This window comes from Carassius gibelio, chromosome A1, assembly GCF_023724105.1.
Source record: "Carassius gibelio isolate Cgi1373 ecotype wild population from Czech Republic chromosome A1, carGib1.2-hapl.c, whole genome shotgun sequence".
Lineage (NCBI taxonomy): Eukaryota > Metazoa > Chordata > Actinopteri > Cypriniformes > Cyprinidae > Carassius > Carassius gibelio.
The window spans coordinates 36,722,243-36,793,017 of NC_068371.1; the positions used below are offsets into that span (position 1 = coordinate 36,722,243).

At 40.0% G+C, this 70,775-nt stretch overlaps 6 protein-coding genes across 9 annotated transcripts in view; 2 read left to right on the top strand and 4 right to left on the bottom strand.

Annotated features, from left to right (window-relative positions):
• Positions 1 to 7,270, bottom strand: part of LOC128019837 (G-protein coupled receptor family C group 5 member B-like) — a 7,731-nt gene extending 461 nt beyond the window's left edge. Inside the window, exons 1-4 of the mRNA XM_052606118.1 lie at positions 6,573 to 7,270; positions 1,089 to 2,159; positions 766 to 872; positions 1 to 682 (exon numbers count right to left, since the gene is read on the bottom strand). The exon at positions 1 to 682 is cut by the window's left edge and continues 461 nt beyond it. Of these exons, the coding sequence (XP_052462078.1) occupies positions 638 to 682; positions 766 to 872; positions 1,089 to 2,157 (1,221 nt within the window). The 5' untranslated portion in view covers positions 2,158 to 2,159; positions 6,573 to 7,270 and the 3' untranslated portion in view covers positions 1 to 637. The remainder of the gene's footprint in view (positions 683 to 765; positions 873 to 1,088; positions 2,160 to 6,572) is intronic.
• Positions 7,271 to 8,476: 1,206 nt separating this feature from the next.
• Positions 8,477 to 14,698, bottom strand: si:ch211-202h22.7 (lipopolysaccharide-induced tumor necrosis factor-alpha factor homolog). 4 transcript variants are annotated; one of them, XM_052606145.1, is made up of 8 exons: positions 14,554 to 14,605; positions 13,101 to 13,345; positions 12,908 to 13,017; positions 12,752 to 12,829; positions 9,994 to 10,080; positions 9,752 to 9,835; positions 9,468 to 9,612; positions 8,477 to 9,238 (listed from the first exon to the last, which is right to left on the bottom strand). In XM_052606145.1, exons 3-8 carry the CDS (start codon positions 13,005 to 13,007, stop codon positions 9,133 to 9,135), a joined length of 600 nt encoding a protein of 199 aa, XP_052462105.1. In that variant the 5' UTR covers positions 13,008 to 13,017; positions 13,101 to 13,345; positions 14,554 to 14,605; the 3' UTR covers positions 8,477 to 9,132. The 4 variants fall into 4 exon arrangements, with proteins under 4 accessions (XP_052462105.1, XP_052462096.1, XP_052462090.1 ...); XM_052606136.1 differs by lacking the exon at positions 13,101 to 13,345 and having other exon boundaries at positions 14,554 to 14,698; XM_052606130.1 differs by lacking the exons at positions 13,101 to 13,345; positions 14,554 to 14,605 and adding an exon at positions 13,815 to 13,973.
• Positions 14,699 to 15,751: 1,053 nt separating this feature from the next.
• On the bottom strand, positions 15,752 to 18,077 carry si:ch211-202h22.8 (Lipopolysaccharide-induced tumor necrosis factor-alpha factor homolog-like). The gene is made up of 5 exons (XM_052606167.1): positions 17,949 to 18,077; positions 17,441 to 17,538; positions 17,261 to 17,362; positions 16,746 to 16,899; positions 15,752 to 15,876 (listed from the first exon to the last, which is right to left on the bottom strand). Exons 2-5 carry the CDS (start codon positions 17,526 to 17,528, stop codon positions 15,771 to 15,773), a joined length of 450 nt encoding a protein of 149 aa, XP_052462127.1. The 5' UTR covers positions 17,529 to 17,538; positions 17,949 to 18,077; the 3' UTR covers positions 15,752 to 15,770.
• A 5,007-nt stretch (positions 18,078 to 23,084) lies between these two features.
• LOC128019868 (lipopolysaccharide-induced tumor necrosis factor-alpha factor homolog) lies at positions 23,085 to 26,220 on the bottom strand. The gene is made up of 5 exons (XM_052606179.1): positions 26,073 to 26,220; positions 25,699 to 25,808; positions 24,973 to 25,056; positions 23,664 to 23,805; positions 23,085 to 23,588 (listed from the first exon to the last, which is right to left on the bottom strand). Exons 2-5 carry the CDS (start codon positions 25,796 to 25,798, stop codon positions 23,483 to 23,485), a joined length of 432 nt encoding a protein of 143 aa, XP_052462139.1. The 5' UTR covers positions 25,799 to 25,808; positions 26,073 to 26,220; the 3' UTR covers positions 23,085 to 23,482.
• Positions 26,221 to 44,026: 17,806 nt separating this feature from the next.
• Positions 44,027 to 45,887, top strand: LOC128019904 (C-type lectin domain family 4 member A-like). The gene is made up of 4 exons (XM_052606249.1): positions 44,027 to 44,175; positions 44,544 to 44,887; positions 44,956 to 45,059; positions 45,324 to 45,887. The coding sequence occupies exons 1-4, from the start codon at positions 44,067 to 44,069 to the stop codon at positions 45,472 to 45,474; spliced, it is 708 nt and encodes a 235-aa protein (XP_052462209.1). The 5' UTR covers positions 44,027 to 44,066; the 3' UTR covers positions 45,475 to 45,887.
• Positions 45,888 to 47,088: 1,201 nt separating this feature from the next.
• On the top strand, positions 47,089 to 48,925 carry LOC128019900 (CD209 antigen-like protein C). The gene is made up of 4 exons (XM_052606235.1): positions 47,089 to 47,237; positions 47,600 to 47,985; positions 48,054 to 48,157; positions 48,422 to 48,925. The coding sequence occupies exons 1-4, from the start codon at positions 47,129 to 47,131 to the stop codon at positions 48,567 to 48,569; spliced, it is 747 nt and encodes a 248-aa protein (XP_052462195.1). The 5' UTR covers positions 47,089 to 47,128; the 3' UTR covers positions 48,570 to 48,925.
• Positions 48,926 to 70,775: the final 21,850 nt, after the last annotated feature.

The following is a 70,775-nucleotide window of genomic DNA, read 5'->3' on the forward strand; positions in this document are numbered from 1 at the left end:
ATTATTGAAATAATCTCTGTCACACAATCTCTTTATTAAAGTCAACATGTCAGCTGACCCCTTAATACAGATTTCTGGATTTTTGGAATAATTAATCTGTGTGTGTTTCTTTGAAATAAGATGCTTTTTTTATTAGCTGACATTTCGGATCCCTCTTAATTTCCCCCTGCTGTCCACAGAAACTGTCAATCAATTCACATTGAATAAATGAGTGAATGACATTTATTCTCTCACACTCAGAAATGTGTCAGATTATGTAAGTACTTGGGTCTGTCACCAGCTTTTCATGTTGACTTTAACACTCCCTCTCCTTTCTATTTCACACGTCTCTATTTATGTAAATTCTTACAGGTCCTTGATTTGTCTGATTCATGTAATCTAAACAGACATCACCAGAGTGATATCAAATATATAGCAAGTCCTTTATTTTGAATTAAGCACTTAATAGAGAAAATGTGCAAAAATTAGCCTGCTCCCATGTGGAAAATGTCCATTAATTAAATCATCTTTTCTATTAGAGGAGCATTTCCAAATGATTAACATGAAACCTTAATAAAGTGCTTTTTGACTTTGTGAATCACCCGAAGTCAATCCTTTCTGGGGGCAGAAGAGGATATTATTGCCTTGGTAATCGCTCTCACCACAGATGCCTCCCTGTGAAGTTTGGAGGGGCCGTTGGGATCTGGAACATAAAGCAGGAGGTTAACTAGGAGTGAAACGTAGTCATTAACTCTTTAAAGGTTTTTATAAAGGATTGTTACTGACCGGTCCTGAGTTCATGAGCAGGGCCATCTCTGTGGGCTGGTAAACGTGACTCCTGAACGGCACAGCGGGACGTATCAGTCCGTTATGATAACCTCCTGTCTGCAGAACTGCACAAAACAGAACAATATATATACGTCATTATGTAAAACATATGTATATTATAACACTAATCTGACTAAACAGAATGAAGATCAAATAAAATAAAAAGACTTCACCACTGCAAACACAGAACATTTTCCTAACGTTCCCAAAGCACTGACATTTTTATAACCATAAACTACCCTTTCCCAAATGTTGCTCATGTTTTTTGTGTGTCAGTCTACCTGCACTGTGCTCCTCTACGGTGTACGCCTGACTCTCTGCGAACGGAGCTCTGGGATTGGTCGGCCGATCGTCCTCATGGTAACTCTGTGCCGTCGGCAGCTGAGGGGTGTCGTAGTAGTTCTGCCCGGTGTCTGCATTCCTCTGACTGGACGGACGCAAGCACAGGTGCGTTTCTGGGATAGCGTGAAATAACAGCAGCACCCAACCCTCGCTCACCAAGGCAACTGCTAAAGCTGGCTCATCCCAATCCTTCGCTACGGTCGTGATGGTGGCGTCTCCGTAGAGATAGAGACCGAGCCAGGCGACCCAGAGGAGAAGCGAAGACAGACATGAGAGGAAAAGCCAGACAGCGTTGCACCTCCACTTCATCGTCTTCCTGCTCGAGTCCTCTCTGTTTCTCCCTCCGCACAGCACCACAGCCAACGACAACATGCTAGCAGCTAACAACAACGCTAGAGCATAGCTACACACCAACACAAAGTCTAGAGGCAGGTAATCACAGGCTGCATGTCCCTCGCGGACCACCGTAAGCAGCAGCCACTCTCCAGCAATGATGCCTTGAACCATAGTGAGTGTAAACGCCAATCCGGCGAGAGAGCTGCCCGCTGGGCTCCGCCTCCCTCCGGCCAGCTTCTTCAGCCGCACTCCCTGCACCAGCAGACAGGAGAAACACATCGCAAACAACGCCCCCCACAGCCCACGGCGCACCATGCAGAGCACCTCGCCACGCCCCACCAAGAACACCAGCGATAGGCTGAAGAGGCCCATCGTTGCAGCCAATAGGAGGAGGAGGGGACCGACGCCACATCGCTTCTCCGGTTCCGTTACCGTTTTCAGCTTGGCTAACAGAATCACAGCTATGATCAAAGCAGATATGGTACCGCCGCACGCTACGGCCTCCAGCACCACGCCCCACACGGACTCCAGATCACACAAAACTCTGTAGGGTGGGTCCACTGTAGCGCCACATCCATGAGGAGGGTGTGGGGCTTTAACCTTGGGCGGGTCCTCAAGAGCACAGCAGCCAATCAGAAAGAGAATGAAGATGAAGGTGGGCCTTAGAGCCATGGCTGTAAGAGAAAGAATACAACTAAATGTATTTTTGTGTAAAACACAAAGTATACTTCATTTTTTACATGTATCTGAGAATATGCCTGCGTATGTGTGAAACAAAAAATGTTTGTCTCCAGAAAAGTGTGTGTGTACAACACATGCGCCACTAGAATAGTATGTGCATACTTTGGCTCTGTCCCAAATTGCACCCTAAACACTTGTGGTCTACTTGTGGAGTCTTTGACTTTTGTGTAGAAGTTGTGCTGCAGAACTCATCCCATTACGCATTGAGAGTGCAAAGCGGATGAAAAGGGGGTGCTCACGAGTTTTTAAAGGCCTTAATGGATGCACGCGACAGCCATTGTAAGACCGCAAGACCGCAAGTGCACATGAAGTGTGCCATTTGGGACAGGGCCTTTGTATGTGCAGTTCACACATGTGCTTTAAATTTGTATTGCACTAATCAGTTGCTCCAGAAGGTGGCAACACTGGCCTGGGCTGTTGTTTCACAGCAGAATGAAAAATGAAAGAGACAGAACAACAACAAAAAGAATACAAAGATTTTTATCAGTGATACCTTCTGGAGAAAAATATCACAGACATTGGACAAAGATAAAACTTTATAGAACACGTGTCGATTTCTTTGTTCCCACATGCTATGAAAAAGCATATACTTATGCTTTCAACTGTACATATACTGTATGCTAGCGTTTGCATACACAAAATAAGTATACTTTGGGCAAATAAAAAACATTTTCGGTAAAAACCAAACCAACCAGCTCTGAGATTAACCACAAGAAATCACTTTAGACAGTGTTCTTATGGAAAATTACAGTGTTTATTGTAATAGATTTAATAGTTTATTATACATTTATTTCAGAAATCTCTGTATAGAATGTTTAATCAGGTCCTGAATCTCGGTGGAGGACTGTGTAGGCTATATATCGCATAGTTTCACTCATTCCCACAGCTTTCACGTTTATAATGATGGAAACTTCTGCAAATATTTCATCAATATAAGATGAATTGCAAACAAACTATCAGATAAAATATTCTCGAGTCTCGACCTTAATCAGGTTAAATACTCCATTTTGTAATTTAAAGCAGTTGGAAATTAGGTTGTGAGGGATAGACTAAAGCCTAAAGTCTTTACAATGTTGCGCACTAATTTTCAAAATTCACAACTTTGAGTTTTTAAAAGACATTTCGTCTTTATTTTTTGGTATGTTGTTAAACAATAGTAACACACTGTATATTCCTCACAGCCTCTTTGTCGTTTCTGTCAATCACACCACGAGATCGCTGCATTTCGCAAACTAGACCCAGTCGGCGTTGAACGTTGAAACCACAACTGACCTTATTTCAACCATATTTCAACGTCGAAGGTCGGTCATGTGCCGACTGGGTAGACTACAACAAACAGGGATTTAGACAAAATATATTTTTTGCTTCATTTTTTTTCTCGTGCGAAAATCCTTTTTTTTCACTAACTATAAAATGACATGTAAAGTCCAATACAGTTTTCCCCCGTATATAGTAGGGGAAATTACTGTAAACCATTTAACAGGTTTTTACTGTAGCATTTTTACAGTGTTTTACAGTTAAATTCACAGTAATGTTTTACAGGATAAACTTCACAATTGCTAAGAATATTATTCACAATTAGCCAGAGTTTCAACTTTATTTACAATAAAGCCTTAACAATTATCCATGAAATCAAATGAGAAACGACAGGCTATAGCCTACAACACAGAACTGAGTCACTGATTATAAATAAGTGCAAATTATTACAGTAGCCTACAGACTTGATGCTGTAATTTCCATTTCCATAGTAACAGCCACGTCTCTAGATGGGAATTTGTCTATTAAATACATTTTTTTTAAAGAAACGAGTGGAATTTTTACACATTTCACCTTTTTCAGTTTGGTTGTTATCCGTAGTTATCTGTTCGTGTGATAATAATAGTCGGTCTATAATTTTTCAGACGCATTTGCTCATCCTCTGCTGCTGAGAGTAAAGAGGAGTCTGTCTCGCATCCTCTGCCCTTTATAAACTCCCGACAGTTGCTATGGCAACCGGAGGCGCGCGTGTATGGAGTGAGTTTTGGTTCTTTATTACATGCGAGAAAATAAAAGATCTGAGAGAAAAAAAAAAGTTTGAGAGAAAAAGTTATCACACTGATAGCAAAAAAACATTTCATGAGAGAAAAAAGAATATTTGAGAGAAAAAGTTTTCATGCCAATAGCAAAAAATAATAATATTTGAGACTAAAAAAAGTTTTGAGATAAAGTATTTTGTCATAGAACATAAAAAAATATACATTTGAAATTTTTAAAATTACTTCTGAGAAAAAAAATCTCTCTCAAAATACTTTGAAAAAAAACTCTCAAATATATATGTTTTGCTATCAGTGTGAAAATATTTTCTCTAAAAAAAAAAAAGTCTTTCTCTCGAAACGCTTTTCTTTACTCTTGATGCAATTTCTTGCTCTCGTGTCAGGATTTTGCTTTTACTGTGAGAATTGTGTCATGGGCGGGGCCACGTTCCTATTGGCCAGTCGGGTGAGCATCGTCTTGTCTTGGGAGTCGAACTGAATCATTACACCATTGTTCGGTTCACCTGCATAGATGCCGCCTCTGCCTTATGGATAGTTAAGTTGAGCAGTGAGCACGGACACTCCAATGTTTGGGTAAGATGATGACACACAGCTGGCTGAGCAAGTTCAGTATCACTGAAGATTAAACATTAAAAAATAGCACTCATATTCATGAATGAACGTGTATTATATTATTTGCTTGCTAATCGCTAGTAAAGCTAACCAGCCATCATGCTAGGTAAACTTGCAAACTCACCTGGTTTATACTATGTTTAAATCAAATGCCAAATTAATGTTTTGATTTAGATAGTTTCACGCCTTATTTAGTGAGTAGTGAGCTAGTTTCTACCTTTGCACTTGCTAGCCTCAAAGCACCTGAAGAGTAACGTTAACTGCTTGTTCTTACAACCTCCCGCACAACTTTCAACTAACGCTAGTATGCATGGAAAGTGGCAACCCTACAACTAGCTAACGTTAGACAGTGATTGACATACCGTTTGAAAGATTTAAAAGAAAAAATAATTACCATGACAGTACAGGCACAAACATATTTGTGGGTTGCTAATGTAAGAGTTAATCCTAGACCTGCAATTTACCTTGTCAGCTCTAGACCTCAGCTAGATGGTAAAAAATATTTAGAATAAGCCCCGTGTAGCTGAGTTTGCGAGCTATACATGCAGTGTAGCTAAACATGTGCAACAACCATACAAAGACTATTTTAAACAAAACTAGGTGGGACACTTTCAAACGGTATATCAATCACTGCTCACTACTCACTAAATAAGGCGTGAAACTATCTAAATCAAAACATTAATTTGGCATTTGATTTAAACATAGTATAAACCAGGTGAGTTTGCAAGTTTACCTAGCATGATGGCTGGTTAGCTTTACTAGCGATTAGCAAGCAAATAATATAATACACATTCATTCATGAATATGAGTGCTATTTTTTAATGTTTAATCTTCAGTGATACTGAACTTGCTCAGCCAGCTGTGTGTCATCATCTTACCCAAACATTGGAGTGTCCGTGCTCACTGCTCAACTTAACTAGCCATAAGGCAGAGGCGGCATCTATGCAGGTGAACCGAACAATGGTGTAATGATTCAGTTCGACTCCCAAGACAAGACGATGCTCACCCGACTGGCCAATAGGAACGTGGCCCCGCCCATGACACAATTCTCACAGTGAAAGCAAAATCCTGACACGAGAGCAAGAAATTGCATCAAGAGCAAAGAAAAGCGTTTCGAGAGAAACACTTTTTTTTTTTTTTGAGAAAATATTTTCACACTGATAGCAAAACATATATATTTGAGAGTTTTTTTTCAAAGTATTTTGAGAGAGATTTTTTTCTCAGAAGTAATTTTTAAAATTTCAAATGTATATTTTTTTATGTTCTATGAGAAAATACTTTCTCTCAAAACTTTTTTTAGTCTCAAATATTATTATTTTTTGCTATTGGCATGAAAACTTTTTCTCTCAAATATTCTTTTTTCTCTCATGAAATGTTTTTTTGCTATCAGTGTAATAACTTTTTCTCTCAAACTTTTTTTTTTCTCTCAGATCTTTTATTTTCTCGCATGTAATAAAGACACATTTCTAACTCCATACGCGTGGGCTGGCCTAGATGGAGCTGCACGCGATTTATATAAAAAAGCAAGAAACACGCGCGCGCGCACACACGGTGTGTTTAAACACACAACTTTAGCATCAAATTTACATGAGTTTTTTAAAGACAACAATATCACAATTAACTAAAAATGATTCAAGAATAGATATGAAGTCAAAACAGTAATATAAACCCCGTCAGACCGCTGCCAGCAGTGTTACTCACCTGATGACTTCAGACTGTATTTGAGATAAAGCCTTGGACGCACGTCGATACGTATTTCTTAGTGCAGGAGACTTTCAGCACACATTCCCACAGTCCAAATCTCTTCTTATGGCGTGGGAATTATCCTGAAAAACACAAACTCCTGCACTGACATCGCGTGTCCTCGGTGCTCAGTGACAGAAACCAGCTGATGTGCGACAGACAGCTTCACACCCACACACTACATCTGGAAGAGAGCATCCTCACTTCTCCATTTCGCTTCTTGCTTCTGGCTTTCTTTCAGGCTCCTTTTGACCGTGTTAAATCTCCTCTCTCAGAAATCTCCTCCGCGTTCAGTAGAGGGTAAAATTCACGTCTGATTCAACACAGACCTCAGTGGAGCGCTGTTGTCACATGCATCTCTCTCTCTCTCTCTCTCTCTCTCTCTCTCTCTCTCTCTCTGTCTGTCTCTCTCTCTCTTCAGGGCTTCATTTGCAGCATTGTGACTGCTGCTGATGCAGAGCGCCTATAAATAAACCACAGCAAACTCTTCAGCAATCACGCTTCTCACACTCTCGTGATGATCCAAACTAAATATCTCCAGTTAGACGTCAGAGACAACTGACAGGCCACACACACACTCACAGCCAGGTGTGTGTCCACGTGCAATTACTTGAGGGAGTCTTATGTAATAAAGATCCACGCGCTTCAGGTCATACTGTCCATTAGCGCGCGCGCGCGCGCGTGTGTGTGTGTGTGTATGTGTCTCTTTAAGTAGCCTTCAGATAATCCTGTCCAGTGTAGATAGCATCCGAGTATTAGAAGTAGTTTCCTTACCTCTCCTTTCATTATTTGTACGTGATAGTTTAGTTAGAGTATTAAACCAGTGACAAGTACAGTGAATAATTAGGATCTGAAAGGTGAAATTTGATCACAGATGCACATTCCTAGAGGCAGGTAATCACAGTCTACAAAACAGTGGCTTGAGGCCTTACACACAAACACACACACACGCGCGCGTCAGCACAAAGACTCCAGATTAGTGCTTGTTGATGATTAGGTTAAGCTGCATTCAGATGACTTGCTAAACCGTCTCATTCAGCAGAACTCTGAGAGCTGAATGTATTTTATATAATGTATAACATGGACCGTTCTCAGGACTTTGGCTAACATTCCGATAAGGTTCTCTCAAACTTATGAACAAACATTCTTAAGTAGGCTAACGTTAAGAAAAATGTTCATTCCATGCAATCTGGTCTTCTCTTGTAAAAAAAAAAAAAAAACATTTTAGTTGGATGCTCATATAAGGTTTTTTTAAATGTTGCTTATTGTTTCAGAGAACATTCAAATCGAACGATCCCATAACGTTTGTAAAATAATAAAAATGGAACGTTGCCTTAACTTTTACATGACCAAGAAAAATAATTGAATGTACACAAGATATAAGAACATTTTCGACATCTATCTGAGCAAGTAAAGACTGATTTATCTAATAGTCTAACACTGCCAACATGTTCACCGATGTCTAGAGACAGTTTATTAGGACACAGAGCCTCAAATCAGATGGGAAAATAAAAATATATATCTATTAATTTTGTTAATTAAATGAAATGACTAAATAAAATAGAATAATGCTGGACTTCCTTTGAGGTTTTAAATGGCTTCATTTGTTGTTGTTTCATTCGTTAGACACTAGAGAGCGACTAGCACCTGATTTTAGTTTTGGTGTTAGAAGATCTTCATCTAGTGTTGTATTCATCTCTTCAGATTGTTTTTTACCTTAGCAATGGCGCATTTGCGTTATCTTTTTGAGGCCAGGATGTGATTATCTGTAAGCACAATGCGTTCCCACCAAATGGTAACATTTTTTGTTCACAGTATTTTTTCTATTATTACATGTTGGAAATATATTTCAGTGTTCCGTCTGAAGATTGACTGAATATTATTTTATTGAATTCAATGCATTGTTCCAGCTCTAAACTCTTACCAGATACCAGATACCAGCATGAGACCTAAGCTACGTCAGTGATGGTGAATTCCTTGTGTCAAAGTGGTTTGGCTAGTTTTTTCACAAAGTATTTTATTTTTCCTTGATGTCACAACTGAGTTATTAACAGAATGTTGCGTACAGCAGGGATCTCCAACCCTGCTCCCGAAGAGCGACTGTCCTGCAGATCTCAGTTCCAACCCTGCTCCAGCACACCTGTCTGCGATCATCAAACCACCCTGGACACCTCATTAGCTGCTTCAGGTGTGTTTGATTGGGGCTGGAGCTGAAATCTGCAGGACCATAGCTCTCAGGGAACACACAAAGCCATGAAAGTCTTTAGCATGAATAGCTGTAGTCAAAAGAAAAGGATGCAAAAAATATTTGTCTCTGGTATTATATAAATATCATAGTATATATTATAAGATAAACAATGTAATATGACAAATCTATCTATTTATCTATCTGGAAAGAGAAACCCATACAAGTCTTTTTATATCATGATGTTATTTTTTCTGTGAATTAGGAAGCCCAGTAATGTCCAGAAGATGTTGGCGGTAGTTTTCATTAGGTCCTTCATCTTTGTTTCGGGAGCTACATGCGTTTGTGCACGTACAAAACGGTTTTGCAGACAGGGCAGCGATGTTGTACGTCCTTGCAGGAATCCACACAGAACGGAATCAGACAACACGGCCAGATCCTGGACAGAAAACGGGATCAGTTTCATGGTTCATTCATTCAATTCACGCAGCAACTACATATTCACAAAAATAACCCTTCACTTTGAGGTGTGCATGTAAAATAACCCACACATCTGTACAGGTTAGTTTGACTCTACTGTAAGTGGCACATTAAAATAAAACTAAGTGCCAAAGTGGACCAGATAGTCAAAAGTCTGTATTTGAGGATCTGGTGAATACCGTTCTTACCCGAAAATGCCGAGACCTCCACAGATGGCCCACACCAACAGGCCATTGACATACTCGGTCTGTGTGATGACCTGATGCTGGCAGTGAGGACATTTTGTCTGCCCCGGGACGTCAGTCAGTTGTCGTTGCACAACTACCACTGTGGCTAAATGGAAAGACACATATAATATGACCATAAACCTCAAATGTGTTATTCTGTACAGATGCATCATGTGTATGCTGAAAGCTTCTAGTGTTTGAACACAGACTGAGATGGAGTCATTAAACGAGTGTTTTCTGCTCACTCATGGCAGGTGCAGTAGACTGGACCGTCTGAGTGACAGTGGACGACATGACCGTGGGCTGTGGGTTATAAACTGCCATCGGAACTTAAAGAGAAATCAAAGCTCATGATCAAAACCAACAGAACCAATCTGGCTTCTCATGTGCCCTTTATGTGTGCTGGTTCTTCAGAAATTTTATTATGCTGTAGTGTTATACTGAAGTGTTCTGGTTGTCATTTAAACAGAGAGCCATAAACACTCACCGATGCCAGGCATTGATGAAGACTGGACTGTCTGAGTTACGGTGGATGAAGACATGACTGGCCCTTGTGGAACTGGAGCTGGGTAAACTGTTTATTGTCACCAGAAAACAGAAAAGCATCATCTCAAAACATTGACACTTAATGTCCCCATGAAATCTAAATTAAAGTGTTTTGAGTGTTAGTATCAATATGTTAATCTTAAGGTTATCTAAAAGACAGTGTGCTCCAAATCAGTGACAAAATTCACATTTAGAAGATATAAGCATTCAAAGCTTGCAGTTCGTCACTTCGTCCAAAACAGCTCAACGATTTTTTTGACGTCACATTGTACTTCATCTTCTCATCAAATCTTCTGAAATGCTCTCTAGAATCTAGTGCCCGCCCCCTGCACTATAAATACAGACATTGAAGCGCCGACTGAGATCGGCTACTTCTTCACAGTGTAGTATTTCCTGTACAGTGAAGTGCACACTGTAGGTAATAAGGAACAATTCAGACAGTGTAAATATGTTTTCAATTGGTGCAAATGAGGTCAGGTTTCACGTTGTTTCATGCAAACCACGGCAGAGCACACAGTTTGATCCGGACTTTGGCTCCGGTCCAGAGCAGATCATATGCGCGAGACAGCATATATTAAACATTTTTACAACTACACAAGCCTCAGCATTATTATGAAGACTATTTTGTTTTACTAAGAGTTGCATATTGAATTTAGGGGGTAATCTATTAAACTGGGGCTATCAAATGCGGCTTTACCGAGCTCAACAGCTCTGGCCCGAGCAGATATAAGCAAAGTGCTATTGGATAATTTATAAAGGGGGCGGGGCTGCTCTATACAGTATTGTTCAAAATAATAGCAGTACAATGTGACTAACCAGAATAATCAAGGTTTTTCGTATATTTTTTTATTGCTACGTGGCAAACAAGTTACCAGTAGGTTCAGTAGATTCTCAGAAAACAAATGAGACCCAGCATTCATGATATGCACGCTCTTAAGGCTGTGCAATTGGGCAATTAGTTGAATTAGTTGAAAGGGGTGTGTTCAAAAAAATAGCAGTGTGGCATTCAATCACTGAGGTCATCAATTTTGTGAAGAAACAGGTGTGAATCAAGTGGCCCCTATTTAAGGATGAAGCCAACACTTGTTGAACATGCATTTGAAAGCTGAGGAAAATGGGTCGTTCAAGACATTGTTCAGAAGAACAGCGTACTTTGATTAAAAAGTTGATTAGAGAGGGGAAAACCTATAAAGAGGTGCAAAAAATGATAGGCTGTTCAGCTAAAATGATCTCCAATGCCTTAAAATGGAGAGCAAAACCAGAGAGACGTGGAAGAAAACGGAAGACAACCATCAAAATGGATAGAAGAATAACCAGAATGGCAAAGGCTCAGCCAATGATCACCTCCAGGATGATCAAAGACAGTCTGGAGTTACCTGTAAGTACTGTGACATTTAGAAGACGTCTGTGTGAAGCTAATCTATTTTCAAGAATCCCCCGCAAAGTCCCTCTGTTAAAAAAAAGGCATGTGCAGAAGAGGTTACAATTTGCCAAAGAACACATCAACTGGCCTAAAGAGAAATGGAGGAACATTTTGTGGACTGATGAGAGTAAAATTGTTCTTTATGGGTCCAAGGGCCACAGGCAGTTTGTGAGACGACCCCCAAACTCTGAATTCAAGCCACAGTACACAGTGAAGACAGTGAAGCATGGAGGTGCAAGCATCATGATATGTGCATGTTTCTCCTACTATGGTGTTGGGCCTATTTATCGCATACCAGGGATCATGGATCAGTTTGCATATGTTAAAATACTTGAAGAGGTCATGTTGCCCTATGCTGAAGAGGACATGCCCTTGAAATGGTTGTTTCAACAGGACAATGACCCAAAACACACTAGTAAACGGGCAAAGTCTTGGTTCCAAACCAACAAAATTAATGTTATGGAGTGGCCAGCCCAATCTCCAGACCTTAATCCAATTGAGAACTTGTGGGGTGATATCAAAAATGCTGTTTCTGAAGCAAAACCAAGAAATGTGAATGAATTGTGGAATGTTGTTAAAGAATCATGGAGTGGAATAACAGTTGAGAGGTGCCACAAGTTGGTTGACTCCATGCCACACAGATGTCAAGCAGTTTTAAAAAACTGTGGTCATACAACTAAATATTAGTTTAGTGATTCACAGGATTGCTAAATCCCAGAAAAAAAAAATGTTTGTACAAAATAGTTTTGAGTTTGTACAGTCAAAGGTAGACACTGCTATTTTTTTTAACACACTCCTTTCAACTAATTGCCCAATTGCACAGCCTTAAGAGCGTGCATATCATGAATGCTGGGTCTTGTTTGTTTTCTGACAATCTACTGAACCTACTGGTAACTTGTTTGCCACGTAGCAATAAAAAATATACTAAAAACCTTGATTATTCTGGTTAGTCACATTGTACTGCTATTATTTTGAACAATACTGTATGTCTGAAATTATGTGGAAATTACGACACCACATAGAACAATGCTGGGTGTTTCAAGGCACTTCAGGGGACCTATAAGACTGTTTTTGTGATCCAGGGTCATATATATATATGTCACAAGCACCATGACTGTGCAGAATTGTTTTCCTTTTCTATGTTTAGACGGTGCCAGGCAGCATTTTGGAATGCTGTAGGACTTCTTTTGAGTCATCACCATTGTGCAACATTGAACCAGTTCCAGCTTCCTTTTAAACTACAATCTCATGCCACACAGTAAATATCAGTTCTCACCAAAGCCAGGTGACTGGACTGTTTGGGTTACGTTGGATCCCATGACTGTCTGTGGATTGTATACAGTGGCCACTGGACCTGTAAAAAAGATCATTATTGAATCACTCTAGTTAAAGGATTGATAATCTCTGATTTGAGAATCAGGGGTCTGCTGACCGGGTTGGGTCTGGTAGGCAATCTGCGGTGTCTGGTAGGAAATGTTGTTTTGGACCATTGGTGGTCCAGGATATGGAGGGGGTAATGGTTCTTTTTCCATTATGGATAATCTGTGAATGAGGAAAACAAATAAGAGTGACCGTTCTACGTACTGCAAAGCAACAATAGAATTGAGGAACAGAATGACTTCTACCTTCGTCTCAAATCAGGGAAGTCAATATAATGAAGGGCCTGGGCTGTGCATATTTTTTAATGGCATCAATCTGATCTGGTGACTGACTCAAAAATATGTTTGCATCAAGCAGGTTGTGTAATCCTAGAGGTTTGTGTAAGGTGTGCTAGGTACACATGAATGACATTCAGCCAGGTAATGTGGCAATCAAAGCAGTGGTTGGTTGGGCATTCAGGTATGTCCTTGCTCCAAAAGCAGCACTTGTTCTTACATGTAATTTGGAGAAATGTGGCTTTTAGTGGACATAAGAATCAAGTTGATCACATAACACTTCACAAACAATGGTCACAATAGTTCTTTGTCCTTATTATGAACGTCATAATTTTATTTGATCTTTTAAAAGTCATTTAATTAAATGTTTTGCTGCAAAGTGTGCTTGTGAGTCTCTTTCAAACTTGCTTTGATATTTAGTAGGGTGAATTGCCTTAAAGTGGGACACTGCCTAATGTGGGACAATTAAGGTTTCGTGTTTGTAGCTCCCCCATAAATACACGAATGCCAGTGAAACTCTGGGTTACCACTTAAGGCTGGGGACACATCCTGGTTATTTTTTTAACGGTATTAGTTGTGCATTTAATGTTTTGGTTACACATCGCAATATGTCTGAATCTGAAATGCAAAAAATATCCCACATTAGGGGAATTCACCCAATCTAATGCAATGACTGCTCTTCACCTTAAAAGTGCGACGTGAGTGTCCAGTCTTCATCTGTTATTAACATGTGATCTGATCGCCTCACAACCGAACCCAGATCAGCCAGTTTGACCACATTTTATCCGTGAACAGGTTAGTATTAACAATGTGTTCCCGGGAAAAGTAAAATTTGTTAATTTGAACATGGCGTTGCTGTTAGCTGACATCTAAACACTGCGACAAACTGAACAGACGCCAATGAACGGAAAGTAAGGTGACTCGAGTAAACACTTCTGGGACTGAGATTTACCTGATTTCACCCATCTTGTCTGTCAAAAATTTAATCTTTAGTAACCGAGGCTCAAGATAAATATTTCTAGCAAAAAAGCTATTACGTTGATTATTGCGGTTTCAAAGTGAAATGTCCCATGAATTGCGCTAAAGAAGTATCGCTTTATCTCAAACAGATACACGTGACTTTATTGTCAACATTTTATTATCATAGTTCATATCGCGGCAGTTTGGAATTCAGATGCCGGATGAATGGCGCCAAAAGGTTAATGCCATATACATTTTTTTTTGTGTTAAGATTCGCAAAATTGTAGTCTTCCAATAAGCCTTTAAAAATGCTTTGATCATTATCTAAATTTTCACAAAACAATTATCTGTATCCAGACATCAAAAAGTGACTGTGGAAGCACATAATCCAAAATCAAAAATAGCTACTATCCCCATGTTTTTTCAAACTAAAACACCAAACCTTTCATAATGTGACACCTACCTGTGTGTTTCTGCAGTTGGTGGAAAGCTTTGGCAGTTTTGATGTCCTTCACCACTGATAATGGATTCAAATAGGGGTGGAGCAAGAGTATTGGTGAGAAGGCTTATGCCAAAATTCTCATGAGATCATGCAAAAGAGACTGAAGTGGTCAGAGGGAACCTGTTCACCAAACACCTGAATTTCCAGTTCTGTAATCTCCTAGTGTTTTATCTTCACCCCAGTCAAATGATCCAGTCTGCTGACCTTCGTGTTCTCTCAAATGCTTGACTTAAAAACATTAACAAGAGGACTGTAGGCGTACATTTGTGTTAAAGTAAGAATTAAAAGAGATTTGGTTTCAGTCTGTAATGTACATGATGTTTGTTTAGGGGATTGCATGTATCCTGGTAACAAATAAACACTCATGTAACTGGGCAGCAATGAAATCAGATACATCACTAATAGATGTGGAGACAACAACTTATTTATCTGTATGGTTCTACTGTTTTATTCTGCTGTTCTACAGAACCATTTCATGACATGATCTGAACATTTCAGTATAATGATGTTAAAATAGAGTATAATACTTCTTTGTAAGTGAAGTACAATGATAACAAAGGCTGAGCAACCATTGAGATGTTCCTCCAAGCAATGAGGATAGGTAATGTTGCTGGTTAGAAGCTAGTATGCCATCTAATGTTTAGGCAAGGAAAAACATGAATGAAAATAGGTCTTTGCTGCTAAGTACTTGTTCAGGATCTGAGTGTGCTGAACTGTGCTGGATTGAGACCCATATGGAGGAGATCTGAAGTAATGTGAAGCTGATGAATGTATCAAAGCACAAGATTTAACCCACTGAAACCCTCGTGGATAGGCTGGTCCGTTTTTCCCTCACCTTTGATCAGTGGCACTGCGCTTAAGTTCATTTAATTAATAAGACGTATTAGCAAAAAAAAAAAAAAGCACATATGCACTGATCTATATCCTCAATTGTTTTGTTTTTAAAAATAAAAAAGTAGGAAGACTTTTAGAGTAAAACAATTATTTATTGAAAGAAACAAGGAATATGAAAGAAAGTAAAGATCTTTAAATTTAAAACATAAATTTGTCTAAAAGCTACGTATATATCAACAACAAACAGATCTTATATGTCCACGTTAGGTTTGTATATATGTGTAAGAAAGGCTAAAACTAAACTCTGTCCAAATCTCCTAATGTTAAAGATTAGTCGGAGCGAACTACATGCGTTTGTACAGGTGGAGGACATTCTTGCAGTTTGGGCAGCGGTGTTCTACATCCTTGCAGGCATCCACAAAGAATGGAATCACACAACATGGCCAGATCCTGTACAGAAAAACACTCTGTCAGCTTGTGTGCATACAGGGGAATAAGAAATGAGCACAAAATAATCAGTTTATAATTGTATTGATAGCTCAATCAGACTGAAAAGCCTTTATGTAGACACCTCAGTCTGATCCCAGCTAACAGGGAATGTTCTCAGACCTTGAAACCTAGGAACAAACATTCTTCCAGTAATGTTAATATAATGTATGTTCAAAATGTTCGGTTCTTTACTAATGCGCGAAAAAATGATAAATTATAAAATGATCAAATGGAATGTTCCCTAAATATTAACATAATAAAGGCATAACACTTTTTCTTTAAACTCTGAAATTCTGAAGTTTTATTCGGAATAAATGCATGTGATTCAGATTGTAAAGTTTAGGGGAGTGGTTCATAACCCTGTCCTGGAAGACCCCCTGCCCTGTTCATTATGAATGTTTCCCTAATCAGACACACCCAATTTAGTTCTTGCATTCTCTGCTAACTATCTGATAAGTGGAATCAGGTTTGTGAGATAATGGAAACAAAAGGTGCAGGGCAGGGGAGCCTCCAGGACAGGTTTGGGAAGCACTGGTTTAAGGTTTATATATATACAAATTTCAGATCCGAAAACAGATTGGTTTCATTGGGATTGACAAACATTAGTGCATGTAAACAGACTGATTGTACTTTGATTTCAGCTGTAGCAGATTAAGTCAAGTCAGGTTTATTTGTAGTGCTTTATACAATACTTTTTGTGTCAAAACAGCTTTACAGTCGAACAGGAAAATAGTTTGTCAGTGATGCCAGAAGACGATAACAGCGATTTATTATCTAAAGTCAGTTCATTGAAAGTTCTGTAAATGCAAGTAAGTCGTTTTGTTTCTTACATTAGGATGCCCAGAACTCCACAGATGCTCCAGGTAAGCAGGCCATTGACATACGTGGTCTCTGTGACAATCTGCTGCTGGCAGTGAGGACATTTCATCTGTCCCGGGACGTCAGCTAGACGTGGTGCCGGTGACACCATCACTACCTGCATGGCTGAGCAGAAAAACAAAACAAAAAAATTTGTTTTAAATAATGATAATATTTTCTTGATATTTAGATTGTTTTGAGAAATTCAGTTTAACAATCTCTAATTCCTACATGCTTAAAAATAATGGTTCGTTGTTGTAAGTTTCATTAATGGTCCATTATACTTTTCAATGCACAAAAGTATTTTTTTAGTGTAGAAAGGTACTTTATATTATTAAAATATTGTACACAATTAGAAAAAGTGGTAATTTGACTGAAAGCTTCTTGGAGGTTGGTCAGTTGGGTCCTTGTGAGGATAAACATGTTGGTCACCAGCATGTGCTGAGTTTCTAATGAGTAAGTCTGAGGACGAGAGAAGTAGGCTGACCTGGTGCAGGTGCTGAAGTAGGAAGAATTACTGGAGCTGCAGCGGCGGAAGTCATTGGAATGTTCTGAGTGGGTTGAGGAGGATAAACTACTGGTACTGGGCCTGCGAAATCTTGGTGATAAAAACTGACAGAACCAGTTTAACTTATCTTGTCGGATAGAAGGAAAAAAGTACACTCACCTGGTTGCGGTTGGTATGTAACTGGTTGTGCAGGGTAGGGTACTGGGTTAGAACTAGGATATGGAGGGGGATTGGGATTTTTCTCCATTATTACAGATCTGTGAGATGAGAAAGAACCACGTATAAATCTCCATCTCTCTTTCTCCTTCAAAACTCATTAATGTTAGGTTAACACAATATTGTCCATGTATTTACAGCTGGACCTCTCCATCAGGTCTACCACACCCTTATGCGTGCCAGTTATTTATTTTAAACCAAGTTTTTAATAGATGAGAAGGCGAGAAAAGTGCTAGAGTCAACCAATCAAGGAAATTATTGTAGACCTTTCCAGCCCATTACCATATACACACACAAAAAGACATTTGTTTCCCTTTATGACGATTCAACAATTAAATATAACCCAAAAAGGTCACTGCCCAGCGATTGTAGACAGACTAACACAAAGATGGCAAGACCTTCATTGTTGTATTACTGTATTTGTCAATTTGAAATACATAAGAACACATACCTGGTCTCTGGAGAGCTGTTGAATGTCTACTCCTAGAATGTCACAGGTCGAGTACAGAGAGAGTATTAAACTCAGAGTTATGACAGCCAGTGATCTTTAGAGAGAGAGAGAGAGAGAGAGAGAGAGAGAGAGAGAGAGAGAGAGAGGAGGGGTATATATTTATACAGTACATTTCTTATGTGTATATAATAAATATTTATATTTTCTGTGACTGTTCATTATTGTTTTTAATTTCCCCCACTATCTAAACTGCTTTTTTCCCCCACTGTCCCACTTTCATTTTCCTGCAGTCTAAGTCTTCATTTTATGTACATATTTTATATTCCATTTTCTATTTATAAGTGAATGAGAGTTTTTTTTTATCATTAGATATTGCTGCAGCAGACTTCTTTCAAAATTACAATGAACATTTCTAAATTAAGTTTCTTTATGAATCTTCAGACCTACAGCGAATTGTAAATGTACTAAAATTAACTAGTATCAAATGGATATTTTAAGTAATTACAAAAGTTTTCCTTTCTATGCAAACAGAGTATAGAAATAGTCCAGAATGAAAGTAAACATATTTTCTAAATTCTCCTTCTGTTTAGCATTTATTATCAGTTTTGTTTTGCTGCATACCTGAGTTCACAGTTAGTTTCATTTTTCACTCATTTGCCTGCCTTCTTTTGGATTTTAAAAGACCCTTTTGGAATCTGAATATTTTTTTGTCGTCCTGATCTCTACAACTAAGTTGTGACACTACGCGCAGACAGTGGAGAAAAAAAATTTGAAACTATAAACTAAATAAACACATAAAACAGATGAAAAATAAAATACATAAAATAAACATAACGATAAAGATTATTGTAAAGGTTAAAAAACAATAAATAAAACACCCAACATACTTTTGTTCCTGTATTGTCTGGACATTTATATTGAAGTGTTTACTGTCTGCTACCTTGTTTGTTGCCATAGTTACCCTAATCACAACTAATCACCTCCACCTGTCCCTTGTTAGCTCTGGTTTTATTGTGTATCTATATATACCCCATTTTTTTTCTATATTATTTGTAAGGTCTTGTCCTTAATGGCAGTATATTTGCTGCTCTCATTCTGTTGTCGTTTCCTGGTTATTAGTGCTTCATGTTTGGTTCAATTGTATTTTTTATTTTTTTAATAAAGCTCACTTTGATCATTCTCCTCGTTTTTCACCTAACGTTACACTTCACTGTAATAGAAACCCCTTTTTTTTTAGACAATCACACTTTTGCCCATGACAATCATCTAACAGTGTAATGTCACTTTAAAAAATGTACTCCAAGTCGCTCAAATAACCGTGTTTTTTTTTTAGTTTGGATATTATTTTTTTCCCCATTGGAACAAAAGATAATTCTCTAAGCCAGGCAGCAGGTTAAACTTTTTTTTTTACTCACTTGTGTCACGCTGTCTAGTCTCTGTTCCCTGGGTGTCCACTAGTGGGCTCACTTCCCCTTAGGCACTTCACCGTAGGCACTAGAATTCCACTAGTCTTGTCCTGTCATCACAGTAATTGCACTCCTGCTAATTGTAGCAGAAATGAGTCGGACCAGACAAATTAAAGAGTCTATCAGAGCTGTGTGCATTGAAACGAGAGCCGAACTCTTCAGGAAGTCATAAATCAGTTCTAGTGCCACAAGAACCAAGCAAGATAACCAACCAACCAACTTGTTCACACAACAGCTTTCAACATTAACACCAATAGAACAATTATTGACAATTTTAATTCGAAGAAGAGATTGTCAAATTTATTGTTCGTAATTGAAATACAACACTGGACATCACATGTAAACCCAGGAGATCAAGTTAAATACTTGCATTGACTTCCCCCACCCAGCAGAACCAGACTGAAATTCCTAAGGGGGAGAAGGGCTTTAAAGGGGGGGTGAAATGCTCATTTTCACTCAATATCCTGTTAATCTTGAGTACCTATAGAGTAGTACTGCATCCTTCATAAATCCAAAAAGTCTTTAGTTTTATTATATTCATAAGAGAAAGATAGTCTGTACCGATTTTTCCCGGAAAAACACGAGCGTCTGGAGGCGTGACGTGTGGGCGGAGCTAAAGAATCACGAGCGCCAGTAGGCTTTTGAGTTGAGAGCATGTGGAAGCTGTGACATTACCGTGAGGGAAAAACCATCATCCAAAACAAACCATGGCTTACAGTCAGATTCAGCCATTTATTTATGATCCAGAATCAGATCCCGAGGCTGAAACTGAACGAGAGCAGCAGCAGCAACGACTCGCTCCGAGCGGGGCTCGAACCCGGGTCTCTGGCATGGGAGGTGGACGCACTAACAAGGAGGCAGAGATATTTGAAGCAGTTTTACTCACCACCTGTGGTTCCAACACACGATCGTGACCCTTTTTCCTTGGGATTGCATCATCCTTAAGAAATAAACGATACGCAAATCCGTCGTCAATCTGGGCCTTGTGAACAAGCATCTTCGAAATGCAGGGAACAAACAAAAACACTTGCACAACTCCGTTGATGCTCTGTAAAAATAAACTCCATCTACTGGTCCCCTAATGCTGTTTTTTCTTTGGTAATCTGTGCAGGGTTGTCTTGCCCTGGCAACCAAAAACACACTTCTTTTGTGACTTTTCGCGACGCTCTCGCTCTGATCAGTGAATCGCTCTGATCAGTGAAATGTCTGTGCTGCTCAGCCTCGCTATACGGGAGCGCGCGCTCTTCCGGCAGAAGTGCGTCAGGACCCATATAAGGAAATTCCGCTCCATCTAACGTCACACAGAGCCATACTCGAAAAAAACTTTCCGAAACTTGTGACAAACCGGAAGGAGTATTTTGGGAACAAAAATACTCCTTCAAATGTACAACTTAATTTTTGTTTCAACTTAACATTTCACCCCCCCTTTAAACCTCTGTCTCTACAGAACATCCCTGTGCCAGAGAATGGCAAAGAAACTGCTTTTTATACATTATATATGGACCAGAATGATCTCAAAAAGACTTATAAATGAATCGTTCCATTGCTTAACTCCATATTCATTTATGTGTAACCCACACATTTGACTATCATGTATAATCACTTATTGTGTATGTCTTTTGATAACTATAGGATACATAGTCATGTCTAGTATTGAGGTAATCAAATTTTCTTGCTTGATATTGTCCTGACAATCATTTATTTGTAAAATATATCATAATCGTGTTATAGGAATCACGTCCAAAATTAGACCCTGCGACGCACGATGAGAAGGAACACAACCTAGTCTCGTCAAACTTTATTTCTTTTCTTTTCCGTTTGAGAGTTTCGTGTTCTGAGTTAAGTTTTGTAACGTCGACCTCGTCTGCGCGTTTGAACTCCAACCAGCCACACGACTCCAGCTTCAGCCAACGCCCAAGCACGGGCTCCCCAAGACGTCACTTCAGCCAACTGAACTTCCAGCCAATCAGCGACACCGGGATACCCCTTTCAACGGGAGTCCCTTTCACAGCAAACGAAGGCAACGTATCCCCCGATATTTGTTGTGCTGGTGTATCTAATATAATTTTAACCCCATTGAGGAACTCAATGCGAGCGCTAATTAAGTGATTGATGGTTGTTCATGTCTATGCAATTTAACGTATTGCTGTAAACTTGGGATTTCACATTTCCATTCTCTTAAACTCATCTTTTCCTAACTTTCGACCTTCCTGCAACTTGTGTGAATGTGTGAGTGTGTGCGTTTATGTGTTAGGTTAGTTTATATGTCTTAGATTTATCTAATAAAGCCTTATTCATATTGAAAAGAGAAGTATCTTGTGTTTTGTGCTTACAAGTTAATGTCTTAAACTGCCGATCTTGTTACTGTGCTAATTGATAGTGTTTCACTATAGTTTGGATATTAATATCCAGCGCAGATTTGATGTTAAATGGCTTGTTCAGTGAATCACAGGGCGTCTCATTGATCAGCCGTGAAACAGTGATTCTGTTCAAATTCCCTTTAAATTATTAAATGATTCCCTTTGAGCTAAATTGACCTGTTTCCGTTACATAATTGCACCAGGTGCATTCACTTTATTGACATTAGCCTCCCCATAAATACCAGTCTTTTCCTGTTGTTTGTATGGAGTCCTTACCCTTCGTGTTGCCAGCCTTCTCGAGTTCCCGTTCCTTCCCTTTTACTTGCAATTGGATCTCTCTCTCTCCCTGTGTTTCACTGGTCGCGATTGTCACAACTTGCTACAAACATGAGAAACTATACATTGAAGCTACTATAAAAAGTAATGTATAGTACTTGCTGCATTAAATCTGTCCATTGTGCACTGAAGATGTGTAAGGCAGTATATTTTTAATTATGTGGTTACATAATATATAACTTAATGGAAAATGCATTGATTTGTGATTAGGATTTATGCCTGGATATGTTCCAAAATGCTCAATTAATTTTGCATGCTATGAAGAGATATAAAAAGATGAATGAATATTTTCTTTCAGAAAACCCAATTTGCAATTCTTTGCCTGTCAGATACTAGATATTACAGATACCGGTTTTATCCTTTTTGTGTGTATATCAGAAGGACACTGGAGAGGATGGTAAGCATAATATACACCAAACAAGCATGAATGAAATGGTTTGTCTGCCCTCTTGTGTCCCTGCAGCCACTGAACTAATCCAGTTTCACTAATTCAGAAAAAACACCTGAGATGAGTAGAGTAGCCTTTTGTTCACCTCTGCATTGTGAGTGCTTAACACTATAACACTGACCATTTAATGTCCTTCTTGAGCCCTGGCCAGTCTATATCTTTTAAATTTAAGCCTCTCAATATATGTTTCTTCAGGACCTCGAAGTGAACCTGAGATTGTTGTGTCCAAGTTCTTACAACAACAACAAAAATGGATATGAGGCATCAAAGAAAACAACACTTCATCTATAAAAGGGGTTTCCTGATCCCTCACTAAAGAGTATGTGCCCAAATTTTAGGCCAAACTAGATACTGCAGGTCAGTGGATTCCAGATTTTTCTGAATATTTATATACTCTCTGCCAAATCTCTCATTGCAACATGAAAAGACTCTTTGGCATATTGATGTTTTGATTGTTGAGGCAAACACCACCAAACTGAAGCTTCAAGTGTGTGTATAACAAGTGATGTTCCATTGCAAACAGAGCTTAAACAGGAGTTGTTTTATTCAAATATATATATATATATATTAAACTCTCATCACTTTCAAATACACTTTCATCCTTCCAGAGAAAGTGTAATTCGGTTATTAGAAATATCTGGCGTAACTATTGTTCTACACATTTGTCAGGTTGTGATTTAATCTATGCTTCTGTTCTACAGGATTTCAAAATGATAAACACATTAACTCTCATATGAAATATATGAATGGATTGGATAGAGATATTGCAACAATGGGTAAGTTAATAGACTTTGTAGTAGTTGTGTACTAGAAGAACAAAAGACATATCTTTGATCACAGCATTGTAACGTAATGCAAAAATTGATTTCTGGGCGTCTTCTTTTGAGTTCTCCGTTTTTTGATGGTTCTCTGGTGTAGCATGTGCTACAAATGTTTGTAAATGCGGAGGATGTTCTTGCAGTTTGGACAGGTGTGTTTCACATCCTTGCATGCGTCCACACAGAACGGGATGAAACAACAGGGCCAGCACCTGAAAAAACACAGCAGACAAGCTCTAAATATCAGCAGTTTATGAATTAAATATCAGTGATCTGTGCATACTTACAAAAAGAACCCAAGGGTTCCGCAAATTAACCAGGTGAGCAATCCGTTGATATATTCGGTTTCCGTGATGATGTCTGTCATGCAGTGAGGACAGGTAATGCGGCCTGGCGTATCAGTGAGATTCACGACCCCCATCTGGGCAACTGCATATGTACAAATGTACACAGCAATATCCCCAGTGTTAATTTAACACTCTGAGTGTGGACTCATATAAACACTGAGGCAGTGTTAAAAGTAACACTGAAGCAGAGTTGAAGTTAATGACATAATTAAGAAGTTAATTGAGTTATGATTGACCATTATTGAAGACACCTGATGTTAAGAAGCAGAATCACCAACCGAGAAAATCACAATCTGTTGTCACCATTATAGTGATCAGTGTTTGCTTTAGTTGGGATCTTGTCTTGTAACTTTTTAAATTTAAAATTAGTGTGTCATGCCAAGAGCAAAAATCATTGGGTGTTGGTGATTATGTTTTAATGTAATCGTTCCTTGACCTTAATCTCTGAACTCATTTACAGTCTCTTCAACTCTTCTCTCTCAGTCTCATTATTGATTGTAACAGCTTTGACTCATCAATGAAAGAGTCAGTTTTTTTATATACATTTTGTAGGCATTTCTTGCAAGTGATTCTGATTTTTTTTATTAAAGAGTTTCAATTTTAGGCACACACAGATAACAAGAATCAGCGTATGAATCTCAACAACGGTGACAAACACCATATTCAGATAAACAGATCTACTCTAGATACAAAAAAAATCACATAAAAAGAGCAAAAAATAAAATATAGTTAGAATAAAAAGTTAAAAAGACAGTTCAGCTCATAATTTATTCAAGCTGCAATGCATGATGGGAGCCATGGATGAGTTTTTATTGGCTACAACATGCTTTTTTGATGGTCACAATTGTTGTGATGCTCACGCTGATTCCTGTCTGTGTGTGTAAACTAAAGAACTCTTTCTTTATGTAGAACTGACTTTTAAAAACATGTCATATTATGACAAATTGCTGGATCACTTTTTTATCCACCTAATTTAAGTACAAAGTAAAGAAACCTGGACTCAGGTCAATCCATGACAATTAGTCCAAACCACAATTAATACCATAAGATTTCCTTGGCTCTGGTCTGTCTGTATGTCATAACTCAGTTATCACAGCCACACAAAATCTAAAGTTAATAGCTGAAGGGTCAAGATACCAACTAAAGCAAACACTGACCACTACAATGGTGACACACAAATTGTGATTTTCTCATTTGTGATTCTGCTTGTTATATTAGAAATAATTGGTCTTGGGTGCTGAAGACTCACCTACAGGGCCCATCGTGGGCTGGACAATGAAGGTTGGCTGCCCAAACCCATATGGAGGTGGCTGGGAAGGTGCAGCATGTGGACCTGTAAAAGAGCCAAAACACTGGTTGATTACACTGAATTGTTTGATTCCTGATTGTTTGGAACCAAGTTCAGAAATTTTACAAACTACTTGAATAACGTAAGAAGGTTAAGCCTTTTTAAAACAGGACATTACTTAAGTAGTGTGTTCAGGATCATTAACGTCACAATATACAGTTGTGAAGCTTTGGTTGATGGATGGACATTGTGAGGTTCAGCCATAAAATTAGCTTCATTGCTGTGTGACTCTGAGATGACCAGGAAACCCAAGGCATATTTTATTTTAGTTTTTTTCTAAAACTTTCATTCTTCTGATAACTTCCAGGATGATTTTATATATATATATAAATATATAAAATATTTTCCCACTCACACCCATGAATCATAATCTCAGATCACACAAGCCAAAGTCTATGTTTGTTTTACAGGGAACATCTGAGGTCACAGATTAAAACATCATATATCTGACTTCCTTATAACCCTTTCCATTATACTGATAACACATAGGGAGTTTCTACAACAATGATCGTTGAATATTGGCTCAAATTTTGGGGTTGAGACTCTAAAGTTTCACTACTTTGATTACATTGGTGCATAATCATCCTGTTGGTTCATATAACTGACAGAAGTGGAAGGTCAGCTGACCTGCTTGAGGTGGGTATGCTGCCTGCGGTCCAGGGTAGTTTATGTCTGTCTGGCCCATATGAGGATTAGAATAATGTGGGGGGGTGTAGTTTTTCTCCATTATCAAAAACCTGTGAGTGCACAAACATGAAAACAAGGAATTGGAAAATAGACAGTTCTTTTTATTCGTCATGTCGTTTTCTCTCTTTCCTAATCTTGTTCTGCTCATTTTTCCTTTGCTATAGTACATACCACAAACAGCACACACTGTATATATTATCATAATAGCACAGACTTATCAATGCAAATTTCAGTAACATATGAATTTATAATACTTGACATATAACAAAAGCACAGCCTTCACTTTAATAAAAAACTGTGTGCACAGTATGTACCTGTGAGTCTCTGTATGCGTTGTGCTGCTTCTCCTCTCAGTGTACAGCAGGATCTGGACGGCTGTGAGTGTGAGCGAGAGGGTGTGGACAGCAGGCTAGTCATAAATGTGGACATAAAATTACAGACGAAAGGGTACAGATAGGGTTATCTCAATCTGGCTAATACACATCAGTTGTGACCAGCCTGCCTGTTTTCCAAGACAAGGAGAGAAAGAAAGCATCATTATAACTTTACAAAGTAATTTTTCAATTCGTTTACATTCTTTCTGTTAATGTTAGAGCAAATTTTGCCTGACTTGTGATTTAGATGGCACTGTCCATGAACAGGTTACGTAATTGGACGTAAATCCTAAATGATAAGGAGGGTCTAACCAGACGGGAGCCAATGGTTGGTTTTTGGCTATTGATAAACTTGTGAAGCTGTTGTTAGATTTTCTTATTATAGTAACTTAACACGGTTGAATAGTTGAGATTGATTAATGTAGTCAACACAATTAATTGTATATTTTTTAAACTTGTCTTCATGCCATGTTGTAAAAACATCCAAATAATGTCACTTCCTGGGTGTCAACATTGTTAAGCAATGTTACATGTAATGCAACAGTCATGGAACAGGAATTAACAGGAATGCACATTACGTTTGGTTGTTGAAAAATTGCAAAATATTGACATTTGATCTGCCTTCTGTTTTTAATTGTTAATTTTGTTTCATTTTTAATAAATAGCTTGTTTGTGTAGTACCGTATGCAGATTATAAACCACATAATCATGTTCTGATTTAATTTAAATGGTTTGATTCCTTTCTGATTATATTTGTAGTGTGTTCAAACACTTCTTTTGGTTGATTTACACACACTGTAAATGCATTGTTATATTTTGCTCTGTGAGTTGTTCTAATTGCTCGTAAAACTTTGTGATACTGCACCCTTTGAAGAAGTTTCCATTAACCCAGTGAAACAGATGAGTGTTGTTTCATTCTATGTTGATTCATATCAACTCAATGTGAGTCCAGTGTTTCCTGGAATTAGTCAGTCATTAACGTTAGTGAAGCAACATGACGTCGATTTAATCCTGACTGTAGAAACACAGAGAGAGGCCGGCGTATCCTGGGTAAACGACTTACCACTTCAACCTTCACATTGCTGAATCGAATGTTTAAAGCCTTGGTTTTGAATGCATTAAAACATCTACCATCTTTCTCATCTAGTACATTCATAAGTGCCATGAACAGTATTTAACACGTCCATGCAGCTTGCATTAATCTGGAGTTCTGCATTTTCCTTCTCTGATTCTGTTTTAAGGCAGAGACAGACTAGAATTATATCATTCATTCATTAATGTTGCTAGTCTGAATTATAGCCACATTTATGACTGTAGCCATTTATGTCTTCAATTAAATCCCACAAATCTAAGGTCTGTATCTAAATAACTAGTTTCGAGTAAAAATATTCCAGAAAGAACGAAAAATGTGAAACGTGACATTTGGGAACTCTCGCGACTGGTCAAGGTAACACCCTCAAGCCCAAAAGAAGGGCATGTGAAAAGGCTGTGTTGTGGTGCTTTTACAGACAGCCTGAAGAGTTTGATGACATGTTAGCTTTCGATAATCAGAGCTGTCCTATACAGTGGTTCCATTTAGACTGCGTGAGACTCAGCAGCGCACCAGCCAGAGAAGAGTCATGTGTCTGTGACTTATCACACACAACCTACCTCATACATTTTCAGTTTCTCATCATTTCTATTGACTCTTTATAATCATATAATAATATTCATCTAAATGTATTTACATGTTAATGTATTCATCTTAATGTATTTACATGTTAAATATGTAAAGAAACTGAAAGTTGGTTGTTACTACTATTTAAGTTATGTAATTGTGTTTGCAACCAAAGAACACTCATTTTGCACAATTCTTCCTTAATAAAGATAAAGGAGGTGAATTCACAGGACCTTCCATCTCAGGTGCAGGTGTAGTGTCTGACAGTAACAATATAAAGAAATCGTGTCATATCACAACCTCTATTCCTTAGGAATCCAGATTAGCTATACACAGGGGGGAAACATACTCTAGCTTTCAAAGCTTTGGGGTCAGTAAGATTTTTAAATGTTTTTAAAAGAAGCATCTTCTGCTCACCAAGGCTGCATTTATTTGATAAAATAATAATAATAATAATAATAATAAATACAGTAATATTGTGAAATATTATGAAAATTTAAAATTACTTTTCTATTTTAATATATTTTAAACTAATTTATTCCTGTAATCAAAGCAGGATCACCTTCCAACATTTCATAGGCAGGTTTGCCTGCAAACACAGTTACCAAATAAATTGCAATGTAGCCTAAATGTACGACATTTAAAACTGATTAACGTTACGCTTTAGTACATTGGTAACTTAAGCTCATTTTCTAGCCATTTCATGCTAGTTAACAGTTAACATTTACAGGGAGTAATTGTAACTTACCTTTGTGAAAATGCTTTGAACACCATCATGTGTGGTGGAGTGTTATCGAAGGTAAGCTTGGCCTCCTTACCGCTGCTATCCATGCCATTCGTCGCCCTTTTTGTCACCTCTGAAACATGGCTTGTACTATTACTTTTCCCCGCTGGAAAATGATAAAAGGATATTCCATTCTTAAGCTTTATGTTGCAGTTTATAGGTAGACAGTATCTTGAACACTGTGTTCTTCCCTCATACAAAGAAGTCTAGCGCCTAATGTTTGTGCCGCGGATTCCCAAAATGCTTTGCGTTCACCACTGGGGAAACGTCATGATGACGACACATTAGCGATCTCTCATAGAGAACTACAGGTTGTTAAATACTTTAATTTACACCAAAATTAGATTTCATCCCAAATGTTAGTGTCTCGCCCTTATTTTGACACGCGGGTAGCTGCGTAGAGTGACTAACAGCCGCCGGATATAAACCCTGATGAGGCAAAAGTTAAGGAAAACGTGTACGTTCCGGACCGGAATCACGATTTGCCAAGAGTCCTAAGCGCTAGAAGCGGAGACATACGCCGGGACTCTACGCACACAGACCGCGGTCACCAAACACCCGAGCAACCGGCTTCAGGACATCCACTGCTTGAGATCCGAGCTGGAGCAATTCGAGCGGTTGATCGAGTTGATCCAGTTAGAGAATCAGGCATGGTCGATGTGAATCCTTTCAAGCTTTTCTTTAATAGTACTTTTCAGGTAAGCAGTGATATCCCTTACAACATCATCTGAAGATGTGATGGATCAAATGGCAGTATTTGAGATAGTATATTGCGTTGTGGTCTGTTAAACAGATAAAGAGAATACAATATGAATACAACATCTGTATATATTCAATGCAAATTAACTCACAAAATATCAATAACTGATTAACAGAGGTGGAGAGTCCAGGGGTCAGAAAGTAAAAGTCCTGCCATATTTTTGTTCCACCCATGAACCCAGCAGCTGATTTCACCAGAGGAGGAAACAAGTCATTCCTTCCAAGTCACAAACAAGTCTTGAGTCAAATCCCAAGTCCTCAAAGAGTTAAAGTCAATGAGATAATTAAGTGACTAATTAAATGATAATTCTGCATTAGAGATGAACACCTGCTGTTAACAATCAATATCACTGAAGAAAAGAGAAACACAAGAACTACAATTGACTTTAAGCACAGCCTTGGATGAAATCAACTGGAAAAAAAAAAAAAAAAACTTTGTCACCATAATCGTGGTGAATCCACCATCATGGAGATCAGTGTTTGCTTTAGTTGGGCTCTTGACCCTTTTAATAATTCAAAGTAATTTGCTTTTAAACACTTGCTGTTGTGTTACGTAGTAAACATTAACACATTGCTGAATTAAAAGCTTGAAGTAGAAAATTTAATTGCCCTTTTTTATCTAAAACATTTTAATACTTTAATTTACTTCATGAAGGTGTCTCTCTTTGGTTTGTTAAATTATGTTCAGCAATTACTGAACTACAAAAAAGTCCTATTAAATAAATATTATTGTAATGCTTAAATATTGGGGGAAAAAATTGTACAGGCTCGGGATTTTAGACATGAGCACTTATCATATGATCCTCAACAGTGGTTACAATAATTATTCATGCTACAGTGCATAATCAGAGTTTTTACTATGGTGTTACCCAGCATGCACTTCAACTTGAAGTGTTTTGTTGATTGTCACCATTGTTGAGATTCATATGCTGGGTCATGATGTCTGTGCGTCTTATTAGGAAAAGATTTCAAAAAAATTTATATTTATTACATACATTAGGAAATGTATTCATTATAGTGATTAAACCAACTGTTCCACAAGGTAGGTTATTTAAAAACTGAACATTTGTTAATAATAAATACATAAAATTGTTTTGGAAATAAACAGGCTGATGCCTAATAATTACTTCATCATGTAAAAGGAGCTAGTAACGGTTTTCTGCAAAGCACAGATCGCACTGTTTTATAACAGCACATGTACTTTTACAGAGAAATATCTAACATAAGAAACCAAAGGTCAAGAGCCCAACTGAAGCAAACACTGATCTCAATGATGGTGGCATAATTTTAACCAATAAAACATCAGCATCTGATCCTCTGTAACGCACAATAACAGCAGGTGTTCATCACCAATGCACAATCATCATTTAATTAGTCTCTTAATTATCTCATTGACTTTAACTCTTTGAGGACTTGGGATTTGAGTTGAGACTAGTTTGTGACTTGGAAGGAATGACTTGTTTCCTCCTCTGGTGAAATCAGCTGCTGAGTTCATGGGTGGAGCAAAAATGTGGCAGGACTTTTACTTTCTGACCCCTGGACTCTCCACCTCTGCTGATTAAATCACTCATCACAAACGAATACTTAACTATTAGATAATATATGAATATTATATACACTGTTAAAAATTGCTGTAAAAAACGGCCAAATTTCGACAGTAACATACTGTTTTTCATTAAAACAGTGCATTCTGGGTAATATTTATCGTTTTCGAGAAGGTAGCCTGCTGCTATATATCGTAAATTAGCAACGTTCAAAGTCAACACTCAGCGCCTGTGTTTCAAATCACACCCTACACCCTCATTCACTATTCCCTACATGAGTTTACTAATGTAGTCCACCTGATAGAGAGAATGAAAACTAATGAGTGAATTCAGACAATGATCAACAGCTGCTGTTAACCATTAGAATCACTGAAGAAAAAAGAAACAAGACACACACAAGAACTACAACTGACTTCAGCCACAGCTTAAAACGAAATCAACCGAAGATGTATACAATCAACAAACAGCTTTACCAACTTCACTCATTACTAACCAGACTGACTTTATTTCTTTCAGATCAGAGATCAAAAGATCTTATTGAGAATTACAGAGCTGCAGATGATAATGTTAGTTTATTTTAGCATCACCATTGCGGAGATCAGTGTTTGCGTTAGTTGGGCTCCTGACCCTTGACTTTTGTGCTTAAAATTTTGTTTCATTGCTGTATTTGTATCTTTATTGTACATCTGTTGCTGCAATGTCAATTTTGATAATCAAGTGATTATGGCACTGTTTCTGTTAGGCATGATCTAATAGAATGACTTAAAGTGTTACTATAGTAGTCAAATATTAGTTTGGTGTTGCAATATTTGAGTGAATTACACAATTTTTTTTTCCTTACATTTTATGATAATGAACCGTAATGTGATAATCTGAACATATTTTTTAACAATAGTTTGAGTTTTAAATATTTTGGGCAGCGGTGTGCTCCACACTAAAAGAGAGACATCAACAATCAGCATATGAATCTCAACAATGGTGATAATCAAAAGGTTTATGATGCAAAGCATGCTGGGTACCAGCACAGGATAAAACTCATCCATGACTCCCAGCATGCATTGCGGCATGAATAAATTATGATGCTGAATTGTTCACTTATTTTCTTGAATTCTTATGTGCTTATAATTTTGATTTTGTCTTAAGTTTTAGTAGCATGTTTTGTGAAGTTCAGAACTTATCTGTTTATTTATTTTGTGGATTGTCACCATTGTTGTGATTCATACACTGATTATTGATGTTTCTGTCTAAATATCAGCGCAGGTTTTTTTTATGAGTGAAATTTTCTTAACAGTCTTTCATAACTTATGGCTCAGCAGTGTTTCTTATTTTGCTGTAGTGTCAATATTCAATAAGAGAAGGGACACGGGATTGGATCAGAAATAATAGAGTGTTTGTTGTTGTCAATCTATGAACAGCAATACCAGTTTTTTTTTTCTTCTGTTTACTTTTTTTTTTTTTTTCACTATAACAGGTTCCAAAAATGCATTGTTACAGCATGTAAAAAAAAACATAGTTGTTTTAAAGTCACGTTCAAGAGCCCAACTAAAGTAAACACTGATCTCCATCATGGTAGTGAAAAAAACACCTAAACCTATTTAACTCTCAATAAGATCTTCTGTAGACATCTGACAGAAATAAAGTCAGTCTGGTTAGTAATGTGAATCTGGTGAAGCTGTTTTATGAGTCGTTTAATCAGATCTTGAGAGATTTTATGAATTATTTTATTTCAGTTGATTTCATCTAAGGCAGTGGCTCAAGTCAGTTGTATTCCTTGTGTTTCTCTTTCCTTTAGTAATTATGTTTGTTAATAGCAGGTGTTCATCACTCATGCTCAATCATCAATTAATCACATAATTATCTCATTAACTTCACTAATTCAGTGTTACTCAAACACTCTGTAGTGTGCTCACATTATAAGTGTTCATTTAAAACTGAGGATTTTGTTGTGGGGTTTAAAGGGTTAAACATTTTATATGAAGAAAAAACAGCATGAAACATAATTTAACAGTAATAAACTGTAATTAATTTACAGGAAACAAACTGTAGAAAAACTGTTATTTCCTGGTACCCCTGCTGCCAGTAAATAACTGTTTTTCTACAGTTTGTTGCCATAAATTAATGGTTGCTAGCAAAAAAAAGTGTTTTTCTACAGTTTGTTGCCGTTAAGTCAAGTAATAACAGTAATATACTGTTAAATGTAAATGTCAGATTTACCAAATGAAAAAAAATTATTTAACTAAAATATTTGTGAACATTCATAGAAAAAAATGTATGCAAAGTCATACACTGATAATGAGAGAAAATACTGAACTCAACTGTATTAATGTGTTTTCACAAGAGGGATCTGTTAGTTTAATGCAGTTTTGTTGTTCACCATTGTTCTGGAGAGTAGAGCCTGTGCTTCAGTCAATGATGAGCCACAATTTCTGATTTTCTGCTGCTTTATATAAAGATGCTGATACAGTGGTGATCTCTGTGTTAAGTACTTCAGCACATACACGTGTGCTATAGCTGACAATTAACTGCAGTGATTTAAGTTAAAGTCATGCATTTAGTTTCTTTACTACTACACATTAAGTGTTTGCTTTTTTATATTAAGAAATATTCCTTCTCAGTGGACTCAAATGGAATAAGTTCATAGTACTAACATCATAGGAATGCTAGCTTTTAAACTCGAACTGTTTGAAGCAGTGGGAGAGAAGTTAATTTCCATGGTATAATTTAAGGTAAAATATTGTAAAAAAAAATGTGTGAAATGTGAGTGGTAAATTAATGGTTGAAAGCTGTAAATTAACAGTACTTTACTGGCGCCCCTGCTGCCAGTAAATTACTGTTATTTAACGGCACAATTTTTTACAGTGTAAGAAAGTAAACTACAATACACGGCATGATGCAGCATGAAATACAACAACACGTGTGAGTTCAATGTGATCAGACTAACGCGGCTTATGGAAATTAGCGCCTATCCGCGGTCAAATCGCGATCGTCATTACACATCTCAAAAACATTCCACAGATCGCCAGACATTCACAATTATAACTACAAAGTGTTAATTAAATATTTACATGATTACTCACATTTGTTTGCATGAACGCACAACATTGAGCAATAATGGAGAGCGAACGTCTGGAGCTGGCTATTGCATCAGTCTACTGGAAGTAGCAACTACAATATCAGTCCGTCAGAAACAGTTTCTTAATTTCCGTTCCGATGGTCTTTCTGACATTGCCGCCCCAAATTACCGGCAGGCTAATTGTAGCCCTTAAGAAAGGCCATCCAAAGTGTCTTTATCCTCTTCCTTCTTTGGAGGAAGTGGAATCAGTTTCAAAACAGGACGCAGATACATTTTGTCTTTGACTTTGACTTTAGCTGTCCGAATCCTCTTGTCTGCTCCTGCATAGGTCTCTGTCACGCTACCCACAGGCCATAGTGCTCGTGGGAGTTGATGGTCAATTAGGAGCACCACTTGTCCTACTGCCAACCCTTTGCCATCCGATGTACATTTCTGTCTGCCCTGTAGTTCTGGTAGATAGTTGCATATGAAAGCAGTCCAGAACTGATCAGCCAATACCTGGCTATGTCGCCACCTGCGTTTGCCCAAGAGCTCGTTGGAGTCATAAAGGACTTGTGGTAAGGAGGCATTACCGCGTACCATGAGTAACATGTTCGGGGTCACCGGGTCCGGGTCTGCAATGTCCGATGAAACATAGCCAAGTGGCTTGGAATTGAGTATGCCCTCTACTTCCAATAGTAATGTTTGCAGCACAGATTCGGGCACGGATTGTTCCCGTAAAATGACTCGCAAAGCACTCTTAACTGACTTCACCTCTCGCTCCCATGTACCGCCAAAGTGAGGGGCGCTCGGTGGGATATGGCGAAACTGGATCTGCTGTTTAGCCAGTTGTGTCTGAAGTTCAGGAGTCATTTGACTAAAGGATTCTCTTAACTCATGATCGCCTCCAGTGAAGTTTGTGCCGTTGTCACATAGTATCTCTAGTATATCATAGTATCCCTCTGCGGGCTATAAAGCGTCGTAACGACAGGAGAAAGGCGTCTGTGTCTAGGTGTTCAAGGACATCAAGATGTAAACATCTGGTCGTCAAGCACTTATATAAGATCCCCCATCTCTTTTCTTGATGTCGACCTATCTTCACCTGAAAGGGCCCGAAGCAGTCTACACCAGTGAAGAAGAATGGTGGCTTGAACAGACGTAGCCTGCATGGTGGAAGGTCAGCCATCTTTGGGTTCTGTGGCTTGGAGCACCAAAATTTGCAATCCTGACAGAAATGTTGGTGTCTGCGCACAGCTTCACTTCCTTTGGGGAAGTCGTGGCCTAATGGTTAGAGGGTTGGACTCCCAATCGAAGGGTTGTGGGTTCTAGTCTCGGGCCGGACAGAATTGTGGGTGGGGGGAGTGCATGTACAGTTCTCTCTCCACCTTCAATACCATGACTTAGGTGCCCTTGAGCAAGGCATCGAACCCCCAACTGCTCCCCGGGCGCCGCAGCATAAATGGCTGCCCACTTCTCCGGGTGTGTGCTCACAGTGTGTGTGTGTGTGTGTTCACTGCTCTGTGTGTGTGCATTTCGGATGGGTTAAATGCAGAGCACAAATTCTGAGTATGGGTCACCATACTTGGCTGAATGTCACTTCACTTCACTTTAAGCACCCAGTATCGACGGCGTAGCTCTGCTAGTACTCGTTCTGCACCAGGATGATTGAGCTGTTGATCTATGTCTTGGATGAGCAACTTTGTGACCTGATGTTGAGGGTCTAGAACGATAGGGTGAGTGACATCAGGAGGCAGGGTTTCAATACGACGAAGTCGTCCTCCCTCTGATTAAACCAGTATCTTTGTCGTATTCTGGGGCGAGAGACCTCAATCGGCTGTCTGTTGAGATGAATTGTCCAGCTTTCAAAGCCCGCAATTCTTCTGGAAATGAATCAAGCTGTGCCTGTGCTAAGGGGAGCTTCTCTGCCTGTATATACCTTGAGGCTTCAGAAGAGTTGTCAGAGTTGTCCGCCCCATCACAGGACTCCACAGTTGCTTGAAGTAGCTCCTTCCAGGTTCTGAATTGACTGATGTCTAAAGGCACTTGACTGGGAACAACTGTGATTGCTCAAACAAAGGATGCTCTTTTCATCTCACTCAGGTCTGGTTCAGATTCTGTACTGGGCAATGCTGGCCACTTATTCTGTGGTTGAGTCAGGATGGAAAGACCGGATCTCCATTGGTGAGGGCAAGCTAGTTCCGCTAAGGTAAGACCCCTGGTAATGTGGTCAGCGGGATTTCTAGCAGAGTCAACATACCACCATCTGGAAACATCTGTCAATGTCTGGATCTTGGCTACTCTGGACCCCACAGAGACTTTGTATTGGCAAGATTCTGATTTTAACCAATGCAGCACTGTGGTTGAATCGGTCCAGTATGTGACTTGGTGTATGGGAATGGTAAGTTCAGTCTGTATGACTTTGGCCATTTGAGCTCCAGAGAGCGTGGCGCACAACTCCAGGCGGGGCATAGATAGACATTCCTGAGGGGCCACTCTAGATCGAGCAAGGACAAAGGTGACATGGACTTCATCACTCTCGTCGGTGACCTGAAGGTAGGCGACAGATCCATATACCCTCTCCGAGGCGTCGCAAAAGACATACGGAGTGTTGGACTTGCCAGGAGCATAAGGTCGAAGGAATTGTAGTTTGGTGATACCCAATTGTACTGGGGTGCCTCAGGGCTCAGTTCTTGGACCACTTCTCTTCTCTGTCTACATGGCATCATTAGGTTCTGTCATTCAGAAACATGGCTTTTCATACCACTGCTTTGCTGATGACACTCAACTCTACCTCTCATTCCATCCTGATGATCCGACGGTAGCCATTCGCATCTCAGCTTGTCTAACTGACATTTCTTCCTGGATGATGGACCATCACCTTCAACTCAACCTTGCCAAGACAGAACTGCTTGTGATTCCTGCAAACCCCTCGTTCCATCACAATTTCACCATCAAGTTAGGCACATCAACCATAACTCCTTCAAAAACAGCTAGAAGCCTTGGAGTTATGATTGATGATCAGCTGCCTTTCTCAGACCACATTGCTAAATCTGTCCGATCCTACAGATTTGTTTATTCAACATCAAGAAGATCAAGCCCTTTCTTTCAGAACATGCTGCACAACTCCTTGTTCAAGCTCTTGTTCTGTCCAGGCTGGACTATTGCAATGCCCTCTTGGCAGGTCTTCCAGCCAATTCTATCAAACCTTTACAATTAGCAAGATTATTTTTTAATGAGCAAAAAAGAATACAAGTCATACCTCTGTTTATCAATTTGCACTGGCTTCCAATAGCTGCTCGCATAAAATTCAAGGCATTGATGTTTGCCCACAAAACTACCACTGGCTCTGCACCCATTTACCTAAATTCGTTACTTCAGACTTATGTGCCCTCTAGAAGCTTGCGTTCTGCAAGTGAACGTCGCTTGATTGAGTGCCATCCCAAAGAAGCACAAAGTCACTTTTACAGACTTTTAAATTAAATGTTCCCTTCTGGTGGAATAAACTCCCCAACTCAATCCGAGCAACTGAGTCCTTATCCATCTTCAAGAATCGGCTTAAAACACATCTCTTCCATCTTTATTTGACCCTCTAACCTTAACATTCACTATTCTAATTATATTCTTTAAAAAATCTAACTACCTTTCTAATCTTTTTGTATTCTATTTTCTTTTCATTTATTATGCAATTGTATATGTGTGTGTGTGTATGTGTAAAGACCTCTAACTAGCTTGCTCTATTCTTTTATTTTTTTATTCTATCTGTTTTCTTTTTATTTATTATATTAGTTAAAATCTCATGCTACGTGTACTGTATTAACCTAACTGAGACTTGTTATAGCAATTATATATCATTGCTCTTTTTGTTGTTTTTGATTGCTTCCACTGTCTTCATCTGTAAGTCGCTTTGGATAAAAGCGTCTGCTAAATGAATAAATGTAAATGTAAATGTAAATGATACTGGAAAGCTCTGCAATCCATGTGGACCATTTCTCACGCAGATGTAAGGGTTCAATAGGGTCATCCCAGCTTAGGTTGTGTTTCCAGAGATCCTGGATCAGAGTCTTTGCCCTCGTGGTGAAGGGAAGGATGAACCCCAAGGGGTCATATTGGCTTGCCAAAGTCTTATACAGGTTCCTCATAGTGGGCTGAGCAGGCTCTACTACACGGTTTCTATACCCGAGGGTGTCGTCGAGGCAATTCCATTGTAGGCCGAGTGTAAGTTCTTGCAGGTCAGTGCTACTCTGAGACAACCAGCACTCATTACTAGCTGATCTGGCTTCTAAAGGAAGGTGCCGGAGAATGGATGGCACATTGGATGCCCATTGTCGGATTCCAAAGCCTCCCTGTAGCAAGGACTGACGCAATCCATCTATTATGGCCTTGGCCTAACCTTGATCGGGGGTACTGTGAAGACAGTTATCAACATAGAATGAGGTCTCCACAATGTCAACTAGTCCAGCCATGTTATGTCGGTATTCTTGGGCATGATACTGAAGAGCATAAGTGGCGCAGCACGGGCTGCAGGTCGTACCGAAGGGAAGTACCTGCCACTCGTAAATGTCTGGGTGAGCTTCCTGGTTCATGTTCCTCCAGATGAATCGCAGGACCAATTTGTCACCAGGTAATAAATGTACTTGGTGGAACATGCCTTTTATGTCCCCGCTCACTGCAACTGCATGTTGCCGGAACCTCAAGATCACGCCCAACAGAGATGGCCCAAGTGTTCGCCCTGGAAGGAGTTGTTCATTCAAGCTCTGACCATGGTACTGGAAGGAACAGTTGTAGACTATTCGATCCTTTCCATTGTGGTGCTCTATGTGGTGGGGAATGAACCTTGACTCTGTGGACTTGTTTACCACATCTGGTGTTATCTTAACAATGTAGCCTGCTGATTCAAGCTTTTGAATCTCAGAACAGTAAACTTGTGCTTGCTCAGGATTCTTAGCCAGTTTTCTCTCAATGTTTCTTAAGCTGGGAAGCACAGACTCCATACCTGCGTTAAGCAAAGTTATAGGAGTGGGCCTCGGCAGTGGAGTAGCATACCACAGGACACCATCCACGTTCACTCTTACAGAGGCAGTCTGCAAAAGGTTATAGCACTGTTGGTCTTGTTTATGTCATCACCTTTTCATTGTATGGAACAGTGTCAACTTGCCACAAGCGCTCAACATGCTGATACAGCTCGTCACGTGTTGGGGCTGTCATAATATGCAAACATTGTTGCAGACCTTTAGGGGGCTGAATTGGACACATTGGGCCTTGCAGTACCCAACCAAGCTTGGTACATATGGCAATGGGGCTGCTCTCTGCTCCTCTTCGCACTGGCTGAACTGGCATCAGGAGGTTTCAGTTCCCTATGAGAAGTAAGGGTTTGACGTTGTCAACTGGCTGTAAGGGCAGACCTCTCAAGTGCTTTCTGGAGTGCTGCCACAGGGTATGTTCAGCAAGGCTTAAACCAGAGGCAGTAAAAACAATCTGAATGGCATACCTCTCTGTAGGTTTGGTGAGAGAAGACACCTCAAAAGTTACTGTGGACCCATCAAGTTTGGTATGGCTCTGGTGGATTGTCCGCAAGGGAAGAACTTCTGGAGCTCCATTTAGCCTGAGCTGTTGAACCACTTGGGGAAGGACGATAGTTATTTCAGAGCCGTCATCTAAGACAGCGTGAGCTTCCATTGTTTGGCCACCGTTGTGCAAGAGAACTCTGACTACTTTTAGCATGATTTTCTGTGAGCGGTTGGGTCTATCTAGATAGATCTGTGTCGATGGTAAGCTCACCATAAGCACTGCTCTGGTAAGGTGAAGCTCTTTGCAGATTTTACACGGTCGCTTGAGGTTACAGGAGTAAGCTGAATGATTCCGACCACACTTCCAACAATGTTTGCCCTCTACGATCCAGGTGATGATCTGTGCAGTGGTCAGCCTTTTGAATTTATCACAGGAGTTGAGATAGTGATCTTGGTTGTCGCAATGAGGACAATAGGGCTTTGGCTTGGAGATGACTCTTACTTGTGCCGGTGCAGAAGGCTTGACAGATTTCTCTGATGTCAGAAGTACAGGTGTTGAACGCTCTCAATGATATGGAGTGTATTTACTCTTCCCAGATGGCTTTGTAGTGTCGGAGTGAAATACAGCGGCTGCTCGGCTTGAGATACGTTTAGCTTGTGACTTTATTTGTAACCAGGATGCGAAGTTGGGAAGAGTATAGGTTCTCTCTGTACCAGTTTGTAGAATTCCATGGCTCAGGCAGTATTCTACGAAGCTGTCTCGGTAAGCAGGTGGCAGTTTACTCAGAAGGAGGTCTACGTGAGAACCACACATGAGCTCATGCCCGTTTTGACCTTCCAGTGTTCTCAGCATGCCTACTATAGATTGGACAGATAAGGCGAATGAGTTAAATGCATTGGAATCACCCATTTTAAGGGGTGGTGTACTCATGAAAAAAAAAAAAAGAAAATACAAATGCAGAGAACTCCACAATTTCTTCCATGTCCAGCATAAAGCGATATGTTGATGGACAGCTGATCACTGAATATGTCATGCAAAAGAAAGCAGTGGCACCTAACTCAGATTGCACAAGCTGCCTGGGCTGGCCATACTTCTCCTGCAAAGCTTGCATGGCTGTGGTGTATTGCTGTGGGTGGTGCATATATGCTTTGGCCAGTTGTTGGGCACTATCAGATTTCAGGTGACTCAGCAACACTTGATATTTGTACTGCTCACTGATGAGAGTATGGTGACTTAAGAGATTATCTAAGGCCAACTTCAACAATGCACTTTCAGTGCCACTCTCAAACACTGGCAGTGTGGGGCGAGGAATGCCATAGGCTGCTGCCATCAGAAGTTCTTTCCCGGGTTGGGGTATGTAACCAGCTTGAGGAACAGGTAGAGGTGAATATGGTTGAGGGCAGATGGGTGTGTTAGATAAGAGAGGTGCTCTATGATGAGGGGTGTAATAGGCTGGTTATGACTCATAAGAGGGGCTTACTGCCTTGGTAATGGAGTATTCACATGTGAGGTTGATGCAATGGGTGCAACAGGAGGTTTAGTCTGTGATATCAGAACACTACCTGTGTATGGTGTCGCAAGCTGAATCGCTGCTTGTTGCACTAGGCTGAATGGAGGTAGTGGTATTGAGACTGGGCTTGGCTGCTGCAAGACATGTGACATATTCTCCTCATAATGTGCTATTTGTGATCTTCCTTGGGTTTGAGTGACTGTACATGCGGACCACTGATGTGCGGTGTAAGCTGGAACCAGTAATGGCATAGTTGCTTGTAATGTCAATGGAGGAGTTTTGAGTGACTGAACTATGCATGGTCCCCTTGATGTGCTCTGTGCCTCTGAGACAGTCTGCGTGGCTTGCATCATGGACAATACAGGGCTGGGAGATTGCTGAGATACATGAGACTGGACTATGCTCGCATGAAGTGACTGTGGTGGTGGCACGGTTGTGTCTGGGGATCCTTCAGGACCTGCATCATCCACACTCAAGTCTTGGCTGAGCAAAGAATTCACCAGTTTGGCCACTACTAGGTCAGTTTCTGCCTTTTTTAGCTTACGTCGTCATTCTAATTGGTTAGTTAGTGCTTCCTTTGCCATGAGAGCCTCTTCCTGAACACGTTGAGCCTCTTTAGCTTGTGTTTGCAGCCTCTGATATCTATCTGATATTCTATTTCTGCCAACGTGTCCTCCTCTATCTGCTGACGTAGGTTGTCATACTGCCTCTGCTTGATTCTCTCATCCACCATGGCTGCCTGACTGCTTGTGAGTGCAGAAGTAGCTTGCACACCAGAGATAATGGAATGACCACTGGATCTGGAATGAGAGCTGGCTTTACTGTGGGACGTTTTCCTCGATTGGCTCTTATGTTGGCTGTGACAGCGAGAAGAAGAGATTGGAGGAGGGTCAACTGGGGGTATGTACAGTGGCGTAGCACAAACTGCATTGGCCCACCCGCAAGAGTGGAGGCGGGGCCCCTCACCGCATAATTAGATGGGGGATTCACCTTTTCATTCAACATCGTGAATTAGTACTGTGGAATTTAGTAGTATGTAATTATTTCGTATTTATTTATTAAGAACTTTTCACAAATAAAGAATAAAAGAAACACCAACAATAAAACAGCAATTACATTGTTAAAATGCAAGGGAGCACATGACGTCAAAATATTTTTCTATCTGCAGTATACAACAAAGATTCATGATGTTTAACATTCAATAAAGGTAATATTACCTTTAAAATCCTCCAAAGCACCCATTCTCCTAGCATCTCCGTTAGTCCGTTTTTGAGCTCCGCTGACATTTTTCTTTTACTCATTTTGCGCTCATAAGCTTCACTCTCTAACAGTTGCGGAAATTCTTAATCGTGATTGGATAACAAGGACAACAGTGGCCATAATCGGCAAACACGGTAGGCTGCAATTACTACCAAAATAAAAGTCCTATACGTTCACGTTATAAAAACGCTTGAATTATTTATTCGAGTCAATTTTTAGGGGGCCCCCCACAACGCGGGGCCCCCCCGCAGTGCGAGCCCTGCGGGCCCGTCCGCTACGACACTGGGTATGTAGCCAACCTCATAGTCACTCAGATGTGAAGGTGGTTTACTTTGTCTCTTAGGTCTGACCACAGGCTCCGGTGCATCACTAGCTGCAGTGTCCATATTGTTTGCTGTTACCAGTATCCGGCTCAAAGGACCAATTTGTTGCAGGTTACCACCTCTGTCAACCTTGTTAAATTTTCAGTTCTACTGGCGGACAAATATGGACATTGATTCTGGTTAGAGAATCAGGCATGGTCGATGTGAATCCTTTCAAGCTTTTCTTTAATAGTACTTTTCAGGTAAGCAGTGATATCCCTTACAACATCATCTGAAGATGTGATGGATCAAATGGAAATATTTGACATAGGTTGTTGCGTTGTGGTCTGTTAAACAGATAAAGAGAATACAATATGAATACAACATCTGTATATATTCACTGCAAATTAACTCACAAAATATAAATAACTGATTAAATCACTCATCACAAACGAATACTTAACTATTAGATAATATATGAATATTATATAAGAAAGTAAACTCCAATACACGGCATGACGCAGCATGAAATACAACAACACGTGTGAGTTCAATGTGATCAGACTAACGATCTTTGTTTGCATGAACGCACAACAGCTGCATTGACCCTGCCCTTGATAAAACACAGTGGACCAACACCAGCAGCTGACATGGCACCCCAGACCATCACTGACTGTGAGTACTTGACACTGGACTTCAGGCATTTTGGCATTTTCTCAGGCACCTTGATTTCCGAATGATTTCTTTCATCCAAAAAAAGTACTATGGACCACTGAGCAACAGTCCAGTGCTGCTTCTCTGTAGCCCATTTCCTGCACACGCCTGTGCACGGTGGCTCTGGATGTTTCTACTCCACTTCAGCAGGTCCCCCAAGGTCCGGAATCGGTCCTTCTCCACAATCTTCCTCAGGATCCAGTCACCTCTTCCCACTGAGGTGCCTTGATACAGCACTCTGGGAACAGCCTATTCGTTCAGAAATTTCTTTCTGTGTCTTACCCTCTCGCAAGGGTGTCAATGATGGCCTTCTGGTCAGCAGTCTTACCCATGATTTCGGTTTTCAGTAATTAACCAGGCTGGGAGTTTTTAAAAGCCTCAGGAATCTTTTGCAGGTGTTTAGAGTTAATTAGTTGATTCAGATGATTAGGTTAATAGCTCGTTTTAGAGAACCTTTTCATGATATGCTAATTTTTTGGGATAGGAATTTTGGGTTTTCATGAGCTGTATGCCAAAATCATCAGTATTAAAACATTAAAAGACCTGAAATATTTCAGTTGGTGTGCAATGAATCTAAAATATATGAAAGTTTAATTTTATATCAGTACATTATGGAAAATAATGAACTTTTTCACAATATGCTAATTTTTTGAGAAGGACCTGTACAAAACACAAACTAAGTACGGCTCTGCCTAGAGTTTTTAAGTGTGACTAAGACTTTATGTCAAAGACCATTGCGAAATGAAACCACTTCCTGTGTATCCTTTACACTTTTGTAAACACTAATAAACATTTCAAAGACAACTGCTCTTCTGTGAAGACGTACTGTCCGATACAGTGAGAAATGGATTTAGAGGATATTTATCAAAATGTTGAATGCAGAGATATTGAGAGCACAACTGGAGCTCAAACTCAGAGTCACGGCCGGGATGAAGAAAAAGATCTCAAGCACAGTAAGAAGAAAATTACTGTAAAGCAGAAATGGTGTCACAGATGGTGTTATCAAAGTTTGAGGAAATGAGAATCGTCACATACAATTTCAAATATTAAGAGTGAAATATCAATGTTTCCGTTTGTAAATGAAGTGTATTAGCATGGATTTATTTTACTATTTATTTTTTCAAAATGTTCTTGTTTGCATATTTTATAATCGCAATTTCAGATGACTTATAATATAATACTCATAAAACAAAAAGGCATATTACCAAAAGTCTATTACCAAAAGCAATAGTAGATGACCTAACCAGGTTGATTTGAAACTTAATTTCTAATAACATGAAGAGTATTAACAGATATTTGTGATTTTGGTTGTGTTTGTCAGGAGGAAGTAGACGTTTTGTGGTGATCTCAGTGGGTCTCGGGGTCATTTGTGTTCTTCTGCTGGTCTTCATCATACTGCTCAACATCACCATCATAGCAGAGAGAGACATGATAAAGAGTTACAAGAACACCGTTGAAGAGCTCAATCGAACCATCAACAGCTTACAGTACAATAACACTGATCTAATGACTCAAAAACACCAACTGCAGAACAACTTCAACTCTTTGAATAAGAAAGGTCCAGTTTATTTCTTCATGTCCACTGAGTTGAGCTGGTCTGACAGCAGACAGTACTGCAAGGATCGTGGAGCTGATCTGGTCATTATCAACACTGAAGAGAAGCAGGTGAGTTTGTGTGAGAGTCTGTTAATGAATGAGAGCAATCACACTTATTCCTGTTGTTCTTCACACAGAGGTTCATATCTTCATTAGTCAGTGAGAGAGTGTGGATTGGTTTGTCTGACTCAGAGAACGAGGGCGTCATGAAATGGGTGGATAATTCAACACTGAAACAAGGGTAAGAGCTAAACATCGCTGTCTTTGATTCTCATTATAAAATCACAACCTTCAGAAGAAACCAGAAGAGAAAACTCTTCCACAAACAACACAACCACAATTAAAAACATTTTACTGTAAATTATTTAAAGAAAACTCTTATTCTCTCCTGCTCCAGCTTCTGTACTACTTTAGTTAACTCTTGAAATGTGCTATTATACTGAGTATTGTTGATTTCATAAATTTGTGCTCCTGAAAATCTGAACATTTGATACATGTTGTTCAGGTTTTGGTTCAAAGATCAGCCAAACAACTACAATGGAAATCAGGACTGTATTGAACTGAATTATGAAAGAGAGAAGCCGGGATGGTCACCACTGAACAGCTGGAATGATTTTTCATGCCCTGTGAAGAAAAAGGGGATTTGCGAGAAATAGGGTTCATCTCGTCTTTTGGTTTTGCTTTTAATATCTAATATAATCATTCTAATTGTAATCACATATGTTCTGATTGAGGTCCCTGCCTTTGAAATTTGTTAGAAGGAAAATGTGAAAATCAAATTTTCTTATTGTTATAATAATCTTTGTTTCTCATGATGTGAATTTGGGTGATCTAGGACACAAAACCTCTGATGTATTCATGTTTTGCTGCATCACAAGCAGCTCTATATTAATATGATCTTAGTTCAACTGTTATCATGATCTCATGTGTTGATCTTAAGTGTTGAGGAGACAATCACAGTAAACTACAGAAGTCTAAAGTGTCCAGATTACTCTTAATCACCTTCTTACTCTTATATTGAGTGTATGTGTCTTTGAGTTGAACTGATTTCTGTTTGAATAAAATGTTAAATTTCTATCATTACCAGAGTAAACTGTGCATTTTTGTTTTCATTTCACACATCATTATTGTGTATCTGCTTTATTGCTCTGTTGGCTTCAGTCCAGCAGGGTGCAGCAGAGAGCAGGTTTATCAGACTGAACTGATCAGAGAGGAAGAGGAACAACAGAGAAACCATTTTATTTCTACCAATTTATGATTTTTGTAAAAATCTTTCAATCGTAAAAAAAAAAAAAACTTTTGTCACCAAGTATTTTCATGTTTGAACATTAATGAATAAAAAATACAGATTATTTTGGCTTAAAGGGATAGTTCACCCAAAAAAGAAAATTACCAAGCCATTTTAGGTGTACATGACTTTCTTCTTTCAGATGAATCCAATCAGAGTTATATATATAAAAATATCATGGCTCTTCCCAGCTTTATAATGGCAGTCAATGGGTGTTTTTTGTCAATAGTCTAAAAGTCCCATAAAGTGTAACCATCCATAAAAAAATGTGCTCCACACGGATCCGGAGAGTTAATAAAGGCCTCTTGTAGTGAATCCATGTTGGGTTTTTTTTCAAACAAAATAAATATTAAATATTATCAATATTTAAAACTTTATAAATGGTAAACCCCAGCTTCCGCTAACTGTCGTATATGAGAATCCAAACACACCGAAAGTGGGACAAAACAGCGCGGTATTTAAGTGTTCGCATGGACGGAGCTGCAGTCATCAATCTCTCATCATCTCATCAGTCACACACTTTAATAACAGCACACACACTCTCACACTGATATTGTTGAGCCTGTAGTGTTCTCCTCGTTTTCCTGTTTCTGACCTGTTTGTTGACTACTTATTCCTCACCTCTTCATGGGTCAGTTAGAGAATGGAAATGTCCTTCAAGATGGTTTAACGTTTAACTGGTCACAGACTGGAAGACAGAGAAGTGAGCATCAGTTTGAGTAGTGAGAAGCACCCAGTGCACTTGCTGCTGCGTTTATTTTTTAAGGTTGTGTGAGTCCATTTGAGTGTTTACAGACACTTTTTGTTGGCTTTTGAAACTGATAACATGAGGTTGAATGTACACAACACAAACTAACTACAGCTCTGCCGAGAGTTTTTAAGTGTGACTGAAAGACTTTATGTCAAAGACCATTGTGAAATGAAACCACTTCCTGTGTAGCCTGAACACTTTTGTAAACGTTAATAAACATTTCAAAGACAACTGCTCATCTGTGAAGACGTACTGTCCGATACAGTGAGAGATGGATTTAGAAGCTATTTATCAAAATATTGATCGCAGAGATACTGAGAGCACAACTGGAGCTCAAACTCAGAGTCACGGCCGGGATGAAGAAAAAGATCTCCAGCACAGTAAGAAGAAAATTACTGTAAAGTAGAAATGGTGTCACAGATGGTGTAATTAAAGTTTGAGGAAATGAGAACCTTCACATACAATTTCAAATATTTATATGACTGAAATGTCTGTTTCCATTTGTAAATGAAGTGTATTAGCATGGTCTTATCTTTCTATTTACTTTTTCAAAATGTTCTTGTTTGCATATTTTATAATCGCAATTTAAGATGACTTATAAAAACATACTCAAAAAACACAAACAGGCATATCTATTACCAAAAGCAATAGTAGATTACTTAACCAGGTTGATTTGAAACTTAATTTCGAAAAACATGAAGAGTATTAACAGATAGTTGTGTGTTTTGTTCATGTTTGTCAGGAGGAAGTAGATATTTGGTGTTGATCTCAGTGGGTCTCGGGCTCATTTGTGTTCTTCTGCTGGTCTTCATCATACTGCTCAACATCACCATCACAGCAGAGAGAGACATGACAAATGGTTACAAGAACACAGTTGAAGAGCTCAGTCAAACCATCAACAGCTTACAGGACAAACACACTGATCTAACACAGAAGAACCTGGAGCTGGAGACCAAAGTTAAAGATCTCACTGCTGAGAAAAACCAGTTACAGAGAGATTTTGATTCTTTGAACAAGAAGGGTCCAGTTTGTTTCTTCATGTCCACTGAGTTGAGCTGGTCTGACAGCAGACAGTACTGCAAGGATCGTGGAGCTGATCTGGTCATTATCAACACTGAAGAGAAGCAGGTGAGTTTGTGTGAGAGTCTGTTAATGAATGAGAGCAATCACACTTATTCCTGTTGTTCTTCACACAGAGGTTCATATCTTCATTAGTCAGTGAGAGAGTGTGGATTGGTTTGTCTGACTCAGAGAACGAGGGCGTCATGAAATGGGTGGATAATTCAACACTGAAACAAGGGTAAGAGCTAAACATCGCTGTCTTTGATTCTCATTATAAAATCACAACCTTCAGAAGAAACCAGAAGAGAAAACTCTTCCACAAACAACACAACCACAATTAAAGACATTTTACTGTAAATTATTTAAAGAAAACTCTTATTCTCTCCTGCTCCAGCTTCTGTACTACTTTAGTTTACTCTTGAAACATACTATTATACTGAGTATTGTTGATTTCATAAATTTGTGCTCCTGGAAATCTGAACATTTGATACATGTTGTTCAGGTTTTGGCTCAAAGATCAGCCAAACGACAGTGGAAATCAGGACTGTATTGAACTGAATTATGAAAGAGAGAAGCCGGGATGGTCACCACTGAACAGCTGGAATGATTTTTCATGCTCTGTGAAGAAAAAGGGGATTTGCGAGAAATAGGGTTCATCTTGTCTTTTGGTTTTGCTTTTAATATCTAATATAATCATTCTAATTGTAATCACATATGTTCTGATTGAGGTCCCTGCCGTGGAAATTTGTTAGAAGGAAAATGTGAAAATGTAATTTTCTTATTGTTATAATAATCTTTGTTTCTCATGATGTGAATTTGGTGATCTAGGACACAAAACCTCTGATGTATTCATGTTTTGCTGCATCACAAGCAGCTCTATATTAATATGATCTTAGTTCAACTGTTATCATGATCTCATGTGTTGATCTTAAGTGTTGAGGAGACAATCACAGTAAACTACAGAAGTCTAAAGTGTCCAGATTACTCTTATTCACCTTCTTACTCTTATATTGAGTGTATGTGTCTTTTGAGTTGAACTGATTTCTGTTTGAATAAATTTTTTAATTTCTATCATTACCAGAGTAAACTGTGCATTTTTGTTTTTATTTCACACATCATTATTGTGTATCTGCTTTATTGCTCTGTTTCCTTCAGTCCAGCAGGGTGCAGCAGAGAGCAGGTTTATCAGACTGAACTGATCAGAGAGGAAGAGGAACAACAGAGAAACCATTTTATTTCTACCAATTTATGATTTTTTTAAAAAAATCTTTCAATCATTAAAAAAAAAAAAAAAAAAAAAACATTAATGAATAAATGCCGAGAGTTTTTAAGTGTGACTGAAAGACTTTATTCTTGTCAAAGACCATTGTGAAATGAAACCACTTCCTGTGTACCCTTATGAAAAATAACCATGGTTCCCTTATCGAGTCGGTCTCTCGACATTACGTATGGGGAAATCCATTTCCTCGAAATTATGAAGTCTGATTGAATAACTCTTTTGCTTGCAAATAGCCAATGGCGCCCTCGCCCTCACCTGATTGGCTGACAGCCATCAATATAGGTGACGGTGGGCGCCAAAACCCTCAGAATCTTTTTTCTTCACTTGAGTCTGGTTTCGCCGTGGATTCACGCATACAGAGCGGAAAATTTTGGAAAATTATCCCCTCTCGCGTTCTGGTGATTTTACTTTTAAAATGTCTCTTTGCCGCATGTGTGGTGGGCCCATTGATTTCCTGGACGCACACGAGCAGTGTGTGCTGTGCCTGGGTCGGGCTCACGCAGAGGCGGCATTCGAAGGATCCGGATGTCGTGCCTGTGAGGAGCTTCCCATCAAGATCCTTCGTGCAAGGCTGGCCGTTACCCGTAACGGTGGCCCTGTATCTCCTGCCTCTCCCCCGTCCGCCGCCGTCGAGCCGCGAACCGGGAGACTGCAGAGAGCTCCGTCGACGGATTCTGTCGAGGTACTGGCGTCGGCCCAACGCCCACGCCACCCTCACGTGGAAGATCCCCTCTCATACTCTGAGGCCAGTTACCGCCCTCCACTAGAAGCGCGGGAAATGGTCTCGTTTGGATATGACGAGGACGACGCCATGTCTACTAATGCCTCAGACCCGGGAGCGTGGTCCGAGGCCCCGTCTGAAGCCGCCCTCGCCTCGCTGGATGCCGAGCTTATGGCGATCCTCACGGAGGCGGTGGCAGATATGGAATTGGAGTGGACAGCCCCCAAGGAGCTGCCGTCTAAGAGATGGATGGACGGTTCTTTCCTCGGCGCGGGCCGCCAGGCTGAAGCCCCGCAGGGACCCGCGCCTTTTTTCTCTGAGGTCCACGAGGAACTCACCCGGTCATGGCGCTCCCCTTACTCAGCCCGAGCCCATGCACAGGGGACCCAGCTGCTGACGACGGTGGAAGGGGCGGAGAAATTGGGATACGCGCGACCGCCTCCCGTCGAGGATGCTATCGCGGCCCACCTCGCGTCTTCTCCCGGCTGGAAAACCGCCTCTTTGCCTTCTAAGCCATGTCGAGCTACTGCTCACATCGCTGAGAAGGCGTACATATCTGCTGGACATGCAGCATCTGCCCTCCACACGATGGCAATCCTGCAGGTCTTCCAAACTCGGCTCCTTGGGTCCCTGGATGAGGGAAGCCCGGACCCAGAGTCGCTCAGGAAGCTGCGCACGGCGGCGGATCTCGCTCTCGCGGCGTCGAAAAAGAAAGCGCAGGGAATCGGCCGCAATATGAGCAGCCTTGTGGTCCTGCATCGCCATCTGTGGCTGACGCTGTCCGGCATGCGCGATGCCGAAAAGAGGCAGTTCCTGGATGCACCGGTGAGCCCCAACGGTCTTTTCGGTGTCGCGGTGGAATCTCTGTCGGAGAAATACGCCGAGACCGTCAAGCAGTCTAAGATGATGCCTCATCTTTTGCCGAAACGGTCTCAAGCCCCCCCTGCAGCGAGGTCCAGATCTTCTTCGGCACAGCGCCAAGCGGGAAATACCAGGCGCGCGTTCCCGAGCGCGGCAGAGCGTCGTGAGCCAGAGCCACCATTCCGCCAGAGGCAGCCCAGGAAGCCCCGTTTTGGTCCTAAACCGGCCTCTAGCAGCCAAGGGCGCCCGGCTGGCAAGAAGGAGCAGCGTTCCTGATGCTCGTGCCAGAGGGAAGAGAGCGCGGGACGTGTTCGTCGGACCCGCGGCGAAAAGGGCGTGTTCCCGCCCAGAGTTCGTCAAAGATGTGAATGTTGTGAGAATGAAACCGCTATGTTCTGTTTCAATAAACATGCATTACATGCCTGAGCAAAAGAGCTTTCTTCCTCCCTCTACTATTACCCTCTACATAAGCGAAGCCTCTCCTCCGAGAGACGCTTCGCAAAGCGGAAGCTCGGGGAAACCCGAGTAGGTGACTATGTATGTTCCCGTGCAAGAAGCCGCGAACGAGTCACCTGCCACTCATATAGCGGTCAACGCTTCCCCAGTGGCTGGCGCGCACGCCCCGCCGCAGCATGCATTAATACCCTCCGTATTGAGTCATCTCAGCGCGTGGGCGACGCTCCCCGCGGCATCTTATTGGGTGATCAACACGATAAAACGCGGCTATACGCTCCAGTTCGCTCGCAGACCACCCCGCTTCGGCGGTGTGATTATGACAGAAGTGTCAGAACAGAGCGCCCCGCTGCTACGAGCAGAAATATCCTCTCTCCTGGCCAAACAAGCAGTAGAGATAGTGCCCGTGGAACGGAGAAATTCCGGTTTCTACAACCGTTATTTTCTAGTTCCGAAAAAGGACGGAGGTATGCGCCCCATCTTAGACCTGAGATTACTGAACAAAGCGCTCGCGAAACGCACGTTCAAGATGATAACTGTGAAGCAGATCCTCGCGCACATTCAGCCCGACGATTACTTCATTGCAGTGGATCTAAAGGATGCTTACTTCCACATCCAGATAGCCCCACATCACAGGCGCTTCCTGCGTTTTGCATTCGAGGGTGTGGCGTACCAGTTCAAAGTGTTGCCGTTTGGGCTCGCTTTGGCTCCCCGTGTATTTACAATATGCATGAATACAGCGCTCGCTGCCCTGAAGCTCAGTGGAATGCGCATACTGAATTATCTCGACGACTGGTTAGTCATCGCACGGTCGAGAAGCACTCTCGAGGAACACAAACACAGACTCCTCGCCCATCTGACAGGTTTGGGGCTGTCTGTGAACATTCAGAAGAGCACACTGCAGCCGCGCCAATATATCACATTCCTGGGTATGATACTGGACTCGCGCTCTATGACCGCGAAGCTGTCAGAGCCGAGAATCCAGTCGATTCAAAATACACTAGCCCTCTTCGTTCAAGGCAGAGCTATCCCCTTAAGAACGTTTCAGAGGTTGCTCGGTCTGATGGCGGCCGCAGCTTCCGTCTGCAGACTGGGCTTGTTACACATGAGACCGCTTCAACACTGGTTACAGAGCCGAGTGAAGCCGCGGGCGTGGAGAGCGGGAACTTCCTTCCGTTTGTGAAACACCGTCATGTTCTCATCAGAACGGACAACACGGCGGTGGTGGCGTACATCAATCGCCAGGGAGGTTTGCGTTCGCGATCCCTGCAGGGATTAGCGAGACAGCTGCTGTTATGGACGGACAGGGTACTTCTGTCGATTCGAGCAGTGCACGTACCGGGCAGTTTGAATTGCGGCGCGGACATGCTGTCCAGGGACGGCATTGTACACGGAGAATGGAGGCTCCATCCGCAAACGATAAATATGATCTGGAATCTGTTTGGCAAAGCGGAGATCGACCTCTTTGCGTCGCAAGAGAACGCCCACTGCCCTCTGTACTTCTCGCTGACAGCATCCCGACGCATCCCGACGCGCTGTCGAGCCGCTGGCCAAAGGGACGGAAGTATGGTTTTCCCCCAGTCAAGTTAATGCCGCTGGTGCTGCAGAAGATCAGGGAGGAGAGATGTGCGTTGATCCTGGTAGCACCCAAATGGCCCAACCAGCCGTGGTTCCCGGAACTGGTGAACATGTCGCGGCTTCCCCCGTGGCGGATCCCGCCGAGAAGGGACCTCTTATCCCAGGCGAGGGGCACCATATGGCACCCCAACCCAGAGCTTTGGGATCTGCATGTGTGGCAGATCAGCGTGGAGTATATCAGCGAGTGCTGCAGACAATAGCAGAGGCTAGAGCCCCTTCGACGAGGCGTTTATACACTCTGAAGTGGAAAGTATTTGCTAACTGGTGTGTTGACAAAAATGAGGACCCCAGGAGTTGCGATATCTCCATTATTCTGACCTTCCTACAGGAACGTCTGGATGCTGGCAGTACCCCATCTACAGTGAAAGTCTACGTGGCCGCTATCGCCGTTTTTCGTGACTTGCTAGACGGCCATTCAGTGGGGAGGCACCCCCTGATAACGAGCTTTCTTCGGGGAGCTAGGCGGCTTAATCCACCCCGCCTTCGTCAGATGCCGGTCTGGGACCTGTCATTAGTGCTTAGTGCGCTGTCCAACCCACCTTTTGAACCAGCCGAGTTTAGCGACCTTAAAGTGCTCTCATTTAAGACGGCGCTACTGCTCGCGCTAGCTTGCAGGAAACGAGTGGGAGACTTGCATGCCCTGTCAGTGAACAGCGCGTGTATGCAGTTTGGACCGGACGATTGTATGGTCAGACTTTTACCCAAACGCGGTTATTCGCCTAAAGTGCTCTCAACGCCGTTCAGAGCTCAGATAGTTACAATTCAAGCATTTTGCCCCGAGGAGGACAGTAATTCAGTGTCTCAGAAGTGCGCTTTGTGCCCCGTGCGTGCCCTGCGTGCATATGTGAACAGAACTAGCCAGTTTCGAACTTCAGAGCAGCTTTTCGTCTGCTACGCGGGTGCCAAGAAGGGCAGCGCGCTGTCGAAGCAGAGGCTATCACACTGGATAGTGGAGGCTGTGCGACTAGCTTATGCTTCCCGGGGAACCGCCTGCCCAATCGGGGTGCACGCCCACTCCACAAGGAGTTTGGCGTCGTCATGGGGTTGGGCGAAAGGTATGTCTATTCAGGACATTTGTTTCGCAGCGGGCTGGTCGTCTCGCAACACGTTTGCGAGATTCTATAATCTGGACATTCCCTCGTTCGCTTCACATGTGCTGTCAGTGCAGGAGGAGGGAGTTGAGCAGTCTTTGGACTAAGCTATGGGCACGCCCTACCTAGCGCGTGCACTAGCCGTGGTTCTTTCTACCAGGTCAGCGTCAGTTATTGTTGTAATAGCTGCGGTTGAGGTATTCATTCACTATCTAATGTGGTCCCTTTATTATGCCCGCATTATAAGCCGGCAGTGTATTCCCAAGCACCAACATATTGCTGCATTTTCCCCATATCACACCAGTGTTGCTTATCTGGGTGCACTGGATTACGATGGTGTAAGAGCTGATTTGGCTCTGTGCCAAGAGGTGTTTCAACCAGGTCCGGTACCCGACCTAGAGCTAACGCGCTGTAAGCGCTAGTGCTTATGCTCTTCTGTGGCTCGATGCGAGCTGGGCCGGACAGTATTTCCCACACGGCGGGGGTTTTATTGTTCCCCATACGTAATGTCGAGAGACCGACTCGATAAGGGAACGTCCCCGGTTACTCACGTAACCTTAGTTCCCTGAGAGGAGGGAACGAGACATTACGTAACCTGCCGTGTGGAAAAACCTTCCAGCCTCATTACTCTCGTTCAGTGGAAGATTCTGAGGGTTTTGGCGCCCACCGTCACCTATATTGATGGCTGTCAGCCAATCAGGTGAGGGCGAGGGCGCCATTGGCTATTTGCAAGCAAAAGAGTTATTCAATCAGACTTCATAATTTCGAGGAAATGGATTTCCCCATACGTAATGTCTCGTTCCCTCCTCTCAGGGAACTAAGGTTACGTGAGTAACCGGGGACGTTTTATTATAGTAAAACAGTAGTAACCCATGGTTTTTTGGCGTGTTGACCACCATTTGTACAACCACAGATTTACTACAAATCCCATGGTTAAACTATAGTTAATATAGCAAAACCGTGGTTATTTTGTGGTTACCATGGTTTAACTATAGTAACCATGGTTTTTTGGTTTTATTTGTAGTAAAACCATGGTTAATTTTCGTAAGGGATAGCCTGAACACTTTTGGAAACATTAATAAACATTTCAAAGACAACGGCTCATCTGTGAAGACGTACTGTCCGATACAGTGAGAGATGGATTTAGAGGATGTTTATCAAAATGTTGAACGCAGAGATACTGAGAGCACAACTGGAGCTCAAACTCAGGAGAAGATCTAAAGCAAAGTAAGAAGAAGATTACTGTAACGCAGGAATGATTTTGCAGATGGTGTTGTTAATAGTATCATGAGGAAATGAGAACAGGCACATACAGTTGGTGGCCAACCAGAGTGTGCTTTCGACCACCTCCGCAACTTCTGCAAAGTGCATTTGCAGCTTTTGACGGCTAAGTGGCGCTTTAACCACCGATGTGATACATTTGACAGTTGCAGTCGGGGAAAACGAAAGAAAAACACTGTCGATAAAATATTTAATATTCACAGATGAAAATTTAATACTTATGAAGTGATGTGCGTTTCTTAGAACTAATTCAAGCAGGATAAAAGTCAAAATGAGCCTGTGCTTATATTTTGTCTAAGCTGCACAGTATTACACCATACTTTTTGAAACATTTAACTTTAAACATTGATATATTATCCTAAGGAAATGGTGGTTTACTTTTCATCGGCGCATTAAAAGTGTTTAGCCTATTTTAGAGAGCTAGGCTACATACATGGATCTCTATCCATAATGTCAATATTCTCACGTATTTGGCCTATATTTGTCACAAGTAAAAAAAAATAATAATTATTATTATATTTTACAATTCTTTTAATAAAATGTCATTTTATTCGTTACCTGTCATATATTATATTTTAACTATTTTAACTACTTGGAAAAAAGATATCTGTTTGTACACTGATTAAGAAATTGTTGTGTGTTTTATAAATGATTTCCTTTATTTTAGCCAAATGGGTGCCCATAAGCAGAGTAGGGCGAGTGTGATTTCACCAAGTACAACATGTTCCTGGATCAACATCCTTGTTGATCCTGGAACAACATTCCAATCAACCAATCACAGTTGAGATATAACTTTTCACAAAATATCTGTTTTAAGCTTACAATCAGAGTTAGGTGCTTCTACTCCCTTGTTAATCAGCTATTATTTCCCACTGATTTTAGGAATAGATTATGGGTAACTTTGGGTTTAGGGGTAGTGATTGGGTTTAGTCTATATTTTTGGACAATAATGTTGATCCAGGATAATCAGAAGGTGTTGATCCAGGAATGTCTTACTTGGCAAAATCACGGTGACCAGCAGCATAGTATTGTTGGTCCCCCTCCCTCAAAAAACATCTACTATAAGGGGGTCAAAATAGAACTTTGATAAAATATAAAATTAAATAAATAAATTGGAATTAAACTGTATTATTTATAAATTACAGTTGTAGCTCAAAACAGTTAACTAGGCTATGAATGTATTAATACAGATTTTATAGTCTCAGCCATCCATCCATCTTCTTCAGCTTATCTGGGGCCGGGTCGCGGGGGCAACAGTCTAAGCAGAGACGCCCAGACTTCCCTCTCCCTAGACACTTCCTCCAGCTCTTCCGGGGGGATACCGAGGCATTCCCAGGCCAGCCGAGAGACATAGTCCCTCCAGTGTGTCCTCGGTCTTCCCCGGGGCCTCCTCCCGGTGGGACATGCCTGAAACACCTTCCCAGGAAGGCGTCCAGGAGGCATCCGGAAAAGATGCCCGAGCCACCTCAGCTGGCTCCTCTCGATGTGGAGGAGCAGCGGCTCTACTCTGAGCTCCTCCCGAATGGCAGAGCTCCTCACCCTATCTCTAAGGGAGCGCCCAGCCACCCTGCGAAGAAAGCTCATTTCGGCCGCCTGTATCCAGGATCTTGTCCTTTCGGTCCTGACCCACAGCTCATGACCATAGGTGAGAGTAGGAACGTAGATTGACCGGTAAATCGAGAGCCTTCTTCACCACGACAGACAGGTACATCAACTGCATCACTGCAGAAGCTGCACCTATCCGCCTGTCAATCTCCCGCTCTCTCCTTCCCTCACTCGTGAACAAGATACTTGAACTCCTCCACTTGAGGCAGGAACTCTCCACCAACCTGAAGGGGTCATGGCATCTTTTTCCGGCTGAGAACCATGGCCTCAGACTTGGAGGTGCTGATTCTCATCCCAGCCATTTCACACTCGGCTGCAAACCGTCCCAGTGCATGCTGAAGGTCCTGGCCCGATGAAGCCAACATGACAACATCATCTGCAAAAAGCAGAGGCGAAATCACGTGGTCCCCAAACCGGACACCCTTCGCCCCCTGGCTGCGCCAAGAAATCCTGTCCATAAAAATAATGAACAGGACAGCCCTGCCAGAGTCCAACATGCACCGGGAACAAGTCTGACTTACAGCCAGCAAGGCGAACCAAGCTCCTGCTCCGGTCATACAGGGACCGGACAGCCCTTAACAGAGGGCCCCGTACCCCATACTTCCGGAGCACCCCCCACAGGAGGCCTCGGGGGACACGGTCGAATGCCTTTTCCAGATCCACATGTGATGATTCAGGTTTGAATCTTTGGTTTGAATCTTTTTGGAGTTTAATCCCATTTTTTTCCCAGACATGAAAATATCCAAATGATGTGTCATTAGTAACCCTTTATACTATTAGGCATAAAAAACCTTATGCAACATTTATAGGAACACTGAGATAAAAAAAAATAATAAACTAAAAAAAATAGTAAAACATTTCAAAATTGTTACTTTTTAGTAAAAAATAACATCACATTTTTCAAGTATTACAACATTGTATTGAATTTTTTTTCTGTAACATTTGAATGTTTAATTTATGGAAATATTTTGTCATTACAACTTTTTATTGTCATTTTCACTAGCAACTGCAATTGCTTCTCAAGGTGCAAACAGGAAATAAGCTGATCTAGTCATGTGACAGTGTGCACTAATCATGTGGACTAATCATTTTTAATGAAGGGGTTAAATGTTTCGCCGCCAGAGGGCAATAAATAAACCAGTGTCTACTGTAGCTTTAGCTGATCGGGGTTCAGTTTTATAATGAAGGTTCGTGTCGTGTGTGAATAATGGAAAAATATTTGAGTGACATTTAGTTTGTCCATAAATGTAGGCATTAACCAGACACTCAAAACAATAATTAGAAATTAATTAAAAAAATATATAAATAAACATGCACTTAATTTGGAATGGTATGTGTTTGTTATGTAGATTACATTTAATAGACTACACTGACATTTGCAATTGATTTGTAAAAGTGTCATGTATATATTTGGTCTGTGTTCGTGTTGCATTTACATGGTTTTGTCCAGCAGCTGTCGCCAGTGTAACGTGTAGATCAGTTTTTGAAGGCTGTTTTGTGGAGAACATTGACCTACTGTGTCTGTATGGTTATACAGAAAAATGTGTGTCTTGTCACAGTTCTAATAAACCAGGCTTACACATGATCATAGATACACAGCAATATGGTTACTTTACAGGTACAACAAAGCATAACAAACTATCTTTACCTTTTAAATTTTTATGCAGTTTCCACAACTCTGTCTCTCATAAACAGATGAAAATCTATTATTATATCTGTATAATTATTTATGAGCTTAGCTGTAGGCCTGCATATGGAGATGAAAACACACATCTATTGCTCATTGTTCTCTTTTTTAACTCCTCTTGATATGAGATCTGGAGAAGATGAAAGCATTAAGTAAATGAAAACTCGTCATATCTTGAAGGATGATAGTTTAGAGACAAAGAGTGGAGCAGAAGCACAATATTGTTTTGGAGTATGTGTGTGGTCAGGGGTTATAACCAACAGGGGTTTTACAAACACAGACATACACCATTGCAATTCCATCCAAGTGAGGGCATCCAATCACATCTACTATAAGATAACAACAGACTAACTCTAACACTAAAATAATAGGCTACTCTTGGCATTATTAGATATGAGTAGTGGCATCATTTTGTATTATTTATGGGCCTTAAATCATTTTGAGGCTGTGTCCAGAACATGGTTTAATCTTTATGCTTTTCTTCTTAGGCCATTTTAGGAAATTTCATTCCCATTAGGATAATAAAATGTACACACACAAGCACAGAGTTAAATTGTCGGTGTAAGGCATTAGCTAAATGTTGCTCGGCTCATGCCCATTCACTGTGTGATTCAACACTGTTGTCAAAAAAGACAATCACTCTAATGTGCCCACCAACTCACACGGCTGTTGAATATTTTAATACGTGCTTGATCATTCATTCATTTTAGTTAATGCAGCATTTAGTGTAAACTTTTTGCAGTTTCTGTCAAATGTCCTTTGAACGCTTTGAAACTAGTAAAACATTTTTTAAAGCGTTAGAATACTGTTGGACTAAAATGATCACGAAATCAAAAGTAAAAAAAAAAGTTATATTCATAGCTAAATTCTGAGATACTAAATCATAATTATAAGATAAAAAGACAACACTGCACGTACTAAGTCATAATTAGTCATAAAATGTCATATTTAAGACATAAAAAGTTAATCATGTCAGAAAATGTGTATGTCATGATGGCTTCTTAGTAAGTCATAGTTTTGATATTTTATCTAATAATTAATATTTAGTATGTCATCATTTCAATGATAATGATTTAGCAGTGAAGAAAGAAAAAACCTGAAAGAGTTCCTGTTTCCACTGAGACCCACACAGTTTACTTTGGATTTAATCATCTTAAAGGTCTGAGTATGGGTAATTAGTGTTAATTCAATCACTGATTATCTCATTAACAAGCTTCTAAAGCAGCCGCAGACTATATAAATACAGCTTGAACACCTTCAAAACCCTCTTCACAGACGAAGATTCAGCAGAGTATAACATCTGTAAGAGCCATGCATGAAACAGCACATTCTGCCTTGATTTTGCTCAGGCTTTCAGCTCAGGAATCATGGGAACTGCATGATCCTGATTGGTCAGTTCAACACGTGTGAATGAATAATTCATTTTTGATGAGCTCAGTTGTAAGTGCAGAATAGACTGTGCCGTGAGAAACGGAGGAGTGTGAGAGAGATAAAAACAAGGGATGGTGTGGGTGGATGGATGAATGGAGCTCTGAAGGTTGTGCTGTGCTTAGCATCGAGTCCTCTGTTCTCTGTTTGACTGAGTCACAGAAAAGTTCTCCATCCATCTATCCATGAAACATGATTATTATTATATGCAAATAGTTCATATTTAACTATGCCATGCTTTTTGAGTGAGAAATCTTACCTTACATATTTCATTGATGTATGACTGACAAACGTCCATAATACGAAGTTTATTAATTTATGTTAAAACAGTATAATTGGATGCAAGCTCTCCTCTCTTTAAACACAGGGTTTTGACTTTTCTATGCTCCTTCCCCTTAGAGCCTCCAAGTGGATGTTTATTCTGATAGACAGGATGGTCCGAAGCTTCATACAGAATTTCTCATCAAAGTCAATACTGTGACTGCTAGGGCCTCAGTGACACATGAGGCCTGTGTGTGTGTGTGTGTGTGTGTGTGTGTGTGTGTGTTTTCTAGGCTGCTCACTTCACTTCAAAACCTCTCATTCTAACCTCTTTCCCCCTCTCGACATCAAAGCCATCATTCATATTTCTGTCTGCATTTATTCTTGTTACTGCCAGGTTTGAAATCATACTTCCCGTACTATTTCTGCAGTACAGCATGTGTGGTGTGCACTGTATGCAAAATTAATGAATGCATGGAATACCAAAAAAAGCACATTTATGCATTAACTAATGCACAATTGACCTTTAATTTTTATATTATCAGCTGTGATTTTAATGCAGTTTGACTGGCCTGCCCAGAGTTAAGATATTCTTAGGCAAAAAATGCAAAACAACTGGCAGCTTTTTGAATGTGTGCAAGTCATTTTCCTTATCCTAAACATCATTTACAAATTATCATAATCCCCTGAGATAAGAAATCAAATTTCACAGGGATATAGGCAGAACGATTCAACATCTTACACCCTTGTGTGTTTATTTTTATACCACGGCTGGTGCTTTAAATTGTCTTGCATTTTTTAGTTATAGTTAATTCTATTTAGTATAACTTTCAAAGAAACATACTTTTCATTAAGATTAATGCTTGTTATATTCCCCCCCCCCCCCCCCCCCCCACAGAAGGCCAAATGGGATGTTATGTCAGTACACTTACACAAACATTTCTGCATTTTACATCTGCATTATTTGCTCTTCCAGCACAGCAGTGAGGTGCGCTCGGGAGACTTCGAGACCCCCTGCTGTAAAACACGTTTGGATCAAAAGGTGTCTGAGAAAACTCACGAGTGCACAAGGATGAAGATTCATTATACACAGTCACTCACAGAGATGACCGATGTATTGAGTGAGGATGATGATGCAGTTTCACACAAACACACGTAAAATATCATACAGTTTCTGACGTTGTGGGAGGCTCTAATAGACACTGATATGTAACCTCTGCTATACAAACACAATGTGCAGATTTTTGTAATTCCAGGTTCAGAGGTCTGTGATCAATTTCCTGTTGTACTTCATTCTTTTCTAGTGCTATTTAAAGCTTTTCTAGAAATATTGACCAAAACGTTTCCATATGGTTTCACTCCATATGTAAAAACACTTGACAGAAACTTAGCGCCCAGAGACGAATTCAGCACAGTTCAGCGAGCATGTCATAAACATGTGATCGTGAGAACCGTCAGCGGTGTGACACACGTGCTTCTCGCATGTCATGAATCTGTCCTCACTTCTGATAACACTGTGGACTGGTATTGAATGACTCTTATTTGTATTGTAGACACACAGATAAACAGTTTGTCCTGCTGCTGTAAACAGCACATGAATGTTATTAATGGAGAGTCGCCTTTAAAAGTGTGAAGGCATTCTAATTGATTCACTATTTAGTTTTTATTCAGTGCTAGAAATAGCCGTGACATGATAGTACGGTCTCATGACCTCGTGGTGGGTTTCCATGCTCTCCGAGGTGTAATCGACTCACTGGATTCCCCAGTGATGGGCTACATGTGTGTAACTGAGCCACAGCTATACTGAAACATGGGAATGACACACACAGAGAGAGTCTGACTGGAAATGACGTGTAGGAAGAGGTTGTGGGAAGGCATGAGTGCTTACAGAATAATAGAAATTGGCACAACTCCCACCGGCCAGAATCTGTCTGGAGGAAACAAGCATGACAGTTTTTATGGAGTTTTTATTTTAAGAATGTGTAATGTGTTTTACTTTCCATAGTGCATAGTACTTCAGCATGAAAACAGTCTGAATTGAAGTTATTATAGAGGTTACTGTAGGTATTATAGAGCTTAAGAATGGAATCGAGGATGTAAATCAATGGTCTGAAACTCGATTCGTGGAGGACCACAGCTCTGCAGCGTTTAGCTCCAACTCACACCTGACTGGAAGTTTCTAATGATCCTGAAGTCCTTGACTAGCGGGATCAGGTGTGTTTGATTATTGTTGGAGGAGAGCTGTGCAGAGCTGTGTCCCTCCAGGAGTTGAGTTTCAGACCACTGCTCTAAAGAATGGGCTGCAGACTGACTTAAAGGAACACAAAGTTAAAAGCTGTAGTATATTAGATTGTGTGTCTTTTCATTTTGAAGTTATTATTATTCGTTATGTATCTCTCTAGAGAATGACATCATATCCTGTTCATCGCAACGAAACACTGTTAACATGCTGGAACTGAAGGCAGAAGAAAATGAAAGTCATATCATTCCACGATGGGGTGAACACATCCTCCCCTTTGTTGCCATCTCAACGACCATCAAAATCATCTTTTCGCTCTGCTGAAAATTTCATTATTGTTTCTCAGTCCGTGTCACTCCAGAAGCTTCTGTCAGAACTGAAGCGTATCCTCCATCTCTGCCAAGAAAGAGGGAGAGCGAGTGAGATCATGCCCTTCTGTCCTTCTTATCTGAAGAATACCTGCTGCCTGACACTCACAGACACATTCCTCATCCATCCATCTGTCCCTCCATCCATCCATCTGTCCCTCCATCCACCCATCCATCCCTCCATCCATCCATCCATCCATCCATCTGTCCCTCCATCCAGCCATCCATCCATCCATCCATCCATTTGTCCCTCCATCCAGCCATCCATCCCTCCATCCATCCATCCATCCGTTCATCCCTCCATCCATCCCTCCCTCCCTCCCTCCTCCATCCATCCGTTCATCCATCCATTCGTTCATCCATCCCTCCATCCATCCATCCATCCATCCATCCCTCATCCATGCATCCATCCATCCAGCCAATCTATCTATCTATCTATCTATCTATCTATCTATCTATCTATCTATCTATCTATCTATCTATCTATCTATCTATCTATCTATCTATCCATCCATCATTAAATGTAAGGTGTTTGTTAACACCGCTTTAACATACAATACTAATCTTAACTGGATGAATATTTATCAGTCATACATAAAACTATTTTTTGTTTGCATATGTTTGATTTGATTTTTGATTTCATTTATTCTAGAATCAGCATACAAAAATCTGTGAAAACAATTCATTTTATTCAGTTATAAAATATGAACATAGATGAAATAGGGCTGTATGAGATTCTGTATTTTAATCTCCTATATATTTTTTAATCTTTAATTTCCTATATTTTACCTGTTTAATTTATGTATGACTGACATTGCAAAACATCATGTTTTTTTTTTATTATTATGTATATTAGTTTTAAATTATGCTGTTTAAAACTGTGAAATCTAAATGAATGGAAATATTATATTCAATTCAAATACATAAATCTTTCATTTAGGCCTAAATAATTTTTCAGTGACATGTTATAAAACACATAGGTGGACATAAAGTTGAGTTTCTCTACTAGTGAGAAAATCGTGATTGTCAAGAAAAACAGACCAAGAAGAATGCATTGTCTGTACATAAATCCTAACAAATCAGTGCTTTTTCATCAATAAATGTGGAGTGTTTTCAATTTTCAGTGAAGGTCAGTGCCAGTCAACCAAGTGTGGGTGACAATGCATTGTGATCTTGTCAATAGTAGACATATACAGTGATGCATTGTGGATGTGCACAGACCAGAATAATAAAACAATGCAGGCCTGAATACTGATGTCTATTCAGCTATTACTGTACCAGGCAGAGTTGCATAAAACATGAAGAATGGCCAATGTTTGAGAAATAACATTTCTTTTTCTTGTCTGTTTCACTTCATTTAGTACAAGCGTCCACGCCACAGTGTTTATAAGGGACTCTGAAACCGCAGCTCTCATGGACCGAACGCACATATTTGAACTCTCAGAAGAGATCTTGATTGAGTCTGCCTGACTGGAATGTGCACGAGTGTCAGTCTCTATTATAGTCGGTCCTTACCTTTTTTGGGTGTGCAGTCAGACTCATGATGCACAGACACACGACTGATGGAGAGTAAGACCAGCCTGCGTCTCAGCCTCCCTGTGCTCCAGAGAAATGGTAATATTTACTTCTGAATCTAATTGAGCTTTATGTGCTGGTTTACAAGATTTTGGAAAACATTGCCTCTCTCTCTCTCTCTCTCTCTCTCTCTCTCTCTCTCTCTCTCTCTCACACACACACACACACACACACACACACACGTTGGTTTTGGATTTTCAAAATAACTAATTCTGTATGATTTATAAGCGTTTTGAATTACGGGGACACTAAAAATGTCCTAATAAACCACCTCCTTATTGTAATACCTGTGTCATACCTATGTCATTATACAAATTTGAGTCCTCGTTAACCACATAAACAAGCTCACACACACACACACACACACACACACATGTGTGCCTGTTTAATATTCTTATTGGGATTTCCTATTCATATCTAATTGACCCAAAGCCTAAAATACAACTTAAATTAATTATCTACTATTATTTATTATTTAATCAGTCTCAGGTCTTTGTTTCTTGTGTGTGATGCCCGGTCGGATGTCCCTACAAAAATGTTTGTCTGGGGACGTAGATATAAAAACCTGCTCCTATACACAGATTCACACAAATGAAATAAATGTGCAGTTTTTGTAGCGATCCGCAATCTTTGATTTGAAAATCAAAGCAGATGATCTAAGCTACAGTTTGATACTGCATGACAGAATTATGAATTATGTACGGTATATTTACATGTTGGATCTTGTGGATTTGTTCCTGCTTAGTCCTCATTTTTGACATGAGTGGGAATGTCTAAAATGATTGCATTTCAAAAGAAAACATGCACTTGGTCCAGAAATGAGTAATCAAAAGAAGAAGCTGAAGAGGCAGTAATGCTTTTAAAATGAATTGGCATTCAGAAGTTTGAGGGCGATACGATTTTAAAATGTTTCTGAAAGATGTCTCTTATCCAGACAGTATTTACAATAATATTGTGAAATATTATTACAATTAAAACAACGGTTTTCCACTTGAATATATTTTATAATGTAATTTATTCCAGTGATCAAAGCTGTGTTTTCAGTGTCACATGATCTTCAGAAATCATCCTAAAATGCTGATTTGCTGCTAAAGAAACATGTATTATTATTATCAATGTTGAAAACAGTTGTTCTGCTTCATAGCACAGTATGTATCACTTTCCTTTCATCCTCAAAACCTTCTCTTTTCCCATTTTCTTCTCATTTGCTCTTTCTCTCCCTCTTCCTTTAAAAGCGGTCAATCAGTTTGGTGTTGATTCCCTTTTCTCCGTATTCTCAGCCTCATTAAAATGGAAATGAGTTTGATTGTAGTGTGCAAAACACCAACTGACTCAATTATTACATTTCAATATGAGCGAGTCACCACACGTAAGAGACCAGAGATTTTCTTTTTTAACAATTTTGTTCTCACTGTGCCATCTCCATTATGTGCTTGTCATGAAATGTTCTTCCTTTTCTTCTTTGTTCTTTTTTTCTGCACCTTGACATGCAAATGAATGTCGGATGAGTTCCACTTCCTCAGTCATAAAACAGCCGCAGTTAAGCAGCTTTTGGTTCTAGTGAATGTGAATTTCCGGCAGGCAACTTGCATTAACAGAAACATCATAAATCGACACACTGGGGACTGAAGAACTTATTCTAAAGTTATAAGAATTTGAAAACGAGATAAAAAACTGACTAATTCAGCTGGACATTCTGTTCTTTTTGGAGGTTTCAGAGTAAACCTAAATGTTTTTTTGGGTGACCTATCTCTTCAACAGTAATGAAGGTGCGAGACGGACAGCGAGGGTCGATTACTCAGTATTCCTGCCGCGGAGGGACGCAGGAGTTCAAGGTGTTTGAAACAGGTGCGTCAGCTCCTCGGGGAGAATCGCTGTCATGGCCTTCTCAGCCCACGCCATCAAACTAATCACACATTACATAAGAGCATCTTCATTATTAAAGATTTCAGTCACAGGACATTAAAATCACAACGCTTTAGCTAACCTTCAAACGGCAAGGCCTCCAGAGAATGTCTCTTACACAATGAAAGAAGCAGCCGCACCAAAATAAACAAGTGCTGTCATAGCTAAGTATAAATATCTGAATGGCATGCATTAGATAACATATTAAGGCAAGTGACATTTATTTTACAGTAAACTATAGAGGCTGGATGTGGTGTACTGTGTGGTAGAACAGACTAATGAAATAACTTCTTAACTGCAGATTCAAATGAAGAGGAGGGATATATTTAGAGTTGTTCGTTTGAGTTTTGGACGTGCAGACAGCTCATAAAGCACACTGACACCAGACTAACAGAAGATGTAGTGGAGATTGTTAGCAGTGAACACACAGACGGTCAATGCAATGAGGAAGAAACAAGAAACCAGCCATGACAAGTTGTGCATTACTGCGATTTGACTTGATGTGACTTCTTGCATAATTAATATGAATTTGAACATTCATATTTAATATAAAGAAATGAAAGATGATTATAAATTAAGGTTATATATGATGTAGTTAGACAAATAGATATTATAAGGTTATATATGAAGTAGTGAGTATATAATATTTCATTTTTATCTTGTATGTTTTTGTTTATTATACAGTTACTTATATCTTATATTGTATATTAGGACTATTTTAGGCTGTATTTTGACTATTTTCTTTCCACACCTGAGGATAAATGTGCTCATATTCAAATTCAATATTAATTGATATTGTATGGATTAATACTATTTTTTAATTGATATTAAAATGATGATTATTTTATTTTTAATTAAGTGATGTACACACATCTTTGTTCGTTGCATCACGTCTTGTTATTTAATTAGCATGATGCAACATGAGCGTCATGTTTTTAGAAAACTGTTAAAAAACATCTCTTGAAACCCTGTGCTGTGCTCTCTTTGACTTTTTAAATGCATGGACAAGTGCTTTGTGAACTGCTCGTGTTAGGAACCACTACCTCTAAAACAAAAACCATTAACATCTCATTAGCACATGATATATTTATGAAGTTTTTTTTTTATATATACTGCAGCTGATGTCAGAGTTTGAGAGCGTTTCTTGATATGTTTTAGTCCAGCTCTGGGGCCTGTGGATTGTTCCTAAAGCAAGGCTGTTTATTAACTGTACATGCATTTAAAAGAAACAGAGAGAAATGAGGGGAAGAAAGAGGAAGAGAGGCTAAAAGATAAAAATGAATAGGTGAGTAATTCTCCTGGTTGAAAATGTCAAGTGTTCTTTTGTACTTCTCTGCATGTGGAATTAACATTGCTCTATGTCAACCTGACTGAACCCCAATTAAAAGAACCTTTACACACACACACACACATATAATCACATACTCTCTCACACACACACACACACACACACACACACACACAAACACACACACACACACACACACACACACACACACACACACACACACACACACACACACAGAGGCTTCACTGAAGAGCCATAAAACCAAACCTTGAACATATAGAGCATTAAAAAGCTCACTCAGGGGTAAAGTTAAATATAGATTTCTTTGATCAACTCAATTGCTTTAAATTGGTTTGTTAATATACACATCCAGCGAGGCTTTTTAAAACAAAAGACTAGACTTCTGCGATTTCTTCATAATAAACAGACTAATAAACAGATAAATATATAAAAGCTTATAACATCAGTCTGACATTGGTTTCAGTTGCATGCTAACCATTCAAAATCAGCTATTAAGCATTCTGAATATATTTGCATATTGATCTTTGTTATTGTGATTAGTCTTTTCTCTCTTGCATCCATCAGTTTAACAGAAAACAAGATGTCAGTGTCGCAAAGTGTCTGTGAAGCTACAATACAAGCTATAAAAAGCACCTTTCAACATTGAAGCTATTTAGACGACTCTATATATTTTTTCATGTGGCATCAAATGTGTAAAACTATCATTTGTGAATTATACATATGTAATTCAATCATAACAGTATTTGCAGCATAAAAGCAATCAAATTAGGGCAAGAGCCGTGAACTTTAATAGATCAATTTAAATACAAAAAAATGCAAGAAATATTTTGCTGTAAAAACAAAACACAAAATGCAATACAATAACTTATTTGCTCTGAAATTAAATGAACTGTCATATGAACGCATTGACTTAAATGAACTGGACATCTCAGTGTTGTTTTTGAGAGATATCACACTGAACACGTGTATTTGGCAGCCAAACCGTGTGTGCACTATAATTTGAAGCTATAGTGTCTAGTCACACAACAACACAACTCATTAAAAACTAGCTTGTTACTGAACAAATGACAACTTGTTGAGTAGCGCTGCAGTTTTAGTTACTCTCACCTCAGTAGTTTATTTACCTAAAACCTGCACAGACCCAAAAACCTGAACTTTGTTTTGCTGTCTGGCAAGCGCTGATGTTGTTTCTGATCTAATCTAGCTCTCTTTGTCTCCTGCGGGAATCAACACGGGCTTTCTGTTCTTCACAAGGCCATCCTGAACACAAGATGCAATGAACAACCTCAGAAACACTTCACACCTGCCTCCTGCAATACTGAGAAGATCAGAGTTTAAAAGCAGTTTTAAAACGCGTGTCCAAATGATCTGTCCGGTCAGCAAAAAAAAGAAAGGTCTTGTTCAGTCAAGCATATAGGTTGTTAAATTTGACATTTGAAGTCTGCATGCGTCAAACCTGCATGTGTTGAGAATTTAACCTTAGGTCATCTTGATAGAGGTAAACTCTTTGTGCTGAGATGTGCTGCACCAGAATGGGTCTGAAAGAGGTCCCTTTTTGGTCCCTAAAAAGAACCCTTCAGTGAACAGTTCTTAAAGGGATGGTTCACACACACACACACACACACACAAGCACACACACACACACGCACACACACACGCACACACAATAATAATAATAATAATTCTATCATCATACTCACCCTCAAGTTGTACCAAACGTGAATGACTTTCTATCAGCTGTTGAATATTTCCTTTCAAATTTGAATTGTAATTCTGTTTGCTGATATTGTAATCATCTACAAAAGTACAAAAAGAAAAAGTGCAAAACAAAATATCCACCATCTGCATAAAATACAACTGAATTAGGCCTAGGGGACGCACCTGATCAGTAATTCAGTGCATATGGTTCAGAAAAGCAGCTCTTATTAGAGTTTAAACACCCTTTAAGTACACTGTATGGGAAAAATGTAAAACAACAGTGAAAGAATAAGGCTTTTGTCACAGAAGTTGACCTGCCGGTCTTACATATTAGTCTTGGTGTGACCAGCGTACAGTGCTGATAAGAGGTCACAGATACGAATATAAGAACGGCCAGCGAACCAGGGACGAATCTTCAACTTCTGGTGAGTATAAACCAGCGACACTTTTCTTATTTCAACATTTGATATTTCATATAAAAGCATTACTTATTTACTCTGACAGGCGCTGGGTGTCCTCAAGTAGCACTTTATGACATTCTCTTTTGTTTTGATTGTGGTGGTTTATGTAATATGCACTTTATTTCGCTTTTTCTAAACACTCTTTGAGTCTTAAAATGATTCACAGCACTTAAGTGTCAGTTAGAGCTCATTTGAAAGTGTTTTTCTCCACAAAGTGACTTAATTTGAGGCTGTGACGGAGGAAAACATCACCCTGTGTGTCTCTCTGACAGCGGCTGATATAGTCAAGCAGTTGTCATGCTTCTTTCTCTCCTTATAAATGTGTCTCATGTCCACTCTGAGAACAAAATAAGAGTGAGACTAAACATTCTCTTGTCTCTGTTCATTTGAGCCCGTCTCAGATATCTTGTGTCCAGGCAGCTCTGAGCTGTAGTACATGTATATTTATGTGCTTCAGGTTGGCAGTGCTGCCCCGGTGAAGAAGAGTCGCTCTGTCCTTCCTTCTACATAAGTACTTTTCTGAGTGCTCCTTGAAACATTCAGGTGGATGAAGCTTCTCCATCTGAAGACTGAACATCCTCACCGCTCAACGCTGGAGCCGTTTTTCAATCTCAGTTACTATTTCACACACTTAAAAGCCCCATGAACTCAAAATTGGAGACTCAAAAAACTCCATCTTTAATGGATTTTATTGTCAGGGTTAGGCAAGGGAGGAACTCAGGTGCAGACAGGGATTCTCAAACAAAGGGTTTATTACAAAAAGGGGAAAACAAAACCCACGAGGGGGAAAACACGGAGCAAGGTAAAGACTAAATAACTAAAACGGACTGGACTAGCAAGATAAACAAAGGACTCTAAATACTAACTATAAACAAACACTCACGGTAATACAAACACTTCTTTAAGGAACAATCACAGAGTGGAACAATCACAGGTACAATGAACCGACGCAAGACAGAGCACACTAGGAGATCTAAATAGGGGTACTAATCAAGA

Bases quoted from the DNA above. Each gene is read 5' to 3' on its own strand.
- si:ch211-202h22.7 (XM_052606136.1), bottom strand. From the start codon at position 13,007: ATGGAAAAAGAACCATTACCCCCTCCATATCCTGGACCACCAATGGTC. The intron at 10,081-12,751 runs GTGAGAACTGAT...GACAATAAACAG, and splicing joins AGTCCAGTCACCTGGCTTTG to TTTACCCAGCTCCAGTTCCA. The intron at 9,239-9,467 runs GTAAGAACGGTA...TTTTCTGTCCAG, and splicing joins GGAGGTCTCGGCATTTTCGG to GATCTGGCCGTGTTGTCTGA.
- si:ch211-202h22.8 (XM_052606167.1), bottom strand. From the start codon at position 17,528: ATGGAGAAAAATCCCAATCCCCCTCCATATCCTAGTTCTAACCCAGTA. The intron at 17,363-17,440 runs GTGAGTGTACTT...AAGATTTCGCAG, and splicing joins TACATACCAACCGCAACCAG to GCCCAGTACCAGTAGTTTAT. The intron at 16,900-17,260 runs GTCAGCCTACTT...TTTTCTGCTCAG, and splicing joins TACTTCAGCACCTGCACCAG to CCATGCAGGTAGTGATGGTG.
- LOC128019904 (XM_052606249.1), top strand. From the start codon at position 44,067: ATGGATTTAGAGGATATTTATCAAAATGTTGAATGCAGAGATATTGAG. The intron at 44,176-44,543 runs GTAAGAAGAAAA...TGTGTTTGTCAG, and splicing joins AGAAAAAGATCTCAAGCACA to GAGGAAGTAGACGTTTTGTG. The intron at 45,060-45,323 runs GTAAGAGCTAAA...CATGTTGTTCAG, and splicing joins AATTCAACACTGAAACAAGG to GTTTTGGTTCAAAGATCAGC.
- LOC128019868 (XM_052606179.1), bottom strand. From the start codon at position 25,798: ATGGAGAAAAACTACACCCCCCCACATTATTCTAATCCTCATATGGGC. The intron at 25,057-25,698 runs GTCAGCTGACCT...GCTCTTTTACAG, and splicing joins AGCATACCCACCTCAAGCAG to GTCCACATGCTGCACCTTCC. The intron at 23,806-24,972 runs GTGAGTCTTCAG...GTACATATGCAG, and splicing joins GCCCACGATGGGCCCTGTAG to TTGCCCAGATGGGGGTCGTG.
- LOC128019900 (XM_052606235.1), top strand. From the start codon at position 47,129: ATGGATTTAGAAGCTATTTATCAAAATATTGATCGCAGAGATACTGAG. The intron at 47,986-48,053 runs GTGAGTTTGTGT...TTCTTCACACAG, and splicing joins TCAACACTGAAGAGAAGCAG to AGGTTCATATCTTCATTAGT. The intron at 48,158-48,421 runs GTAAGAGCTAAA...CATGTTGTTCAG, and splicing joins AATTCAACACTGAAACAAGG to GTTTTGGCTCAAAGATCAGC.